Here is a 72089-nt window from a genome sequence, read left to right on the forward strand (position 1 = left end):
AAGACCTCTCTCTAACCAGCTAACGACCCGTCTCTAACCAGCTTCAGACCTTTCTCTAACCAGCTAAAAAACTTTCTCTAACCAGCTACAGACCTGTCTCTAACCAGCTACAGACCCGTCTCTAACCAGTTCCAGACCCGTCTCTAACCAGCTACAGACCTGTCTCTAACCAGTTACAGACCTGTCTCTCACCAGTTACAGACCTGTCTCTAACCAGCTACAGACCTGTCTCTAACCAGTTACAGACCTGTCACTAACCAGTTACAGACCTGTCTCTAACCAGTTACAGACCTGTCTCTAACCAGCTACAGATCTGTCTCTAACCAGTTACAGACCTGTCACTAACCAGTTACAGACCTGTCTCTAACCAGCTAAAAAACTGTCTCTAACCAGCTACAGACCTGTCTCTAACCAGCTAAAAGACTGTCTCTAACCAGTTACAGACCTGTCTCTAACCAGCTAAAAAACTGTCTCTAACCAACAACAGACCAGTCTCTAACCAGCTAAAGACCTGTCTCTAACCAGTTACAGACCTGTCTCTAACCAGCTATGGACCTGTCTCTTACCAGGTACAGACCCGTCTCTAACCAGGTAAAGGACCTGTCTCTAACCAGCTAAAAAACTGTCTCTAACCAGCTACAGACCTGTCTCTAACCAGTTACAGACCCGTCTCTAACCAGCTACAGACTTGTCTCTAACCAACTACAGACCTGTCTCTAACCAGCTACAGACCTGTCTCTAACCAGCAACAGACCTGTCTCTAACCAGCTACAGACGTGTCACTAACCAGTTACAGACCTGTCTCTAACCAGCTAAAAAACTGTCTCTAACCAGCTACAGACCTGTCTCTAACCAGGAAAAGACTTGTCTCTAACCAGTTACAGACCTGTCTATAACCAGTTACAGACCTGTCTATAACCAGTTAAAGACCTGTTTCTAACTAGCTACAGACCTGTCTCTCACCAGCTGCAGACCTGTCTCCAACCAGTTTAAGACCTCTCTCTAACCAGCTACAGACCCGTCTCTAACCAGCTACAGACCTGTCTCTAACCAGCTAAAAAACTTTCTCTAACCAGCTATAGACCTGTCTCTAACCAGCAACAGACCCGTCTCTAACCAGTTAAAGACCCGTCTCTCACCAGTTACAGACCTGTCTCTCACCAGTTACAGACCTGTCTCTAACCAGCTACAAAACTGTCTCTAACCAGCTACAGACCTGTCTCTAACCAGCTACAGACTGTCTCTAACCAGTTACAGACCTGTCTCTAACCAGCTAAAAAACTGTCTCTAACCAACAACAGACCAGTCTCTAACCAGCTACAGACCTGTCTCTAACCAGTTACAGACCTGTCTCTAACCAGCTACAGACGTGTCACTAACCAGTTACAGACCTGTCTCTAACCAGCTACAAAACTTTCTCTAACCAGCTACAGACCTGTCTCTAACCAGCTAAAAGACTGTCTCTAACCAGTTACAGACCTGTCTCTAACCAGCTAAAAAACTGTCTCTAACCAACAACAGACCAGTCTCTAACCAGCTACAGACCCGTCTCTAACCAGTTACAGACCTGTCTCTAACCAGCTACAGACGTGTCACTAACCAGTTACAGACCTGTCTCTAACCAGCTACAGACGTGTCACTAACCAGTTACAGACCTGTCTCTAACCAGCTACAAAACTGTCTCTAACCAGCTACAGACCTGTCTCTAACCAGCTAAAAGACTGTCTCTAACCAGTTACAGACCTGTCTCTAACCAGCTAAAAAACTGTCTCTAACCAACAACAGACCTGTCTCTAACCAGTTACAGACCTGTCTCTAACCAGCTACAGACCTGTCTCTAACCAGTTAAAGGACCTGTCTCTAACCAGCTAAAAAACTGTCTCTAACCGGGAACAGACCTGTCTCTAACCAGTTACAGACCTGTCTATAACCAGTTAAAGACCTGTTTCTAGCTAGCTACAGACCTGTCTCGAACCAGTTACAGACCTGTTTATAACCAGTTACAGACCTGTTCCTAACTACCTACAGACCTGTCTCTAACCAGCTACAGACCTTTCTCCAACCAGTTAAAAACCTCTCTCTAAATAGCTACAGACCGGTCTCTAACCAACAACAGACCAGTCTCTAACCAGCTACAGACCAGTCTTTAACCAGTGACAGACCTGTCTCTAACCAGCTACAGACCTGTCTCTAACCAGGTACAGACCCGTCTATAACCAGCTACAGACCTGTCTCTAACCAGCTAAAAAACTGTCTCTTACCAGTTACAGACCTTTCTCTAACCAGCGAAAGATCAGTCTCTAACCAGTTACAGACCTGTCTCTAACCAGCTACAGACTTGTCTCTAACCAACTACAGACCTGTCTCTAACCAGTTACAGACCTGTCTCTAACCAGCTAAAGACCTGTCTCTAACCAGCTACAGACCTGTCTCTAACCAGGTACAGACCCGTCTCTAACCAGCTACAGACCTGTCTCTAACCAGCTAAAAAACTGTCTCTTACCAGTTACAGACCTTTCTCTAACCAGCGAAAGATCAGTCTCTAACCAGTTACAGACCTGTCTCTAACCAGCTACAGACCTGTCTCTAACCAGCTACAGACCTGTCTCCAACCAGCTAAAGATCTGTCTCTAACCAGCTACAGACCTGTCTCTAACCAGTTACAGACCTGTCTCTAACCAGCTAAAAAACTGTCTCTAACCACTTACAGACCTGTCTCTAACCAGCTAAAAAACTGTCTCTAACCAGCTACAGACCTGTCTCTAACCAGTTACAGACCTGTCTCTAACCAGCTAAAAAAAAACTGTCTCTAACCAGGAACAGACCTCTCTCTAACCAGTTACAGACCTGTTTCTAACCAGCTACAGACCTTTCTATAACCAGTTACAGACCTGTCTCTAACCATCTACAGAACTGTCTCTAACCAGTTAAAGGACCTGTCTCTAACCAGCTAAAAAACTGTCTCTAACCGGGAACAGACCTGTCTCTAACCAGTTACAGACCTGTCTATAACCAGTTAAAGACCTGTTTCTAACCAGCTACAGACCTGTCTCTAACCAGTTACACACCTGTCTCTATCCAGCTAAGAAACTGTCTCTAACCAGGAACAGACCTCTCTCTAACCAGTTACAGACCTGTTTCTAACCAGCTACAGACCTTTCTATAACCAGTTACAGACCTGTCTCTAACCATCTACAGAACTGTCTCTAACCAGTTAAAGGACCTGTCTCTAACCAGCTAAAAAACTGTCTCTAACCGGGAACAGACATGTCTCTAACCAGTTACAGACCTGTCTATAACCAGTTACAGACCTGTTCCTAACTATCTACAGACCTGTCTCTAACCAGCTACAGACCTGTCTCCAACCAGTTAAAAACCTCTCTCTAAATAGCTACAGACCGGTCTCTAACCAACAACAGACCAGTCTCTAACCAGCTACAGACCAGTCTTTAACCAGTTAAAGACCTGTCTCTAACCAGCTACAGACCTGTCTCTAACCAGGTACAGACCCGTCTCTAACCAGTTACAGACCTCTCTCTAACCAGCGAAAGATCAGTCTCTAACCAGTTACAGACCTGTCTCTAACCAGTTAAAGACCTCTCTCTGACCAGCTAGAGACCCGTCTCTAACCAGCTACAGACCTTTCTCTAACCAGCTAAAAGACTGTATCTTACCAGCTACAGACCTGTCTCTCACCAGTTACAGACCTGTCTCTAACCAGCTAAAAAACTGTCTATAACCAGCTACAGACCTGTCTCTAACCAGCTACAGACCTGTCTATAACCAGTTACAGACCTGTTTCTAACTACCTACAGACCTGTCTCTAACCAGTTAAAGACCTCTCTCTTATCAGTTACAGACCTTTCTCTAACCAGCTACAGACCTTTCTCTCACCAGTTACAGACCTGTCTCTAACCAGCTAAAAAACTGTCTCTAACCAGCTACAGACCCGTCTCTAACCAGTTACAGACCTGTCTCTAACCAGCTAAAAAACTGTCTCTAACCAGGAATAGACCTGTCTCTAACCAGCTAAAAAACTGTCTCTAACCAGCTACAGACCTGTCTCTCACCAGTTACAGACCTGTCTCTAACCAGCTAAAAAACTGTCTCTAACCAGCTACAGACCTGTCTATAAGCAGTTTCAGACCTGTTTCTAACCAGCTACAGACCTGTCTCTAACCAGCTACGAACCTGTCTATAACCAGTTAAAGACCTGTTTCTAACTAGCTACAGACCTCTCTCTAACCAGCTGCAGACCCGTCTCTAACCAGCTACAGATGTGTCACTAACTAGCTACAGACCTGTCTCTAACCAGCTACAGACCCGTCTCTAACCAGCTACAGATGTGTCACTAACTAGCTACAGACCTGTCTCTAACCAGTTACAGACCTGTCTATAACCAGTTAAAGACCTGTTTCTAACTAGCTACAGACCTCTCTCTAACCAGCTGCAGACCTGTCTCTAACCAGTTTAAGACCTCTCTCTAACCAGCTACAGACCTTTCTCTAACCAGCTAAAAAACTGTCTCTAACCAGCGACAGACCTGTCTCTAACCAGTTACAGACCCGTCTCTAACCAGCTACAGACCTGTCTCTCACCAGCTACAGACCTGTCTCTAACCAGCTACAGACCTGTCTCTAACCAGTTACAGACCTGTCTCTAACCAGCTAAAAAACTGTCTCTAACCAGCTACAGACCTGTCTCTAACCAGCTAAAAGACTGTCTCTAACCAGTTACAGACCTGTCTCTAACCAGCTAAAAAACTGTCTTTAACCAACAACAGACCAGTCTCTAACCAGCGAAAAGACTGTCTCTAACCAGTTACAGACCTGTCTCTAACCAGCTAAAAAAAACTGTCTCTAACCAACAACAGACCAGTCTCTAACCGGCTACAGACCCGTCTCTAACCAGTTACAGACCTGTCTCTAACCAGCTACAGACCTGTCTCTAACCAGGTACAGACCCGTCTCAAACCAGTTAAAGGACCTGTCTCTAACCAGCTAAAAAACTGTCTCTAACCGGGAACAGACCTGTCTCTAACCAGTTACAGAACTGTCTCTAACCAGTTACAGACCTGTCTATAACCAGTTAAAGACCTTTTTCTAACTAGCTACAGACCTGTCTCTAACCAGTTACAGACCTGTCTATAACCAGTTAAAGACCTTTTTCTAACTAGCTACAGACCTGTCTCTAACCAGCTAAGAAACTGTCTCTAACCAGGAACAGACATGTCTCTAACCAGTTACAGACCTGTCTATAACGAGTTACAGACCTGTTCCTAACCAGCTACAGACCTGTCTCTAACCAGCTAAAAAACTGTCTCTAACCAGCAACAGACCAGTCTCTAACCAGCTACAGACCTGTCTCACCAGTTACAGACCTGTCTCAAACCAGCTACAGACGTGTCACTAACCAGTTACAGACCTGTCTCTAACCAGCTAAAAAACTGTCTCTAACCAGCTACAGACCTGTCTCTAACCAGCTAAAAAACTGTTTCTAACCAGTTACAGACCTGTTCCTAACTACCTACAGACCAGTCTCTAACCAGCTACAGACCTGTCTCTAACCAACAACAGACCTGTCTCTAACCAGCTACAGACCTGTCTCTAACCAACAACAGACCAGTCTCTAACCAGCTACAGACCTGTCTCTAACCAGTTACAGACCCGTCTCTAACCAGCTACAGACCTGTCTCTAACCAGCTACAGACCTGTCTCTAACCAGTTACAGACCCGTCTCTAACCAGCTAAAAGACTGTCTCTAACCAGTTACAGACCTGTCTCTAACCAGCTAAAAAACTGTCTCTAACCAGCAACAGACCAGTCTCTAACCAGCTACAGACCTGTCTCACCAGTTACAGACCTGTCTCAAACCAGCTACAGACGTGTCACTAACCAGTTACAGACCTGTCTCTAACCAGCTAAAAAACTGTCTCTAACCAGCTACAGACCTGTCTCTAACCAGCTAAAAGACTGTCTCTAACCAGTTACAGACCTGTCTCTAACCAGCTTAAAAACTGTCTCTAACCAACAACAGACCAGTCTCTAACCAGCTACAGACCTGTCTCTAACCAGTTACAGACATGTCTCTAACCAGATACAGACCTGTCTCTAACCAGCTACAGACCTGTCTCTAACCAGGTACAGACCCGTCTATAACCAGCTAAAAAACTGTCTCTAACCAGCCACAGACCAGTCTCTAACCAGCTACAGACCTGTCTCTAACCAGTTACAGACCTGTCTCTAACCAGCTACAGACCCGTCTCTAACCAGTTAAAGGACCTGTCTCTACCCAGCTAAAAAACTGTCTCTAACCAGGAACAGACTTGTCTCTAACCAGTTACAGACCTGTCTATAACCAGTTAAAGACCTGTTTCTAACTAGCTACAGACCTGTCTCTAACCAGCTGCAGACCTGTCTCCAACCAGTTTAAGACCTCTCTCTAACCAGCTAACGACCCGTCTCTAACCAGCTTCAGACCTTTCTCTAACCAGCTAAAAAACTTTCTCTAACCAGCTACAGACCCGTCTCTAACCAGCTACAGACCTGTCTCTAACCAGTTACAGACCTGTCTCTCACCAGTTACAGACCTGTCTCTAACCAGCTACAGACCTGTCTCTAACCAGTTACAGACCTGTCACTAACCAGTTACAGACCTGTCTCTAACCAGCTAAAAAACTGTCTCTAACCAGCTACAGACCTGTCTCTAACCAGCTAAAAGACTGTCTCTAACCAGTTACAGACCTGTCTCTAACCAGCTAAAAAACTGTCTCTAACCAACAACAGACCAGTCTCTAACCAGCTAAAGACCTGTCTCTAACCAGTTACAGACCTGTCTCTAACCAGCTATGGACCTGTCTCTTACCAGGTACAGACCCGTCTCTAACCAGGTAAAGGACCTGTCTCTAACCAGCTAAAAAACTGTCTCTAACCAGCTACAGACCTGTCTCTAACCAGTTACAGACCCGTCTCTAACCAGCTACAAACTTGTCTCTAACCAACTACAGACCTGTCTCTAACCAGCAACAGACCTGTCTCTAACCAGCTACAGACGTGTCACTAACCAGTTACAGACCTGTCTCTAACCAGCTAAAAAACTGTCTCTAACCAGCTACAGACCTGTCTCTAACCAGGAAAAGACTTGTCTCTAACCAGTTACAGACCTGTCTATAACCAGTTAAAGACCTGTTTCTAACTAGCTACAGACCTGTCTCTCACCAGCTGCAGACCTGTCTCCAACCAGTTTAAGACCTCTCTCTAACCAGCTACAGACCCGTCTCTAACCAGCTACAGACCTGTCTCTAACCAGCTAAAAAACTTTCTCTAACCAGCTATAGACCTGTCTCTAACCAGCAACAGACCCGTCTCTAACCAGTTAAAGACCCGTCTCTAACCAGCTACAGACCTGTCTCTCACCAGTTACAGACCTGTCTCTCACCAGTTACAGACCTGTCTCTAACCAGCTACAAAACTGTCTCTAACCAGCTACAGACCTGTCTCTAACCAGCTAAAAGACTGTCTCTAACCAGTTACAGACCTGTCTCTAACCAGCTAAAAAACTGTCTTTAACCAACAACAGACCAGTCTCTAACCAGCGAAAAGACTGTCTCTAACCAGTTACAGACCAGTCTCTAACCAGCTACAGACCAGTCTTTAACCAGTTAAAGACCTGTCTCTAACCAGCTACAGACCTGTCTCTAACCAGGTACAGACCCGTCTCTAACCAGTTACAGACCTCTCTCTAACCAGCGAAAGATCAGTCTCTAACCAGTTACAGACCTGTCTCTAACCAGTTAAAGACCTCTCTCTGACCAGCTAGAGACCCGTCTCTAACCAGCTACAGACCTTTCTCTAACCAGCTAAAAGACTGTATCTTACCAGCTACAGACCTGTCTCTCACCAGTTACAGACCTGTCTCTAACCAGCTAAAAAACTGTCTATAACCAGCTACAGACCTGTCTCTAACCAGCTACAGACCTGTCTATAACCAGTTACAGACCTGTTTCTAACTACCTACAGACCTGTCTCTAACCAGTTAAAGACCTCTCTCTTATCAGTTACAGACCTTTCTCTAACCAGCTACAGACCTTTCTCTCACCAGTTACAGACCTGTCTCTAACCAGCTAAAAAACTGTCTCTAACCAGCTACAGACCCGTCTCTAACCAGTTACAGACCTGTCTCTAACCAGCTAAAAAACTGTCTCTAACCAGGAATAGACCTGTCTCTAACCAGCTAAAAAACTGTCTCTAACCAGCTACAGACCTGTCTCTCACCAGTTACAGACCTGTCTCTAACCAGCTAAAAAACTGTCTCTAACCAGCTACAGACCTGTCTATAAGCAGTTTCAGACCTGTTTCTAACCAGCTACAGACCTGTCTCTAACCAGCTACGAACCTGTCTATAACCAGTTAAAGACCTGTTTCTAACTAGCTACAGACCTCTCTCTAACCAGCTGCAGACCCGTCTCTAACCAGCTACAGATGTGTCACTAACTAGCTACAGACCTGTCTCTAACCAGCTACAGACCCGTCTCTAACCAGCTACAGATGTGTCACTAACTAGCTACAGACCTGTCTCTAACCAGTTACAGACCTGTCTATAACCAGTTAAAGACCTGTTTCTAACTAGCTACAGACCTCTCTCTAACCAGCTGCAGACCTGTCTCTAACCAGTTTAAGACCTCTCTCTAACCAGCTACAGACCTTTCTCTAACCAGCTAAAAAACTGTCTCTAACCAGCGACAGACCTGTCTCTAACCAGTTACAGACCCGTCTCTAACCAGCTACAGACCTGTCTCTCACCAGCTACAGACCTGTCTCTAACCAGCTACAGACCTGTCTCTAACCAGTTACAGACCTGTCTCTAACCAGCTAAAAAACTGTCTCTAACCAGCTACAGACCTGTCTCTAACCAGCTAAAAGACTGTCTCTAACCAGTTACAGACCTGTCTCTAACCAGCTAAAAAACTGTCTTTAACCAACAACAGACCAGTCTCTAACCAGCGAAAAGACTGTCTCTAACCAGTTACAGACCTGTCTCTAACCAGCTAAAAAAAACTGTCTCTAACCAACAACAGACCAGTCTCTAACCGGCTACAGACCCGTCTCTAACCAGTTACAGACCTGTCTCTAACCAGCTACAGACCTGTCTCTAACCAGGTACAGACCCGTCTCAAACCAGTTAAAGGACCTGTCTCTAACCAGCTAAAAAACTGTCTCTAACCGGGAACAGACCTGTCTCTAACCAGTTACAGAACTGTCTCTAACCAGTTACAGACCTGTCTATAACCAGTTAAAGACCTTTTTCTAACTAGCTACAGACCTGTCTCTAACCAGTTACAGACCTGTCTATAACCAGTTAAAGACCTTTTTCTAACTAGCTACAGACCTGTCTCTAACCAGCTAAGAAACTGTCTCTAACCAGGAACAGACATGTCTCTAACCAGTTACAGACCTGTCTATAACGAGTTACAGACCTGTTCCTAACCAGCTACAGACCTGTCTCTAACCAGCTAAAAAACTGTCTCTAACCAGCAACAGACCAGTCTCTAACCAGCTACAGACCTGTCTCACCAGTTACAGACCTGTCTCAAACCAGCTACAGACGTGTCACTAACCAGTTACAGACCTGTCTCTAACCAGCTAAAAAACTGTCTCTAACCAGCTACAGACCTGTCTCTAACCAGCTAAAAAACTGTTTCTAACCAGTTACAGACCTGTTCCTAACTACCTACAGACCAGTCTCTAACCAGCTACAGACCTGTCTCTAACCAACAACAGACCTGTCTCTAACCAGCTACAGACCTGTCTCTAACCAACAACAGACCAGTCTCTAACCAGCTACAGACCTGTCTCTAACCAGTTACAGACCCGTCTCTAACCAGCTACAGACCTGTCTCTAACCAGCTACAGACCTGTCTCTAACCAGTTACAGACCCGTCTCTAACCAGCTAAAAGACTGTCTCTAACCAGTTACAGACCTGTCTCTAACCAGCTAAAAAACTGTCTCTAACCAGCAACAGACCAGTCTCTAACCAGCTACAGACCTGTCTCACCAGTTACAGACCTGTCTCAAACCAGCTACAGACGTGTCACTAACCAGTTACAGACCTGTCTCTAACCAGCTAAAAAACTGTCTCTAACCAGCTACAGACCTGTCTCTAACCAGCTAAAAGACTGTCTCTAACCAGTTACAGACCTGTCTCTAACCAGCTTAAAAACTGTCTCTAACCAACAACAGACCAGTCTCTAACCAGCTACAGACCTGTCTCTAACCAGTTACAGACATGTCTCTAACCAGATACAGACCTGTCTCTAACCAGCTACAGACCTGTCTCTAACCAGGTACAGACCCGTCTATAACCAGCTAAAAAACTGTCTCTAACCAGCCACAGACCAGTCTCTAACCAGCTACAGACCTGTCTCTAACCAGTTACAGACCTGTCTCTAACCAGCTACAGACCCGTCTCTAACCAGTTAAAGGACCTGTCTCTACCCAGCTAAAAAACTGTCTCTAACCAGGAACAGACTTGTCTCTAACCAGTTACAGACCTGTCTATAACCAGTTAAAGACCTGTTTCTAACTAGCTACAGACCTGTCTCTAACCAGCTGCAGACCTGTCTCCAACCAGTTTAAGACCTCTCTCTAACCAGCTAACGACCCGTCTCTAACCAGCTTCAGACCTTTCTCTAACCAGCTAAAAAACTTTCTCTAACCAGCTACAGACCCGTCTCTAACCAGCTACAGACCTGTCTCTAACCAGTTACAGACCTGTCTCTCACCAGTTACAGACCTGTCTCTAACCAGCTACAGACCTGTCTCTAACCAGTTACAGACCTGTCACTAACCAGTTACAGACCTGTCTCTAACCAGCTAAAAAACTGTCTCTAACCAGCTACAGACCTGTCTCTAACCAGCTAAAAGACTGTCTCTAACCAGTTACAGACCTGTCTCTAACCAGCTAAAAAACTGTCTCTAACCAACAACAGACCAGTCTCTAACCAGCTAAAGACCTGTCTCTAACCAGTTACAGACCTGTCTCTAACCAGCTATGGACCTGTCTCTTACCAGGTACAGACCCGTCTCTAACCAGGTAAAGGACCTGTCTCTAACCAGCTAAAAAACTGTCTCTAACCAGCTACAGACCTGTCTCTAACCAGTTACAGACCCGTCTCTAACCAGCTACAAACTTGTCTCTAACCAACTACCGACCTGTCTCTAACCAGCAACAGACCTGTCTCTAACCAGCTACAGACGTGTCACTAACCAGTTACAGACCTGTCTCTAACCAGCTAAAAAACTGTCTCTAACCAGCTACAGACCTGTCTCTAACCAGGAAAAGACTTGTCTCTAACCAGTTACAGACCTGTCTATAACCAGTTAAAGACCTGTTTCTAACTAGCTACAGACCTGTCTCTCACCAGCTGCAGACCTGTCTCCAACCAGTTTAAGACCTCTCTCTAACCAGCTACAGACCCGTCTCTAACCAGCTACAGACCTGTCTCTAACCAGCTAAAAAACTTTCTCTAACCAGCTATAGACCTGTCTCTAACCAGCAACAGACCCGTCTCTAACCAGTTAAAGACCCGTCTCTAACCAGCTACAGACCTGTCTCTCACCAGTTACAGACCTGTCTCTCACCAGTTACAGACCTGTCTCTAACCAGCTACAAAACTGTCTCTAACCAGCTACAGACCTGTCTCTAACCAGCTAAAAGACTGTCTCTAACCAGTTACAGACCTGTCTCTAACCAGCTAAAAAACTGTCTCTAACCAACAACAGACCAGTCTCTAACCAGCTACAGACCTGTCTCTAACCAGTTACAGACCTGTCTCTAACCAGCTACAGACCTTTCTATAACCAGTTACAGACCTGTCTCTAACCAGCTACAAAACTGTCTCTAACCAGCTACAGACCTGTCTCTAACCAGCTAAAAGACTGTCTCTAACCAGTTACAGACCTGTCTCTAACCAGCTAAAAAACTGTCTCTAACCAACAACAGACCAGTCTCTAACCAGCTACAGACCTGTCTCTAACCAGTTACAGACCTGTCTCTAACCAGCTACAGACCTGTCTCTAACCAGGTACAGACCCGTCACTAACCAGTTAAAGGACCTGTCTCTAACCAGCTAAAAAACTGTCTCTAACCGGGAACAGACCTGTCTCTAACCAGTTACAGACCTGTCTATAACCAGTTAAAGACCTGTTTCTAGCTAGCTACAGACCTGTCTCTAACCAGTTACAGACCTGTTTATAACCAGTTACAGACCTGTTCCTAACTACCTACAGACCTGTCTCTAACCAGCTACAGACCAGTCTCTAACCAGCTACAGACCAGTCTTTAACCAGTGACAGACCTGTCTCTAACCAGCTACAGACCTGTCTCTAACCAGGTACAGACCCGTCTATAACCAGCTACAGACCTGTCTCTAACCAGCTAAAAAACTGTCTCTAACCAGCTAAAAAACTGTCTATAACAAGCTACAGACCTGTCTCTAACCAGCTACAGACCTGTCTATAACCAGTTACAGACCTGTTTCTAACTACCTACAGACCTGTCTCTAACCAGTTAAAGACCTCTCTCTTACCAGTTACAGACCTTTCTCTAACCAGCTACAGACCTGTCTCTCACCAGTTACAGACCTGTCTCTAACCAGCTAAAAAACTGTCTCTAACCAGCGAGAGACCCGTCTCTAACCAGTTACAGACCTGTCTCTAACCAGCTAAAAAGCTGTCTCTAACCAGTTACAGACCTGTCTCTAACCAGCTAAAAAACTGTCTCTAACCAGCTACAGACCTGTCTCTAACCAGGAAAAGACTTGTCCCTAACCAGTTACAGACCTGTCTATAACCAGTTACAGACCTGTCTATAACCAGTTAAAGACCTGTCTATAACCAGCTACAGACCTGTCTCTAACCAGGTACAGACCCGTCTATAACCAGCTACAGACCTGTCTCTAACCAGCTAAAAAACTGTCTCTTACCAGTTACAGACCTTTCTCTAACCAGCGAAAGATCAGTCTCTAACCAGTTACAGACCTGTCTCTAACCAGCTACAGACTTGTCTCTAACCAACTACAGACCTGTCTCTAACCAGTTACAGACCTGTCTCTAACCAGCTACAGACCTGTCTCTAACCAGCTACAGACCTGTCTCTACCCAGCTACAGACCCGTCTCTAACCAGCTACAGACCTGTCTCTAACCAGCTAAAAAACTGTCTCTTACCAGTTACAGACCTTTCTCTAACCAGCGAAAGATCAGTCTCTAACCAGTTACAGACCTGTCTCTAACCAGCTACAGACCTGTCTCTAACCAGCTACAGACCTGTCTCCAACCAGCTAAAGATCTGTCTCTAACCAGCTACAGACCTGTCTCTAACCAGTTACAGACCTGTCTCTAACCAGCTAAAAAACTGTCTCTAACCACTTACAGACCTGTCTCTAACCAGCTAAAAAACTGTCTCTAACCAGCTACAGACCTGTCTCTAACCAGTTACAGACCTGTCTCTAACCAGCTAAAAAAACTGTCTCTAACCAGTTACAGACCTGTCTCTAACCAGTTACAGACCTGTTTCTAACCAGCTACAGACCTTTCTATAACCAGTTACAGACCTGTCTCTAACCATCTACAGAACTGTCTCTAACCAGTTAAAGGACCTGTCTCTAACCAGCTACAGACCTGTCTCTAACCAGTTACAGACCCGTCTCTAACCAGCTAAAAGACTGTCTCTAACCAGTTACAGACCTGTCTCTAACCAGCTAAAAAACTGTCTCTAACCAGCAACAGACCAGTCTCTAACCAGCTACAGACCTGTCTCACCAGTTACAGACCTGTCTCAAACCAGCTACAGACGTGTCACTAACCAGTTACAGACCTGTCTCTAACCAGCTAAAAAACTGTCTCTAACCAGCTACAGACCTGTCTCTAACCAGCTAAAAGACTGTCTCTAACCAGTTACAGACCTGTCTCTAACCAGCTTAAAAACTGTCTCTAACCAACAACAGACCAGTCTCTAACCAGCTACAGACCTGTCTCTAACCAGTTACAGACATGTCTCTAACCAGATACAGACCTGTCTCTAACCAGCTACAGACCTGTCTCTAACCAGGTACAGACCCGTCTATAACCAGCTAAAAAACTGTCTCTAACCAGCCACAGACCAGTCTCTAACCAGCTACAGACCTGTCTCTAACCAGTTACAGACCTGTCTCTAACCAGCTACAGACCCGTCTCTAACCAGTTAAAGGACCTGTCTCTACCCAGCTAAAAAACTGTCTCTAACCAGGAACAGACTTGTCTCTAACCAGTTACAGACCTGTCTATAACCAGTTAAAGACCTGTTTCTAACTAGCTACAGACCTGTCTCTAACCAGCTGCAGACCTGTCTCCAACCAGTTTAAGACCTCTCTCTAACCAGCTAACGACCCGTCTCTAACCAGCTTCAGACCTTTCTCTAACCAGCTAAAAAACTTTCTCTAACCAGCTACAGACCCGTCTCTAACCAGCTACAGACCTGTCTCTAACCAGTTACAGACCTGTCTCTCACCAGTTACAGACCTGTCTCTAACCAGCTACAGACCTGTCTCTAACCAGTTACAGACCTGTCACTAACCAGTTACAGACCTGTCTCTAACCAGCTAAAAAACTGTCTCTAACCAGCTACAGACCTGTCTCTAACCAGCTAAAAGACTGTCTCTAACCAGTTACAGACCTGTCTCTAACCAGCTAAAAAACTGTCTCTAACCAACAACAGACCAGTCTCTAACCAGCTAAAGACCTGTCTCTAACCAGTTACAGACCTGTCTCTAACCAGCTATGGACCTGTCTCTTACCAGGTACAGACCCGTCTCTAACCAGGTAAAGGACCTGTCTCTAACCAGCTAAAAAACTGTCTCTAACCAGCTACAGACCTGTCTCTAACCAGTTACAGACCCGTCTCTAACCAGCTACAAACTTGTCTCTAACCAACTACAGACCTGTCTCTAACCAGCTACAGACCTGTCTCTAACCAGCAACAGACCTGTCTCTAACCAGCTACAGACGTGTCACTAACCAGTTACAGACCTGTCTCTAACCAGCTAAAAAACTGTCTCTAACCAGCTACAGACCTGTCTCTAACCAGGAAAAGACTTGTCTCTAACCAGTTACAGACCTGTCTATAACCAGTTAAAGACCTGTTTCTAACTAGCTACAGACCTGTCTCTCACCAGCTGCAGACCTGTCTCCAACCAGTTTAAGACCTCTCTCTAACCAGCTACAGACCCGTCTCTAACCAGCTACAGACCTGTCTCTAACCAGCTAAAAAACTTTCTCTAACCAGCTATAGACCTGTCTCTAACCAGCAACAGACCCGTCTCTAACCAGTTAAAGACCCGTCTCTAACCAGCTACAGACCTGTCTCTCACCAGTTACAGACCTGTCTCTCACCAGTTACAGACCTGTCTCTAACCAGCTACAAAACTGTCTCTAACCAGCTACAGACCTGTCTCTAACCAGCTAAAAGACTGTCTCTAACCAGTTACAGACCTGTCTCTAACCAGCTAAAAAACTGTCTCTAACCAACAACAGACCAGTCTCTAACCAGCTACAGACCTGTCTCTAACCAGTTACAGACCTGTCTCTAACCAGCTACAGACGTGTCACTAACCAGTTACAGACCTGTCTCTAACCAGCTACAAAACTGTCTCTAACCAGCTACAGACCTGTCTCTAACCAGCTAAAAGACTGTCTCTAACCAGTTACAGACCTGTCTCTAACCAGCTAAAAAACTGTCTCTAACCAACAACAGACCAGTCTCTAACCAGCTACAGACCTGTCTCTAACCAGTTACAGACCTGTCTCTAACCAGCTACAGACCTGTCTCTAACCAGGTACAGACCCGTCACTAACCAGTTAAAGGACCTGTCTCTAACCAGCTAAAAAACTGTCTCTAACCGGGAACAGACCTGTCTCTAACCAGTTACAGACCTGTCTATAACCAGTTAAAGACCTGTTTCTAGCTAGCTACAGACCTGTCTCTAACCAGTTACAGACCTGTTTATAACCAGTTACAGACCTGTTCCTAACTACCTACAGACCTGTCTCTAACCAGCTACAGACCAGTCTCTAACCAGCTACAGACCAGTCTTTAACCAGTGACAGACCTGTCTCTAACCAGCTACAGACCTGTCTCTAACCAGGTACAGACCCGTCTATAACCAGCTACAGACCTGTCTCTAACCAGCTAAAAAACTGTCTCTAACCAGCTAAAAAACTGTCTATAACAAGCTACAGACCTGTCTCTAACCAGCTACGGACCTGTCTATAACCAGTTACAGACCTGTTTCTAACTACCTACAGACCTGTCTCTAACCAGTTAAAGACCTCTCTCTTACCAGTTACAGACCTTTCTCTAACCAGCTACAGACCTGTCTCTCACCAGTTACAGACCTGTCTCTAACCAGCTAAAAAACTGTCTCTAACCAGCGAGAGACCCGTCTCTAACCAGTTACAGACCTGTCTCTAACCAGCTAAAAAGCTGTCTCTAACCAGTTACAGACCTGTCTCTAACCAGCTAAAAAACTGTCTCTAACCAGCTACAGACCTGTCTCTAACCAGGAAAAGACTTGTCCCTAACCAGTTACAGACCTGTCTATAACCAGTTACAGACCTGTCTATAACCAGTTAAAGACCTGTCTATAACCAGCTACAGACCTGTCTCTAACCAGGTACAGACCCGTCTATAACCAGCTACAGACCTGTCTCTAACCAGCTAAAAAACTGTCTCTTACCAGTTACAGACCTTTCTCTAACCAGCGAAAGATCAGTCTCTAACCAGTTACAGACCTGTCTCTAACCAGCTACAGACTTGTCTCTAACCAACTACAGACCTGTCTCTAACCAGTTACAGACCTGTCTCTAACCAGCTACAGACCTGTCTCTAACCAGCTACAGACCTGTCTCTACCCAGCTACAGACCCGTCTCTAACCAGCTACAGACCTGTCTCTAACCAGCTAAAAAACTGTCTCTTACCAGTTACAGACCTTTCTCTAACCAGCGAAAGATCAGTCTCTAACCAGTTACAGACCTGTCTCTAACCAGCTACAGACCTGTCTCTAACCAGCTACAGACCTGTCTCCAACCAGCTAAAGATCTGTCTCTAACCAGCTACAGACCTGTCTCTAACCAGTTACAGACCTGTCTCTAACCAGCTAAAAAACTGTCTCTAACCACTTACAGACCTGTCTCTAACCAGCTAAAAAACTGTCTCTAACCAGCTACAGACCTGTCTCTAACCAGTTACAGACCTGTCTCTAACCAGCTAAAAAAACTGTCTCTAACCAGTTACAGACCTGTCTCTAACCAGTTACAGACCTGTTTCTAACCAGCTACAGACCTTTCTATAACCAGTTACAGACCTGTCTCTAACCATCTACAGAACTGTCTCTAACCAGTTAAAGGACCTGTCTCTAACCAGTTACAGACCTGTCTATAACCAGTTAAAGACCTGTTTCTAACCAGCTACAGACCTGTCTCTAACCAGTTACACACCTGTCTCTATCCAGCTAAGAAACTGTCTCTAACCAGGAACAAACCTGTCTATAACCAGTTACAGACCTGTTCCTAACTATCTACAGACCTGTCTCTAACCAGCTACAGACCTGTCTCTAACCAGTTACAGACCTGTCTATAACCAGTTACAGACCTGTTCCTAACTATCTACAGACCTGTCTCTAACCAGCTACAGACCTGTCTCCAACCAGTTAAAAACCTCTCTCTAAATAGCTACAGACCGGTCTCTAACCAACAACAGACCAGTCTCTAACCAGCTACAGACCAGTCTTTAACCAGTTAAAGACCTGTCTCTAACCAGCTACAGACCTGTCTCTAACCAGGTACAGACCCGTCTCTAACCAGTTACAGACCTCTCTCTAACCAGCGAAAGATCAATCTCTAACCAGTTACAGACCTGTCTCTAACCAGTTAAAGACCTCTCTCTGACCAGCTAGAGACCCGTCTCTAACCAGCTACAGACCTTTCTCTAACCAGCTAAAAGACTGTATCTTACCAGCTACAGACCTGTCTCTCACCAGTTACAGACCTGTCTCTAACCAGCTAAAAAACTGTCTATAACAAGCTACAGACCTGTCTCTAACCAGCTACAGACCTGTCTATAACCAGTTACAGACCTGTTTCTAACTACCTACAGACCTGTCTCTAACCAGTTAAAGACCTCTCTCTTACCAGTTACAGACCTTTCTCTAACCAGCTACAGACCTGTCTCTCACCAGTTACAGACCTGTCTCTAACCAGCTAAAAAACTGTCTCTAACCAGCGAGAGACCCGTCTCTAACCAGTTACAGACCTGTCTCTAACCAGCTAAAAAGCTGTCTCTAACCAGTTACAGACCTGTCTCTAACCAGCTAAAAAACTGTCTCTAACCAGCTACAGACCTGTCTCTAACCAGGAAAAGACTTGTCCCTAACCAGTTACAGACCTGTCTATAACCAGTTACAGACCTGTCTATAACCAGTTAAAGACCTGTTTCTAACTAGCTACAGACCTGTCTCTCACCAGCTGCAGACCTGTCTCCAACCAGTTTAAGACCTCTCTCTAACCAGCTACAGACCCGTCTCTAACCAGCTACAGACCTGTCTCTAACCAGCTAAAAAACTTTCTCTAACCAGCTACAGACCTGTCTCTAACCAGCTAAAAGACTGTCTCTAACCAGTTACAGACCTGTCTCTAACCAGCTAAAAAACTGTCTCTAACCAACAACAGACCAGTCTCTAACCAGCTACAGACCTGTCTCTAACCAGTTACAGACCTGTCTCTAACCAGCTACAGACGTGTCACTAACCAGTTACAGACCTGTCTCTAACCAGCTACAAAACTGTCTCTAACCAGCTACAGACCTGTCTCTAACCAGCTAAAAGACTGTCTCTAACCAGTTACAGACCTGTCTCTAACCAGCTAAAAAACTGTCTCTAACCAACAACAGACCAGTCTCTAACCAGCTACAGAACTGTCTCTAACCAGTTACAGACCTGTCTCTAACCAGCTACAGACCTGTCTCGAACCAGGTACAGACCCGTCACTAACCAGTTAAAGGACCTGTCTCTAACCAGCTAAACAACTGTCTCTAACCGGGAACAGACCTGTCTCTAACCAGTTACAGACCTGTCTATAACCAGTTAAAGACCTGTTTCTAGCTAGCTACAGACCTGTCTCTAACCAGTTACAGACCTGTTTATAACCAGTTACAGACCTGTTCCTAACTACCTACAGACCTGTCTCTAACCAGCTACAGACCTTTCTCCAACCAGTTAAAAACCTCTCTCTAAATAGCTACAGACCGGTCTCTAACCAACAACAGACCAGTCTCTAACCAGCTACAGACCAGTCTTTAACCAGTGACAGACCTGTCTCTAACCAGCTACAGACCTGTCTCTAACCAGGTACAGACCCGTCTATAACCAGCTACAGACCTGTCTCGAACCAGCTAAAAAACTGTCTCTTACCAGTTACAGACCTTTCTCTAACCAGCGAAAGATCAGTCTCTAACCAGCAACAGACTTGTCTCTAACCAACTACAGACCTGTCTCTAACCAGTTACAGACCTGTCTCTAACCAGCTACAGACCTGTCTCTAACCAGCTACAGACCTGTCTCTAACCAGGTACAGACCCGTCTCTAACCAGCTACAGACCTGTCTCTAACCAGCTAAAAAACTGTCTCTTACCAGTTACAGACCTTTCTCTAACCAGCGAAAGACCAGTCTCTAACCAGTTACAGACCTGTCTCTAACCAGCTACAGACCTGTCTCTAACCAGCTACAGACCTGTCTCCAACCAGCTAAAGATCTGTCTCTAACCAGCTACAGACCTGTCTCTAACCAGTTACAGACCTGTCTCTAACCAGCTAAAAAACTGTCTCTAACCACTTACAGACCTGTCTCTAACCAGCTAAAAAACTGTCTCTAACCAGCTACAGACCTGTCTCTAACCAGTTACAGACCTGTCTCTAACCAGCTAAAAAAACTGTCTCTAACCAGGAACAGACCTCTCTCTAACCAGTTACAGACCTGTTTCTAACCAGCTACAGACCTTTCTATAACCAGTTACAGACCTGTCTCTAACCAGCTACAGACCTGTCTCTAACCAGTTACACACCTGTCTCTATCCAGCTAAGAAACTGTCTCTAACCAGGAACAGACATGTCTCTAACCAGTTAAAAACCTCTCTCTAAATAGCTACAGACCGGTCTCTAACCAACAACAGACCAATCTCTAACCAGCTACAGACCTGTCTCTAACCAGGTACAGACCCGTCTCTAACCAGTTACAGACCTCTCTCTAGCCAGCGAAAGATCAGTCTCTAACCAGTTACAGACCTGTCTCTAACCAGTTAAAGACCTCTCTCTGACCAGCTAGAGACCCGTCTCTAACCAGCTACAGACCTTTCTCTAACCAGCTAAAAGACTGTCTATAACCAGCTACAGACCTGTCTCTAACCAGTTACAGACCCGTCTCTAACCAGCTACAGACTTGTCTCTAACCAACTACAGACCTGTCTCTAACCAGCTAAAAAACTGTCTCTAACCAGCGAGAGACCCGTCTCTAACCACTTACAGACCTGTCTCTAACCAGCTAAAAAACTGTCTCTAACCAGGAACAGACCTGTCTCTAACCAGCTAAAAAACTGTCTCTAACCAGCTAAAGACCTGTCTCTAACCAGTTACAGACCCGTCTCTAACCAGCTACAGACTTGTCTCTAACCAACTACAGACCTGTCTCTAACCAGCTAAAAAACTGTCTCTAACCAGCTACAGACCTGTCTCTAACCAGCTAAAAGACTGTCTCTAACCAGTTACAGACCTGTCTCTAACCAGCTAAAAAATTGTCTTTAACCAACAACAGACCAGTCTCTAACCAGCTAAAGACCTGTCTCTAACCAGTTACAGACCTGTCTCTAACCAGGTACAGACCCGTCTCTAACCAGTTAAAGGACCTCTCTCTAACCAGCTACAGACTTGTCTCTAACCAGCTACAGACCTGTCTCTAACCAGCTGCAGACCTGTCTCTAACCAGTTTAAGACCTCTCTCTAACCAGCTACAGACCCGTCTCTAACCAGCTACAGACCTGTCTCTAACCAGCTACAGACCTGTCTATAACCAATTACAGACCTGTTTCTAACTACCTACAGACCTGTCTCTAACCAGCTAAAGACCTGTCTCTCACCAGTTACAGACCTGTCTCTAACCAGCTAAAAAACTGTCTCTAACCAGCTACAGACCTGTCTCTAACCAGCTAAAGACCTGTCTCTAACCAGTTACAGACCTGTCTCTAACCAGTTACAGACCTGTCTCTAACCAGCTACAGACCTGTCTCTAACCAGCTTAAAAACTGTCTTTAACCAGGAACAGACCTGTCTCTCACCAGTTACAGACCTGTCTCTAACCAGCTAAAAAACTGTCTCTAACCAGTTGCAGACCTGTCTATATCCAGTTACAGACCTGTGTCTAACCAGCTACAGACATTTCTATAACCAGTTACAGACCTGTTTCTAACTAGCTACAGACCTTTCTCTAACCAGCTACAGACCTGTCTCTAACCAGTTACAGACCTGTCTGTCACCAGTTACAGACTTGTCTCTAACCAGCTACAGACCTGTCTATAACCAGTTACAGACCTGTTTCTAACTAGCTACAGACCTGTCTCTAACCAGCTACAGACCTGTCTCTAACCAGCTACAGACCCGTCTCTAACCAGTTACAGACCCGTCTCTAACCAGCTACAGACCTGTTTCTAACCAGTTACAGACCTGTCTCTCACCAGTTACAGACCTGTCTATGACCAACTAAAAAACTGTCTCTAACCAGCTACAGACCTGTCTCTAACCAGCTACAGACCCGTCTCTAACCAGTTACAGACCCGTCTCTAACCAGTTACAGACCTGTCTCTCACCAGTTACAGACCTGTCTCTAACCAACTAAAAAACTGTCTCTAACCAGCTACAGACCTGTCTCTAACCAGCTACAGACCCGTCTCTAACCAGTTACAGACCCGTCTCTAACCAGCTACAGACCTGTTTCTAACCAGTTACAGACCTGTCTCTAACCTGCTACAGACTTGTCTCTAACCACCTACAGACCTGTCTATAACCAGTTACAGACCTGTTTCTAACTAGCCACAGACCTGTCCCTAACCAGCTACAGACCCGTCTCTAACCAGCTAAAAAACTGTCTCTTACCAGCTACAGACCTGTCTATAACCAGCTACAGATGTGTCACTAACAAGCTAAAAGACTGTCTCAAACCAGTTACAGACCTGTCTCTAACCAGCTAAAAAACTGTCTAACCAGCAACAGACCAGTCTCTAACCAGCTACAGATGTGTCACTAACCAGCTAAAAGACTGTCTCAAACCAGCTACAGACCTGTCTCTAACCAGCTAAAAAACTGTATAACCAGCAACAGACCAGTCTCTAACCAGCTACAGACCCATCTCTAACCAGCTACAAACCTGTCTCTAACCAGTTACAGACCTGTCTCTAACCAGCTACAGATGTGTCACTAACCACCTACAGATGTGTCACTAACCAGCTAAAAGACTGTCTCAAACCAGCTACAGACCTGTCTCTAACCAGCTACAAACCTGTCTCTAACCAGTGTCAGACCTGTCTCAAACCATCTAATAAAAAAACTGTCTCTAACCAGTTACAGACCGGTCTCTGACCAGTTACAGACCTGTCTCTAACCAGCTAAAAAAAAAAAACTGTCTCTAACCAGCTGCAGACATGTCTCTAACCAGCTACAAACCTGTCTCTAACCAGTGTCAGACCTGTCTCAAACCATCTAATAAAAAAACTGTCTCTAACCAGTTACAGACCGGTCTCTAACCAGCTACAGACCTGTCTCTCACCAGTTACAGACCTGTCTCTAACCAGCTACAAACCTGTCTCTAACCAGTTACAGACCTGTCTCTAACCAGCTACAGATGTGTCACTAACCACCTACAGATGTGTCACTAAGCAGCTAAAAGACTGTCTCAAACCAGCTACAGACCTGTCTCTAACCAGCTAAAAAACTGTCTAACCAACAACAGACCTGTCTCTAACCAGCTACAGACCCGTCTCTAACCAGCTACAAACCTGTTTCTAACCAGTTTCAGACCTGTCTCAAACCATCTAATAAAAAAACTGTCTCTAACCAGTTACAGACCTGTCTCTAACCAGCTAAAGAAAAAACTGTCTCTAACCAGCTGCAGACATGTCTCTAACCAGCTACAGACCTGTCTATAACCAATTACAGACCTGTCTCTAACCAGTTACAGACCTGTCTCTAACCAGCTAAAAAACTGTCTCTAACCAGCTACAGACCTGTGCATAAGCAGTTTCAGACCTGTTTCTAACTAGCTACAGACCTGTCTCTAACCAGCTACGGACCTGTCTATAACCAGTTAAAAACCTCTCTCTAACCAGCTACAGACCTGTCTCTAACCAGCTACAGATGTGTCACTGACCAGCTTCAGACCTGTCTATTACCAGTTTCAGACCTGTTTCTAACTAGCTAAAAGACTGTCTCTAACCAGTTACAGACCTGTCTCTAACCAGCTAAAAAACTGTCTCTAACCAGCTACAGACCTGTCTCTAACCAGTTACAGACCTGTCTCTCACCAGTTACAGACCTGTCTCTAACCAGCTAAAAAACTGTCTCTAACCAGCTACAGACCTGTCTCTAACCAGCTAAAGACCTGTCTCTGACCAGTTACAGACCTGTCTCTAACCAGCTACAGACCTGTCTCTAACCAGCTAAAAAACTGTCTCTAACCAGTTACAGACCTGTCTCTAACCAGCTAAAAAACTGTCTCTAACCAGCAACAGACCAGTCTCTAACCAGCTACAGACCTGTCTAACCAGTTACAGACCTGTCTCTAACCAGCTACAGACGTGTCACTAACCAGTTACAGACCTGTCTCTAACCAGCTAAAAAACTGTTTCTAACCAGCTACAGACCTGTCTCTAACCAGCTGAAAGACTGTCTCTAACCAGTTACAGACCTGTCTCTCACCAGTTACAGACCTGTCTCTAACCAACGAAAAAACTGTCTCTAACCAGCTACAGACCTGTCTCTAACCAGCTACAGACCCGTCTCTAACCAGTTACAGACATGTCTCTAACCAGCTACAGACCTGTTTCTAACCAGCTACAGACCTGTCTCTAACCTGCTACAGACTTGTCTCTAACCACCTACAGACCTGTCTATAACTAGCCACAGACCTGTCTCTAACTAGCTACAGACCCGTCTCTAACCAGCTACAGAACTCTCTCTAACCAGCTACAGACCTGTCTCTAACAAGCTAAAAAACTGTCTCTTACCAGCTACAGACCTGTCTATAACCAGCTACAGATGTGTCACTAACCAGCTAAAAGACTGTCTCTAACCAGTTACAGACCTGTCTCTAACCAGCTAAAAAACTGTCTCTAACCAGCTACAGACCTGTGCATAAGCAGTTTCAGACCTGTTTCTAACTAGCTACAGACCTGTCTCTAACCAGCTACGGACCTGTCTATAACCAGTTAAAAACCTCTCTCTAACCAGCTACAGACCTGTCTCTAACCAGCTACAGATGTGTCACTGACCAGCTTCAGACCTGTCTATTACCAGTTTCAGACCTGTTTCTAACTAGCTAAAAGACTGTCTCTAACCAGTTACAGACCTGTCTCTAACCAGCTAAAAAACTGTCTCTAACCAGCTACAGACCTGTCTCTAACCAGTTACAGACCTGTCTCTCACCAGTTACAGACCTGTCTCTAACCAGCTAAAAAACTGTCTCTAACCAGCTACAGACCTGTCTCTAACCAGCTAAAGACCTGTCTCTGACCAGTTACAGACCTGTCTCTAACCAGCTACAGACCTGTCTCTAACCAGCTAAAAAACTGTCTCTAACCAGTTACAGACCTGTCTCTAACCAGCTAAAAAACTGTCTCTAACCAGCAACAGACCAGTCTCTAACCAGCTACAGACCTGTCTAACCAGTTACAGACCTGTCTCTAACCAGCTACAGACGTGTCACTAACCAGTTACAGACCTGTCTCTAACCAGCTAAAAAACTGTTTCTAACCAGCTACAGACCTGTCTCTAACCAGCTGAAAGACTGTCTCTAACCAGTTACAGACCTGTCTATCACCAGTTACAGACCTGTCTCTAACCAACGAAAAAACTGTCTCTAACCAGCTACAGACCTGTCTCTAACCAGCTACAGACCCGTCTCTAACCAGTTACAGACATGTCTCTAACCAGCTACAGACCTGTTTCTAACCAGCTACAGACCTGTCTCTAACCTGCTACAGACTTGTCTCTAACCACCTACAGACCTGTCTATAACTAGCCACAGACCTGTCTCTAACTAGCTACAGACCCGTCTCTAACCAGCTACAGAACTCTCTCTAACCAGCTACAGACCTGTCTCTAACAAGCTAAAAAACTGTCTCTTACCAGCTACAGACCTGTCTATAACCAGCTACAGATGTGTCACTAACCAGCTAAAAGACTGTCTCTAACCAGCTACAGACCTGTCTCTAACCAGCTAAAAAACTGTCTAACCAGAAACAGACCTGTCTCTAACCAGCTACAGACCAATCTCTAACCAGCTACAAACCTGTCTCTAACCAATTACAGACCTGTCTCTAACCAGCTACATATGTGTCACTAACCACCTACAGATGTGTCACTAACCAGCTAACAGACCCGTCTCTAACCAGCTACAGACCCGTCTCTAACCAGTTACAGACCGGTCTCTGACCAGTTACAGACCTGTCTCTAACCAGCTAAAAAAAAAAACTGTCTCTAACCAGCTGCAGACATGTCTCTAACCAGCTACAGACCTGTCTATAACCAATTACAAACCTGTTTCTAACTACCTACAGACCTGTCTCTAACCAGTTAAAGACCTCTCTCTAACCAGCTACAGACCTGTCTCTAACCAGTTACAGACCTGTCTCTGACCAGTTACAGACCTGTCTCTAACCAGCTAAAAAAAAAAACTGTCTCTAACCAGCTGCAGACATGTCTCTAACCAGCTACAGACCTGTCTATAACCAATTACAAACCTGTTTCTAACTACCTACAGACCTGTCTCTAACCAGTTAAAGACCTCTCTCTAACCAGCTACAGACCTGTCTCTAACCAGTTACAGACCTGTCTCTCACCAGTTTCAGACCTGTCTCTAACCAGCTACGGACCTGTTTATAACCAGTTAAAAACCTCTCTCTAACCAGCTACAGACCCGTCTCTAACCAGCTACAGATGTGTCACTAACCAGCTTCAGACCTGTCTATAACCAGTTTCAGACCTGTTTCTAACTAGCTAAAAGACTGTCTCTAACCAGTTACAGACCTGTCTCTAACCAGCTAAAAAACTGTCTCTAACCAGCTACAGACCTGTCTCTAACCAGTTACAGACCTGTCTCTCACCAGTTACAGACCTGTCTCTAACCAGCTAAAAAACTGTCTCTAACCAGCTACAGACCTGTATATAAGCAGTTTCAGACCTGTTTCTAACTAGCTACATACCTGTCTCTAACCAGCTACAGACCTGTCCCTAACCAGCTACAGACCCGTCTTTAAGCAGTTACAGACCTGTCTCTAACCAGCTACAGACCTGTCTCTAACCAGTTACAGACCTGTCTCTAACCAGCTACAGACCTGTCTCTAACCATCTACAGACCTGTCTCTAACCAGTTACAGACCTGTCTATAACCAGCTAAAAAACTGTCTCTAACCAGCTGCAGACTTGTCTCTAACCAGCTACAGACCTGTCTCTAACCATCTACAGACCTGTCTCTAACCAGTTACAGACCTGTCTATAACCAGCTAAAAAACTGTCTCTAACCAGCTGCAGACCTGTCTCTAACCAGGTACAGACCCGTCTCTAACCAGTTAAAGGACCTGTCTCTAACCAGCTACAAAACTGTCTCTAACCAGTTACAGACCTGTCTATAACCAGTTAAAAACCTGTTTCTAACTAGCTACAGACCTGACTCTAACCAGTTACAGACCTGTCTCTAACCAGCTAAGCAACTGTCTCTAACCAGGAACAGACCTGTCTCTAACCAGTTACAGACCTGTCTATAACCAGTTACAGACCTGTTCCTAACTACCTATAGACCTGTCTCTAACCAGCTACAGACCTGTCTCCAACCAGTTAAAAACCTCTCTCTAACCAGCTACAGATTTGTCTCTAACCAGTTACAGACCTGTCTCTAACCAGCTAAAGACCTGTCTCTGACCAGTTACAGACCTGTCTCTAACCAGCTACAGACCAGTCTCTAACCAGGTACAGACCCGTCTTTAACCAGTTAAAGGACCTGTCTCTAACCAGCTAAAAAACTGTCTCTAACCAGTTACAGACCTGTCTCTAACCAGCTAAAAAACTGTCTCTAACCAGCAACAGACCAGTCTCTAACCAGCTACAGACCTGTCTAACCAGTTACAGACCTGTCTCTAACCAGCTACAGACGTGTCACTAACCAGGTACAGACCCGTCTTTAACCAGTTAAAGGACCTGTCTCTAACCAGCTAAAAAACTGTCTCTAACCAGTTACAGACCTGTCTCTAACCAGCTAAAAAACTGTCTCTAACCAGCAACAGACCAGTCTCTAACCAGCTACAGACCTGTCTAACCAGTTACAGACCTGTCTCTAACCAGCTAAAAAACTGTTTCTAACCAGCTACAGACCTGTCTCTAACCAGCTGAAAGACTGTCTCTAACCAGTTACAGACCTGTCTCTCACCAGTTACAGACCTGTTTCTAACCAACGAAAAAACTGTCTCTAACCAGCTACAGACCTGTCTCTAACCAGCTACAGACCCGTCTCTAACCAGCTACAGACCTGTTTCTAACCAGCTACAGACCTGTCTCTAACCTGCTACAGACTTGTCTCTAACCACCTACAGACCTGTCTCTAACCAGCTACAGACCTGTCTCTAACCAGCTAAAAAACTGTCTCTTACCAGCTACAGACCTGTCTATAACCAGCTACAGATGTGTCACTAACCAGCTAAAAGACTGTCTCTAACCAGCTACAGACCTGTCTCTAACCAGCTAAAAAACTGTCTAACCAGAAACAGACCAGTCTCTAACCAGCTACAGACCCGTCTCTAACCAGCTACAAACCTGTCTCTAACCAATTACAGACCTGTCTCTAACCAGCTACAGATGTGTCACTAACCACCTACAGATGTGTCACTAACCAGCTAAAAGACTGTCTCAAACCAGCTACAGACCTGTCTCTAACCAGCTAAAAAACTGTCTAACCAACAACAGACCCGTCTCTAACCAGCTACAGACCCATCTCTAACCAGTTACAGACCGGTCTCTGACCAGTTACAGACCTGTCTCTAACCAGCTAAAAAAAAAAACTGTCTCTAACCAGCTGCAGACATGTCTCTAACCAGCTACAGACCTGTCTATAACCAATTACAAACCTGTTTCTAACTACCTACAGACCTGTCTCTAACCAGTTAAAGACCTCTCTCTAACCAGCTACAGACCTGTCTCTAACCAGTTACAGACCTGTCTCTCACCAGTTACAGACCTGTCTCTAACCAGCTAAAAAACTGTCTCTAACCAGCTACAGACCTGTCTATAACCAGTTAAAAACCTCTCTCTAACCAGCTACAGACCTGTCTCTAACCAGCTACAGACCTGTCTCTAACCAGCTACAGATGTGTCACTAACCAGCTTCAGACCTGTCTATAACCAGTTTCAGACCTGTTTCGAACTAGCTAAAAGACTGTCTCTAACCAGTTACAGACCTGTCTCTAACCAGCTAAAAAACTGTCTCTAACCAGCTACAGACCTGTCTCTAACCAGTTACAGACCTGTCTCTCACCAGTTACAGACCTGTCTCTAACCAGCTAAAAAACTGTCTAACCAACAACAGACCCGTCTCTAACCAGCTACAGACCCATCTCTAACCAGTTACAGACCGGTCTCTGACCAGTTACAGACCTGTCTCTAACCAGCTAAAAAAAAAAAACTGTCTCTAACCAGCTGCAGACATGTCTCTAACCAGCTACAGACCTGTCTATAACCAATTACAAACCTGTTTCTAACTACCTACAGACCTGTCTCTAACCAGTTAAAGACCTCTCTCTAACCAGCTACAGACCTGTCTCTAACCAGTTACAGACCTGTCTCTCACCAGTTACAGACCTGTCTCTAACCAGCTAAAAAACTGTCTCTAACCAGCTACAGACCTGTCTATAACCAGTTAAAAACCTCTCTCTAACCAGCTACAGACCTGTCTCTAACCAGCTACAGATGTGTCACTAACCAGCTTCAGACCTGTCTATAACCAGTTTCAGACCTGTTTCGAACTAGCTAAAAGACTGTCTCTCACCAGTTACAGACCTGTCTCTAACCAGCTAAACAACTGTCTCTAACCAGCTACAGACCTGTCTATAAGCAGTTTCAGACCTGTTTCTAACTAGCTACATACCCGTCTCTAACCAGTTAAAGACCTCTCTCTAACCAGCTACAGACCTGTCTCTAACCAGTTACAGACCTGTCTCTCACCAGTTACAGACCTGTCTCTAACCAGCTAAAAAACTGTCTCTAACCAGCTACAGACCTGTCTATAACCAGTTAAAAACCTCTCTCTAACCAGCTACAGACCTGTCTCTAACCAGCTACAGACCTGTCTCTAACCAGCTACAGATGTGTCACTAACCAGCTTCAGACCTGTCTATAACCAGTTTCAGACCTGTTTCGAACTAGCTAAAAGACTGTCTCTAACCAGTTACAGACCTGTCTCTAACCAGCTAAACAACTGTCTCTAACCAGCTACAGACCTGTCTATAAGCAGTTTCAGACCTGTTTCTAACTAGCTACATACCCGTCTCTAACCAGCTACAGACCTGTCCCTAACCAGCTAAAAAACTGTCTAACCAACAACAGACCCGTCTCTAACCAGCTACAGACCCGTCTCTAACCAGTTAAAGACCTCTCTCTAACCAGCTACAGACCTGTCTCTAACCAGTTACAGACCTGTCTCTGACCAGTTACAGACCTGTCTCTAACCAGCTAAAAAAAAAAACTGTCTCTAACCAGCTGCAGACATGTCTCTAACCAGCTACAGACCTGTCTATAACCAATTACAAACCTGTTTCTAACTACCTACAGACCTGTCTCTAACCAGTTAAAGACCTCTCTCTAACCAGCTACAGACCTGTCTCTAACCAGTTACAGACCTGTCTCTCACCAGTTTCAGACCTGTCTCTAACCAGCTACGGACCTGTTTATAACCAGTTAAAAACCTCTCTCTAACCAGCTACAGACCCGTCTCTAACCAGCTACAGACCTGTCTCTAACCAGCTACAGATGTGTCACTAACCAGCTTCAGACCTGTCTATAACCAGTTTCAGACCTGTTTCTAACTAGCTAAAAGACTGTCTCTAACCAGTTACAGACCTGTCTCTAACCAGCTAAAAAACTGTCTCTAACCAGCTACAGACCTGTCTCTAACCAGTTACAGACCTGTCTCTCACCAGTTACAGACCTGTCTCTAACCAGCTAAAAAACTGTCTCTAACCAGCTACAGACCTGTATATAAGCAGTTTCAGACCTGTTTCTAACTAGCTACATACCTGTCTCTAACCAGCTACAGACCTGTCCCTAACCAGCTACAGACCCGTCTTTAAGCAGTTACAGACCTGTCTCTAACCAGCTACAGACCTGTCTCTAACCAGTTACAGACCTGTCTCTAACCAGCTACAGACCTGTCTCTAACCATCTACAGACCTGTCTCTAACCAGTTACAGACCTGTCTATAACCAGCTAAAAAACTGTCTCTAACCAGCTGCAGACTTGTCTCTAACCAGCTACAGACCTGTCTCTAACCATCTACAGACCTGTCTCTAACCAGTTACAGACCTGTCTATAACCAGCTAAAAAACTGTCTCTAACCAGCTGCAGACCTGTCTCTAACCAGGTACAGACCCGTCTCTAACCAGTTAAAGGACCTGTCTCTAACCAGCTACAAAACTGTCTCTAACCAGTTACAGACCTGTCTATAACCAGTTAAAGACCTGTTTCTAACTAGCTACAGACCTGACTCTAACCAGTTACAGACCTGTCTCTAACCAGCTAAGCAACTGTCTCTAACCAGGAACAGACCTGTCTCTAACCAGTTACAGACCTGTCTATAACCAGTTACAGACCTGTTCCTAACTACCTATAGACCTGTCTCTAACCAGCTACAGACCTGTCTCCAACCAGTTAAAAACCTCTCTCTAACCAGCTACAGATTTGTCTCTAACCAGTTACAGACCTGTCTCTAACCAGCTAAAGACCTGTCTCTGACCAGTTACAGACCTGTCTCTAACCAGCTACAGACCAGTCTCTAACCAGGTACAGACCCGTCTTTAACCAGTTAAAGGACCTGTCTCTAACCAGCTAAAAAACTGTCTCTAACCAGTTACAGACCTGTCTCTAACCAGCTAAAAAACTGTCTCTAACCAGAAACAGACCAGTCTCTAACCAGCTACAGACCTGTCTAACCAGTTACAGACCTGTCTCTAACCAGCTACAGACGTGTCACTAACCAGTTACAGACCTGTCTCTAACCAGCTAAAAAAACTGTTTCTAACCAGCTACAGACCTGTCTCTAACCAGCTGAAAGACTGTCTCTAACCAGTTACAGACCTGTCTCTCACCAGTTACAGACCTGTTTCTAACCAACGAAAAAACTGTCTCTAACCAGCTACAGACCTGTCTCTAACCAGCTACAGACCCGTCTCTAACCAGCTACAGACCTGTTTCTAACCAGCTACAGACCTGTCTCTAACCTGCTACAGACTTGTCTCTAACCACCTACAGACCTGTCTCTAACCAGCTACAGACCTGTCTCTAACCAGCTAAAAAACTGTCTCTTACCAGCTACAGACCTGTCTATAACCAGCTACAGATGTGTCACTAACCAGCTAAAAGACTGTCTCTAACCAGCTACAGACCTGTCTCTAACCAGCTAAAAAACTGTCTAACCAGAAACAGACCAGTCTCTAACCAGCTACAGACCCGTCTCTAACCAGCTACAAACCTGTCTCTAACCAATTACAGACCTGTCTCTAACCAGCTACAGATGTGTCACTAACCACCTACAGATGTGTCACTAACCAGCTAAAAGACTGTCTCAAACCAGCTACAGACCTGTCTCTAACCAGCTAAAAAACTGTCTAACCAACAACAGACCCGTCTCTAACCAGCTACAGACCCATCTCTAACCAGTTACAGACCGGTCTCTGACCAGTTACAGACCTGTCTCTAACCAGCTAAAAAAAAAAACTGTCTCTAACCAGCTGCAGACATGTCTCTAACCAGCTACAGACCTGTCTATAACCAATTACAAACCTGTTTCTATCTACCTACAGACCTGTCTCTAACCAGTTAAAGACCTCTCTCTAACCAGCTACAGACCTGTCTCTAACCAGTTACAGACCTGTCTCTCACCAGTTACAGACCTGTCTCTAACCAGCTAAAAAACTGTCTCTAACCAGCTACAGACCTGTCTATAACCAGTTAAAAACCTCTCTCTAACCAGCTACAGACCTGTCTCTAACCAGCTACAGACCTGTCTCTGACCAGCTACAGATGTGTCACTAACCAGCTTCAGACCTGTCTATAACCAGTTTCAGACCTGTTTCGAACTAGCTAAAAGACTGTCTCTAACCAGTTACAGACCTGTCTCTAACCAGCTAAAAAACTGTCTCTAACCAGCTACAGACCTGTCTCTAACCAGTTACAGACCTGTCTCTCACCAGTTACAGACCTGTCTCTAACCAGCTAAACAACTGTCTCTAACCAGCTACAGACCTGTCTATAAGCAGTTTCAGACCTGTTTCTAACTAGCTACATACCCGTCTCTAACCAGCTACAGACCTGTCCCTAACCAGCTAAAAAACTGTCTAACCAACAACAGACCCGTCTCTAACCAGCTACAGACCCGTCTCTAACCAGTTACAGACCGGTCTCTGACCAGTTACAGACCTGTCTCTAACCAGCTAAAAAAAAAAACTGTCTCTAACCAGCTGCAGACATGTCTCTAACCAGCTACAGACCTGTCTATAACCAATTACAAACCTGTTTCTAACTACCTACAGACCTGTCTCTAACCAGTTAAAGACCTCTCTCTAACCAGCTACAGACCTGTCTCTAACCAGTTACAGACCTGTCTCTCACCAGTTACAGACCTGTCTCTAACCAGCTAAAAAACTGTCTCTAACCAGCTACAGACCTGTCTATAAGCAGTTTCAGACCTGTCTCTAACCAGCTACGGACCTGTCTATAACCAGTTAAAAACCTCTCTCTAACCAGCTACAGACCTGTCTCTAACCAGCTACAGACCTGTCTCTAACCAGCTACAGATGTGTCACTAACCAGCTTCAGACCTGTCTATAACCAGTTTCAGACCTGTTTCTAACTAGCTAAAAGACTGTCTCTAACCAGTTACAGACCTGTCTCTAACCAGCTAAAAAACTGTCTCTAACCAGCTACAGACCTGTCTCTAACCAGTTACAGACCTGTCTCTCACCAGTTACAGACCTGTCTCTAACCAGCTAAAAAACTGTCTCTAACCAGCTACAGACCTGTCTATAAGCAGTTTCAGACCTGTTTCTAACTAGCTACATACCCGTCTCTAACCAGCTACAGACCTGTCCCTAACCAGCTACAGACCCGTCTTTAAGCAGTTACAGACCTGTCTCTAACCAGCTACAGACCTGTCTCTAACCATCTACAGACCTGTCTCTTACCAGTTACAGACCTGTCTATAACCAGCTAAAAAACTGTCTCTAACCAGCTGCAGACTTGTCTCTAACCAGCTACAGACCTGTCTCTAACCAGGTACAGACCCGTCTCTAACCAGTTAAAGGACCTGTCTCTAACCAGCTAAAAAACTGTCTCTTACCGGGAACAGACCTGTCTCTAACCAGTTACAGACCTGTCTATAATCAGTTAAAGACCTGTTTCTAACTAGCTACAGACCTGACTCTAACCAGTTACAGACCTGTCTCTAACCAGCTAAGCAACTGTCTCTAACCAGGAACAGACCTGTCTCTAACCAGTTACAGACCTGTCTATAACCAGTTACAGACCTGTTCCTAACTACCTACAGACCTGTCTCTAACCAGCTACAGACCGGTCACTAACCAGTTACAGACCGGTCTCTAACCAGCTACAGACCTGTCTCTAACCCGTTACAGACCTGTCTATAACCAGTTAAAGACCTGTTTCTAACTAGCTACAGACCTGTCTCTAACCAGTTAAAGACCTGTTTCTAACTAGCTACAGACCTGTCTCTAACCAGGAACAGACATGTCTCTAACCAGTTACAGACCTGTCTCTAACCATTTACAGACCTGTATATAACCAGTTACAGACCTGTTCCTAACTACCTACAGACCTGTCTCTAACCAGCTAAAAAACGGTCTCTTACCAGTTACAGACCTGTCTCTAACCAGCGAAAGATCAGTCTCTAACCAGCTACAGACCTGTCACTAACCAGCTAAAAAACTGTCTCTAACCAGCTACAGACTTGTCTCTAACCAGCTAAAAAACTGTCTCTAACCAGGAACAGACCTCTCTCTAACCAGTTACAGACCTGTTTCTAACCAGCTACAGACGTGTCTCTACCCAGTTAAAGACCTCTCTCTAACCAGCTACAGACCTGTCTCTAACCAGTTACAGACCTGTCTCTAACCAGCTAAAAAACTGTCTCTAACCAGCTACAGACCTGTCTCTAACCAGCTAAAAGACTGTCTCTAACCAGTTACAGACCTGTCTCTAACCACCTAAAATACTGTCTCTAACCAACAACAGACCAGTCTCTAACCAGCTACAGACCTGTCTCTAACCAGTTACAGACCTGTCTCTAACCAGTTACAGACCTGTCTCTAACCAGCTACAGACCTGTCTCTAACCAGCTAAAGGACCTGTCTCTAACCAGCTAAAAAACTATCTCTAACCGGGAAGCGACCTGTCTCTAACCAGCTAAGCAACTGTCTCTAACCAGGAACAGACCTGTCTCTAACCAGTTACAGACCTGTCTCTAACCAGTTACAGACCTGTCTATAACCAGTTACAGACCTGTTCCTAACTACCTAATGACCTGTCTCTAACCAGCTACAGACCTGTCTCCAACCAGTTAAAAACCTCTCTCTAACCAGCTACAGATCTGTCTCTAACCAACAACAGACCAGTCTCTAACCAGCTACAGACCGGTCACTAACCAGTTACAGACCTGTCTCTAACCAGCTACAGACCTGTCCCTAACCAAGTACAGACCCGTCTCTAACCAGTTAAAGGACCTGTCTCTAACCAGCTAAAAAACTGTCTCTAACCGGGAACAGACCTGTCTCTAACCAGTTACAGACCTGTCTATAACCAGTTAAAGACCTGTTTCTAACTAGCTACAGACCTGACTCTAACCAGTTACAGACCTGTCTCTAACCAGCTAAGCAACTGTCTCTAACCAGGAACAGACCTGTCTCTAACCAGTTACAGACCTGTCTATAACCAGTTACAGACCTGTTCCTAACTACCTACAGACCTGTCTCTAACCAGCTACAGACCGGTCACTAACCAGTTACAGACCTGTCTCAAACCCGTTACAGACCTGTCTCTAACCCGTTACAGACCTGTCTCTAACCCGTTACAGACCTGTCTATAACCAGTTAAAGACCTGTTTCTAACTAGCTACAGACCTGTCTCTAACCAGTTACAGACCTGTTTCTAACCAGTTACAGACCTGTCTCTAACCAGCTACAGACCCGTCTCTAACCAGCTACAGACCTGTCTCTAACCAGCTAAAAAACTGTCTCTAACCAGTTACAGACCTTTGTCTAACCAGCTACAGACCTGTCTCTAACCAGCTACAGACTTGTCTCTAACCAACTACAGACCTGTCTCCAACCAGCTACAGATCTGTCTCTAACCAGCTACAGACCTGTCTCTAACCAGCTAAAAAACTGTCTCTAACCAGTTACAGACCTGTCCCTAACCAGCTAAAAATCTGTCTCTAACCAGGAACAGACCGCTCTCTAACCAGTTACAGAACTGTTTCTAACCAGCTACAGACCTTTCTATAACCAGTTACAGACCTGTCTCTAACCAGTTACAGACCTGTCTCTAACCATCTACAGAACTGTCTCTAACCAGTTACAGACCTGTCTATAACCAGTTAAAGACCTGTTTCTAACTAGCTACAGACCTGTCTCTAACCAGCTACAGACCCGTCTCTAACCAGCTACAGACCTGTCTCTAACCAGCTACAGACGTGTCACTAACCAGTTACAGACCTGTCTCTAACCAGCTAAAAAACTGTCTCTACCCAGCTACAGACCTGTCTCTAACCAGTTACAGACCTGTCTCTAACCAGTTACAGACCTGTCTCTAACCAGTTACAGACCTGTCTCTAACCATCTACAGACCTGTCTCTAACCAGTTACAGACCTGTCTCTAACCAGTTACAGACCTGTCTCTAACCAGCTAAGCAACTGTCTCTAACCAGGAACAGACCTGTCTCTAACCAGTTAAAGACCTCTCTCTAACCAGCTACAGACCTGTCTCTAACCAGTTACAGACCTGTCTCTCACCAGTTACAGACCTGTCTCTAACCAGCTAAAAAAACTGTCTCTAACCAGCTACAGACCTGTCTATAAGCAGTTTCAGACCTGTCTCTAACCAGCTACGGACCTGTCTATAACCAGTTAAAAACCTCTCTCTAACCAGCTACAGACCTGTCTCTAACCAGCTACAGACCTGTCTCTAACCAGCTACAGATGTGTCACTAACCAGCTTCAGACCTGTCTATAACCAGTTTCAGACCTGTTTCTAACTAGCTAAAAGACTGTCTCTAACCAGTTACAGACCTGTCTCTAACCAGCTAAAAAACTGTCTCTAACCAGCTACAGACCTGTCTCTAACCAGTTACAGACCTGTCTCTCACCAGTTACAGACCTGTCTCTAACCAGCTAAAAAACTGTCTCTAACCAGCTACAGACCTGTCTATAAGCAGTTTCAGACCTGTTTCTAACTAGCTACATACCCGTCTCTAACCAGCTACAGACCTGTCCCTAACCAGCTAAAAAACTGTCTAACCAACAACAGACCCGTCTCTAACCAGCTACAGACCCGTCTCTAACCAGTTACAGACCGGTCTATGACCAGTTACAGACCTGTCTCTAACCAGCTAAAAAAAAAACTGTCTCTAACCAGCTGCAGACATGTCTCTAACCAGCTACAGACCTGTCTATAACCAATTACAAACCTGTTTCTAACTACCTACAGAACTGTCTCTAACCAGTTAAAGACCTCTCTCTAACCAGCTACAGACCTGTCTCTAACCAGTTACAGACCTGTCTCTCACCAGTTACAGACCTGTCTCTAACCAGCTAAAAAACTGTCTCTAACCAGCTACAGACCTGTCTATAAGCAGTTTCAGACCTGTCTCTAACCAGCTACAGATGTGTCACTAACCAGCTTCAGACCTGTCTATAACCAGTTTCAGACCTGTTTCTAACTAGCTAAAAGACTGTCTCTAACCAGTTACAGACCTGTCTCTAACCAGCTAAAAAACTGTCTCTAACCAGCTACAGACCTGTCTCTAACCAGTTACAGACCTGTCTCTCACCAGTTACAGACCTGTCTCTAACCAGCTAAAAAACTGTCTCTAACCAGCTACAGACCTGTCTATAAGCAGTTTCAGACCTGTTTCTAACTAGCTACATACCCGTCTCTAACCAGCTACAGACCTGTCCCTAACCAGCTACAGACCCGTCTTTAAGCAGTTACAGACCTGTCTCTAACCAGCTAAAGACCTGTCTCTAACCAGTTACAGACCTGTCTCTAACCAGCTACAGACCTGTCTCTAACCATCTACAGACCTGTCTCTAACCAGTTACAGACCTGTCTATAACCAGCTAAAAAACTGTCTCTAACCAGCTGCAGACTTGTCTCTAACCAGCTACAGACCTGTCTCTAACCAGGTACAGACCCGTCTCTAACCAGTTAAAGGACCTGTCTCTAACCAGCTAAAAAACTGTCTCTAACCGGGAACAGACCTGTCTCTAACCAGTTACAGACCTGTCTATAACCAGTTAAAGACCTGTTTCTAACTAGCTACAGACCTGACTCTAACCAGTTACAGACCTGTCTCTAACCAGCTAAGCAACTGTCTCTAACCAGGAACAGACCTGTCTCTAACCAGTTACAGACCTGTCTATAACCAGTTACAGACCTGTTCCTAACTACCTACAGACCTGTCTCTAACCAGCTACAGACCGGTCACTAACCAGTTACAGACCTGTCTCTAACCCGTTACAGACCTGTCTATAACCAGTTAAAGACCTGTTTCTAACTAGCTACAGACCTGTCTCTAACCAGTTAAAGACCTGTTTCTAACTAGCTACAGACCTGTCTCTAACCAGGAACAGACATGTCTCTAACCAGTTACAGACCTGTCTCTAACCATTTACAGACCTGTATATAACCAGTTACAGACCTGTTCCTAACTACCTACAGACCCGTCTCTAACCAGCTAAAGACCTTTCTCTAACCAGCTAAAAAACTGTCTCTTACCAGTTACAGACCTGTCTCTAACCAGCGAAAGATCAGTCTCTAACCAGCTACAGACCTGTCTCTAACCAGCTACAGACCTGTCTCTAACCAGTAACAGACCTGTCTCTAACCAGCTAAAAAACTGTCTCTAACCAGGAACAGACCTCTCTCTAACCAGTTACAGACATGTTTCTAACCAGCTACAGACGTGTCTCTACCCAGTTAAAGACCTCTCTCTAACCAGCTACAGACCCGTCTCTAACCAACTACAGACGTGTCACTAACCAGTTACAGACCTGTCTCTAACCAGCTAAAAAAACTGTCTCTAACCAGCTACAGACCTGTCTCTAACCAGCTAAAAAACTGTCTCTAACCAGCTACAGACCTGTCTCTAACCAGCTAAAAGACTGTCTCTAACCAGTTACAGACCTGTCTCTAACCACCTAAAATACTGTCTCTAACCAACAACAGACCAGTCTCTAACCAGTTACAGAACTGTTTCTAACCAGCTACAGACCTTTCTATAACCAGTTACAGACCTGTCTCTAACCAGTTACAGACCTGTCTCTAACCATCTACAGAACTGTCTCTAACCAGTTACAGACCTGTCTATAACCAGTTAAAGACCTGTTTCTAACTAGCTACAGACCTGTCTCTAACCAGCTACAGACCCGTCTCTAACCAGCTACAGACCTGTCTCTAACCAGCTACAGACGTGTCACTAACCAGTTACAGACCTGTCTCTAACCAGCTAAAAAACTGTCTCTACCCAGCTACAGACCTGTCTCTAACCAGTTACAGACCTGTCTCTAACCAGTTACAGACCTGTCTCTAACCAGTTACAGACCTGTCTCTAACCAGTTACAGACCTGTCTCTAACCAGCTAAGCAACTGTCTCTAACCAGGAACAGACCTGTCTCAAACCAGTTAAAGACCTCTCTCTAACCAGCTACAGACCTGTCTCTAACCAGTTACAGACCTGTCTCTCACCAGTTACAGACCTGTCTCTAACCAGCTAAAAAACTGTCTCTAACCAGCTACAGACCTGTCTATAAGCAGTTTCAGACCTGTCTCTAACCAGCTACAGACCTGTCTATAACCAGTTAAAAACCTCTCTCTAACCAGCTACAGACCTGTCTCTAACCAGCTACAGACCTGTCTCTAACCAGCTACAGATGTGTCACTAACCAGCTTCAGACCTGTCTATAACCAGTTTCAGACCTGTTTCTAACTAGCTAAAAGACTGTCTCTAACCAGTTACAGACCTGTCTCTAACCAGCTAAAAAACTGTCTCTAACCAGCTACAGACCTGTCTCTAACCAGCTACATACCCGTCTCTAACCAGCTACAGACCTGTCCCTAACCAGCTAAAAAACTGTCTAACCAACAACAGACCCGTCTCTAACCAGCTACAGACCCGTCTCTAACCAGTTACAGACCGGTCTATGACCAGTTACAGACCTGTCTCTAACCAGCTAAAAAAAAAAACTGTCTCTAACCAGCTGCAGACATGTCTCTAACCAGCTACAGACCTGTCTATAACCAATTACAAACCTGTTTCTAACTACCTACAGAACTGTCTCTAACCAGTTAAAGACCTCTCTCTAACCAGCTACAGACCTGTCTCTAACCAGTTACAGACCTGTCTCTCACCAGTTACAGACCTGTCTCTAACCAGCTAAAAAACTGTCTCTAACCAGCTACAGACCTGTCTATAAGCAGTTTCAGACCTGTCTCTAACCAGCTACAGATGTGTCACTAACCAGCTTCAGACCTGTCTATAACCAGTTTCAGACCTGTTTCTAACTAGCTAAAAGACTGTCTCTAACCAGTTACAGACCTGTCTCTAACCAGCTAAAAAACTGTCTCTAACCAGCTACAGACCTGTCTCTAACCAGTTACAGACCTGTCTCTCACCAGTTACAGACCTGTCTCTAACCAGCTAAAAAACTGTCTCTAACCAGCTACAGACCTGTCTATAAGCAGTTTCAGACCTGTTTCTAACTAGCTACATACCCGTCTCTAACCAGCTACAGACCTGTCCCTAACCAGCTACAGACCCGTCTTTAAGCAGTTACAGACCTGTCTCTAACCAGCTAAAGACCTGTCTCTAACCAGTTACAGACCTGTCTCTAACCAGCTACAGACCTGTCTCTAACCATCTACAGACCTGTCTCTAACCAGTTACAGACCTGTCTATAACCAGCTAAAAAACTGTCTCTAACCAGCTGCAGACTTGTCTCTAACCAGCTACAGACCTGTCTCTAACCAGGTACAGACCCGTCTCTAACCAGTTAAAGGACCTGTCTCTAACCAGCTAAAAAACTGTCTCTAACCGGGAACAGACCTGTCTCTAACCAGTTACAGACCTGTCTATAACCAGTTAAAGACCTGTTTCTAACTAGCTACAGACCTGACTCTAACCAGTTACAGACCTGTCTCTAACCAGCTAAGCAACTGTCTCTAACCAGGAACAGACCTGTCTCTAACCAGTTTCAGACCTGTCTCTAACCAGCTACGGACCTGTCTATAACCAGTTAAAAACCTCTCTCTAACCAGCTACAGACCTGTCTCTAACCAGCTACAGACCTGTCTCTAACCAGCTACAGATGTGTCACTAACCAGCTTCAGACCTGTCTATAACCAGTTTCAGACCTGTTTCTAACTAGCTAAAAGACTGTCTCTAACCAGTTACAGACCTGTCTCTAACCAGCTAAAAAACTGTCTCTAACCAGCTACAGACCTGTCTCTAACCAGTTACAGACCTGTCTCTCACCAGTTACAGACCTGTCTCTAACCAGCTAAAAAACTGTCTCTAACCAGCTACAGACCTGTCTATAAGCAGTTTCAGACCTGTTTCTAACTAGCTACATACCCGTCTCTAACCAGCTACAGACCTGTCCCTAACCAGCTAAAAAACTGTCTAACCAACAACAGACCCGTCTCTAACCAGCTACAGACCCGTCTCTAACCAGTTACAGACCGGTCTATGACCAGTTACAGACCTGTCTCTAACCAGCTAAAAAAAAAAACTGTCTCTAACCAGCTGCAGACATGTCTCTAACCAGCTACAGACCTGTCTATAACCAATTACAAACCTGTTTCTAACTACCTACAGAACTGTCTCTAACCAGTTAAAGACCTCTCTCTAACCAGCTACAGACCTGTCTCTAACCAGTTACAGACCTGTCTCTCACCAGTTACAGACCTGTCTCTAACCAGCTAAAAAACTGTCTCTAACCAGCTACAGACCTGTCTATAAGCAGTTTCAGACCTGTCTCTAACCAGCTACAGATGTGTCACTAACCAGCTTCAGACCTGTCTATAACCAGTTTCAGACCTGTTTCTAACTAGCTAAAAGACTGTCTCTAACCAGTTACAGACCTGTCTCTAACCAGCTAAAAAACTGTCTCTAACCAGCTACAGACCTGTCTCTAACCAGTTACAGACCTGTCTCTCACCAGTTACAGACCTGTCTCTAACCAGCTAAAAAACTGTCTCTAACCAGCTACAGACCTGTCTATAAGCAGTTTCAGACCTGTTTCTAACTAGCTACATACCCGTCTCTAACCAGCTACAGACCTGTCCCTAACCAGCTACAGACCCGTCTTTAAGCAGTTACAGACCTGTCTCTAACCAGCTAAAGACCTGTCTCTAACCAGTTACAGACCTGTCTCTAACCAGCTACAGACCTGTCTCTAACCATCTACAGACCTGTCTCTAACCAGTTACAGACCTGTCTATAACCAGCTAAAAAACTGTCTCTAACCAGCTGCAGACTTGTCTCTAACCAGCTACAGACCTGTCTCTAACCAGGTACAGACCCGTCTCTAACCAGTTAAAGGACCTGTCTCTAACCAGCTAAAAAACTGTCTCTAACCGGGAACAGACCTGTCTCTAACCAGTTACAGACCTGTCTATAACCAGTTAAAGACCTGTTTCTAACTAGCTACAGACCTGACTCTAACCAGTTACAGACCTGTCTCTAACCAGCTAAGCAACTGTCTCTAACCAGGAACAGACCTGTCTCTAACCAGTTACAGACCTGTCTATAACCAGTTACAGACCTGTTCCTAACTACCTACAGACCTGTCTCTAACCAGCTACAGACCGGTCACTAACCAGTTACAGACCTGTCTCTAACCCGTTACAGACCTGTCTCTAACCCGTTACAGACCTGTCTATAACCAGTTAAAGACCTGTTTCTAACTAGCTACAGACCTGTCTCTAACCAGTTAAAGACCTGTTTCTAACTAGCTACAGACCTGTCTCTAACCAGGAACAGAAATGTCTCTAACCAGTTACAGACCTGTCTCTAACCATTTACAGACCTGTATATAACCAGTTACAGACCTGTTCCTAACTACCTACAGACCCGTCTCTAACCAGCTACAGACCTTTCTCTAACCAGCTAAAAAACTGTCTCTTACCAGTTACAGACCTGTCTCTAACCAGCGAAAGATCAGTCTCTAACCAGCTACAGACCTGTCTCTAACCAGCTACAGACCTGTCTCTAACCAGTAACAGACCTGTCTCTAACCAGCTACAGACTTGTCTCTAACCAGCTAAAAAACTGTCTCTAACCAGGAACAGACCTCTCTCTAACCAGTTACAGACATGTTTCTAACCAGCTACAGACGTGTCTCTACCCAGTTAAAGACCTCTCTCTAACCAGCTACAGACCCGTCTCTAACCAACTACAGACGTGTCACTAACCAGCTACAGACCTGTCTCTAACCAGCTAAAAAACTGTCTCTAACCAGCTACAGACCTGTCTCTAACCAGCTAAAAGACTGTCTCTAACCAGTTACAGACCTGTCTCTAACCACCTAAAATACTGTCTCTAACCAACAACAGACCAGTCTCTAACCAGCTACAGACCTGTCTCTAACCAGTTACAGACCTGTCTCTAACCAGTTACAGACCTGTCTCTAACCAGCTAAAGGACCTGTCTCTAACCAGCTAAAAAACTGTCTCTAACCGGGAAAAGACCTGTCTCTAACCAGCTAAGCAACTGTCTCTAACCAGGAACAGACCTGTCTCTAACCAGTTACAGACCTGTCTCTAACCAGTTACAGACCTGTCTATAACCAGTTACAGACCTGTTCCTAACTACCTATAGACCTGTCTCTAACCAGCTACAGACCTGTCTCCAACCAGTTAAAAACCTCTCTCTAACCAGCTACAGATCTGTCTCTAACCAACAACAGACCAGTCTCTAACCAGCTACAGACCGGTCACTAACCAGTTACAGACCTGTCTCTAACCAGCTACAGACCTGTCCCAAACCAAGTACAGACCCGTCTCTAACCAGTTAAAGGACCTGTCTCTAACCAGCTAAAAAACTGTCTCTAACCAGGAACAGACCTGTCTCTAACCCGTTACAGACCTGTCTATAACCAGTTAAAGACCTGTTTCTAACTAGCTACAGACCTGTCTCTAACCAGTTACAGACCTGTCTCTAACCAGTTACAGACCTGTCTCTAACCAGCTACAGACCCGTCTCTAACCAGCTACAGACCTGTCTCTAACCAGCTAAAAAACTGTCTCTTACCAGTTACAGACCTTTCTCTAACCAGCGAAAGATCAGTCTCTAACCAGTTACAGACCTTTGTCTAACCAGCTACAGACCTGTCTCTAACCAGCTACAGACTTGTCTCTAACCAACTACAGACCTGTCTCCAACCAGCTATAGACCTGTCTCTAACCAGTTACAGACCTGTCTCTAACCAGCTACAGACCTGTCTCTAACCATTTACAGACTTGTCTCTAACCAACTACAGACCTGTCTCTAACCATTTACAGACCTGTCTCTAACCAGCTAAAAAACTGTCTCTAACCAGTTACAGACCTGTCCCTAACCAGCTAAAAATCTGTCTCTAACCAGGAACAGACCTCTCTCTAGCCAGTTACAGAACTGTTTCTAACCAGCTACAGACCTTTCTATAACCAGTTACAGACCTGTCTCTAACCAGTTACAGACCTGTCTCTAACCATCTACAGAACTGTCTCTAACCAGTTACAGACCTGTCTATAACCAGTTAAAGACCTGTTTCTAACTAGCTACAGACCTGTCTCTAACCAGCTACAGACCCGTCTCTAACCAGCTACAGACCTGTCTCTCACCAGCTACAGACCTGTCTCTCACCAGCTACAGACGTGTCACTAACCAGTTACAGACCTGTCTCTAACCAGCTAAAAAACTGTCTCTACCCAGCTACAGACCTGTCTCTAACCAGCTAAAAGACTGTCTCTAACCAGTTACAGACCTGTCTCTAACCAGTTACAGACCTGTCTCTAACCATCTAAAGACCTGTCTCTAACCAGTTACAGACCTGTCTCTAACCATCTACAGACCTGTCTCTAACCAGTTACAGACCTGTCTATAACCAGCTAAAAAACTGTCTCTAACCAGCTGCAGACTTGTCTCTAACCAGCTACAGACCTGTCTCTCACCAGTTACAGACCTGTCTCTAACCAGCTACAGACTTGTCTCTAACCAACTACAGACCTGTCTCCAACCAGCTATAGACCTGTCTCTAACCAGCTGCAGACATGTCTCTAACCAGCTACAGACCTGTCTATAACCAATTACAAACCTGTTTCTAACTACCTACAGAACTGTCTCTAACCAGTTAAAGACCTCTCTCTAACCAGCTACAGACCTGTCTCTAACCAGTTACAGACCTGTCTCTCACCAGTTACAGACCTGTCTCTAACCAGCTAAAAAACTGTCTCTAACCAGCTACAGACCTGTCTATAAGCAGTTTCAGACCTGTCTCTAACCAGCTACAGATGTGTCACTAACCAGCTTCAGACCTGTCTATAACCAGTTTCAGACCTGTTTCTAACTAGCTAAAAGACTGTCTCTAACCAGTTACAGACCTGTCTCTAACCAGCTAAAAAACTGTCTCTAACCAGCTACAGACCTGTCTCTAACCAGTTACAGACCTGTCTCTCACCAGTTACAGACCTGTCTCTAACCAGCTAAAAAACTGTCTCTAACCAGCTACAGACCTGTCTATAAGCAGTTTCAGACCTGTTTCTAACTAGCTACATACCCGTCTCTAACCAGCTACAGACCTGTCCCTAACCAGCTACAGACCCGTCTTTAAGCAGTTACAGACCTGTCTCTAACCAGCTAAAGACCTGTCTCTAACCAGTTACAGACCTGTCTCTAACCAGCTACAGACCTGTCTCTAACCATCTACAGACCTGTCTCTAACCAGTTACAGACCTGTCTATAACCAGCTAAAAAACTGTCTCTAACCAGCTGCAGACTTGTCTCTAACCAGCTACAGACCTGTCTCTAACCAGGTACAGACCCGTCTCTAACCAGTTAAAGGACCTGTCTCTAACCAGCTAAAAAACTGTCTCTAACCGGGAACAGACCTGTCTCTAACCAGTTACAGACCTGTCTATAACCAGTTAAAGACCTGTTTCTAACTAGCTACAGACCTGACTCTAACCAGTTACAGACCTGTCTCTAACCAGCTAAGCAACTGTCTCTAACCAGGAACAGACCTGTCTCTAACCAGTTACAGACCTGTCTATAACCAGTTACAGACCTGTTCCTAACTACCTACAGACCTGTCTCTAACCAGCTACAGACCGGTCACTAACCAGTTACAGACCTGTCTCTAACCCGTTACAGACCTGTCTATAACCAGTTAAAGACCTGTTTCTAACTAGCTACAGACCTGTCTCTAACCAGTTAAAGACCTGTTTCTAACTAGCTACAGACCTGTCTCTAACCAGGAACAGACATGTCTCTAACCAGTTACAGACCTGTCTCTAACCATTTACAGACCTGTATATAACCAGTTACAGACCTGTTCCTAACTACCTACAGACCCGTCTCTAACCAGCTAAAGACCTTTCTCTAACCAGCTAAAAAACTGTCTCTTACCAGTTACAGACCTGTCTCTAACCAGCGAAAGATCAGTCTCTAACCAGCTACAGACCTGTCTCTAACCAGCTACAGACCTGTCTCTAACCAGTAACAGACCTGTCTCTAACCAGCTAAAAAACTGTCTCTAACCAGGAACAGACCTCTCTCTAACCAGTTACAGACATGTTTCTAACCAGCTACAGACGTGTCTCTACCCAGTTAAAGACCTCTCTCTAACCAGCTACAGACCCGTCTCTAACCAACTACAGACGTGTCACTAACCAGTTACAGACCTGTCTCTAACCAGCTAAAAAAACTGTCTCTAACCAGCTACAGACCTGTCTCTAACCAGCTAAAAAACTGTCTCTAACCAGCTACAGACCTGTCTCTAACCAGCTAAAAGACTGTCTCTAACCAGTTACAGACCTGTCTCTAACCACCTAAAATACTGTCTCTAACCAACAACAGACCAGTCTCTAACCAGTTACAGAACTGTTTCTAACCAGCTACAGACCTTTCTATAACCAGTTACAGACCTGTCTCTAACCAGTTACAGACCTGTCTCTAACCATCTACAGAACTGTCTCTAACCAGTTACAGACCTGTCTATAACCAGTTAAAGACCTGTTTCTAACTAGCTACAGACCTGTCTCTAACCAGCTACAGACCCGTCTCTAACCAGCTACAGACCTGTCTCTAACCAGCTACAGACGTGTCACTAACCAGTTACAGACCTGTCTCTAACCAGCTAAAAAACTGTCTCTACCCAGCTACAGACCTGTCTCTAACCAGTTACAGACCTGTCTCTAACCAGTTACAGACCTGTCTCTAACCAGTTACAGACCTGTCTCTAACCAGTTACAGACCTGTCTCTAACCAGCTAAGCAACTGTCTCTAACCAGGAACAGACCTGTCTCAAACCAGTTAAAGACCTCTCTCTAACCAGCTACAGACCTGTCTCTAACCAGTTACAGACCTGTCTCTCACCAGTTACAGACCTGTCTCTAACCAGCTAAAAAACTGTCTCTAACCAGCTACAGACCTGTCTATAAGCAGTTTCAGACCTGTCTCTAACCAGCTACAGACCTGTCTATAACCAGTTAAAAACCTCTCTCTAACCAGCTACAGACCTGTCTCTAACCAGCTACAGACCTGTCTCTAACCAGCTACAGATGTGTCACTAACCAGCTTCAGACCTGTCTATAACCAGTTTCAGACCTGTTTCTAACTAGCTAAAAGACTGTCTCTAACCAGTTACAGACCTGTCTCTAACCAGCTAAAAAACTGTCTCTAACCAGCTACAGACCTGTCTCTAACCAGCTACATACCCGTCTCTAACCAGCTACAGACCTGTCCCTAACCAGCTAAAAAACTGTCTAACCAACAACAGACCCGTCTCTAACCAGCTACAGACCCGTCTCTAACCAGTTACAGACCGGTCTATGACCAGTTACAGACCTGTCTCTAACCAGCTAAAAAAAAAAACTGTCTCTAACCAGCTGCAGACATGTCTCTAACCAGCTACAGACCTGTCTATAACCAATTACAAACCTGTTTCTAACTACCTACAGAACTGTCTCTAACCAGTTAAAGACCTCTCTCTAACCAGCTACAGACCTGTCTCTAACCAGTTACAGACCTGTCTCTCACCAGTTACAGACCTGTCTCTAACCAGCTAAAAAACTGTCTCTAACCAGCTACAGACCTGTCTATAAGCAGTTTCAGACCTGTCTCTAACCAGCTACAGATGTGTCACTAACCAGCTTCAGACCTGTCTATAACCAGTTTCAGACCTGTTTCTAACTAGCTAAAAGACTGTCTCTAACCAGTTACAGACCTGTCTCTAACCAGCTAAAAAACTGTCTCTAACCAGCTACAGACCTGTCTCTAACCAGTTACAGACCTGTCTCTCACCAGTTACAGACCTGTCTCTAACCAGCTAAAAAACTGTCTCTAACCAGCTACAGACCTGTCTATAAGCAGTTTCAGACCTGTTTCTAACTAGCTACATACCCGTCTCTAACCAGCTACAGACCTGTCCCTAACCAGCTACAGACCCGTCTTTAAGCAGTTACAGACCTGTCTCTAACCAGCTAAAGACCTGTCTCTAACCAGTTACAGACCTGTCTCTAACCAGCTACAGACCTGTCTCTAACCATCTACAGACCTGTCTCTAACCAGTTACAGACCTGTCTATAACCAGCTAAAAAACTGTCTCTAACCAGCTGCAGACTTGTCTCTAACCAGCTACAGACCTGTCTCTAACCAGGTACAGACCCGTCTCTAACCAGTTAAAGGACCTGTCTCTAACCAGCTAAAAAACTGTCTCTAACCGGGAACAGACCTGTCTCTAACCAGTTACAGACCTGTCTATAACCAGTTAAAGACCTGTTTCTAACTAGCTACAGACCTGACTCTAACCAGTTACAGACCTGTCTCTAACCAGCTAAGCAACTGTCTCTAACCAGGAACAGACCTGTCTCTAACCAGTTTCAGACCTGTCTCTAACCAGCTACGGACCTGTCTATAACCAGTTAAAAACCTCTCTCTAACCAGCTACAGACCTGTCTCTAACCAGCTACAGACCTGTCTCTAACCAGCTACAGATGTGTCACTAACCAGCTTCAGACCTGTCTATAACCAGTTTCAGACCTGTTTCTAACTAGCTAAAAGACTGTCTCTAACCAGTTACAGACCTGTCTCTAACCAGCTAAAAAACTGTCTCTAACCAGCTACAGACCTGTCTCTAACCAGTTACAGACCTGTCTCTCACCAGTTACAGACCTGTCTCTAACCAGCTAAAAAACTGTCTCTAACCAGCTACAGACCTGTCTATAAGCAGTTTCAGACCTGTTTCTAACTAGCTACATACCCGTCTCTAACCAGCTACAGACCTGTCCCTAACCAGCTAAAAAACTGTCTAACCAACAACAGACCCGTCTCTAACCAGCTACAGACCCGTCTCTAACCAGTTACAGACCGGTCTATGACCAGTTACAGACCTGTCTCTAACCAGCTAAAAAAAAAAACTGTCTCTAACCAGCTGCAGACATGTCTCTAACCAGCTACAGACCTGTCTATAACCAATTACAAACCTGTTTCTAACTACCTACAGAACTGTCTCTAACCAGTTAAAGACCTCTCTCTAACCAGCTACAGACCTGTCTCTAACCAGTTACAGACCTGTCTCTCACCAGTTACAGACCTGTCTCTAACCAGCTAAAAAACTGTCTCTAACCAGCTACAGACCTGTCTATAAGCAGTTTCAGACCTGTCTCTAACCAGCTACAGATGTGTCACTAACCAGCTTCAGACCTGTCTATAACCAGTTTCAGACCTGTTTCTAACTAGCTAAAAGACTGTCTCTAACCAGTTACAGACCTGTCTCTAACCAGCTAAAAAACTGTCTCTAACCAGCTACAGACCTGTCTCTAACCAGTTACAGACCTGTCTCTCACCAGTTACAGACCTGTCTCTAACCAGCTAAAAAACTGTCTCTAACCAGCTACAGACCTGTCTATAAGCAGTTTCAGACCTGTTTCTAACTAGCTACATACCCGTCTCTAACCAGCTACAGACCTGTCCCTAACCAGCTACAGACCCGTCTTTAAGCAGTTACAGACCTGTCTCTAACCAGCTAAAGACCTGTCTCTAACCAGTTACAGACCTGTCTCTAACCAGCTACAGACCTGTCTCTAACCATCTACAGACCTGTCTCTAACCAGTTACAGACCTGTCTATAACCAGCTAAAAAACTGTCTCTAACCAGCTGCAGACTTGTCTCTAACCAGCTACAGACCTGTCTCTAACCAGGTACAGACCCGTCTCTAACCAGTTAAAGGACCTGTCTCTAACCAGCTAAAAAACTGTCTCTAACCGGGAACAGACCTGTCTCTAACCAGTTACAGACCTGTCTATAACCAGTTAAAGACCTGTTTCTAACTAGCTACAGACCTGACTCTAACCAGTTACAGACCTGTCTCTAACCAGCTAAGCAACTGTCTCTAACCAGGAACAGACCTGTCTCTAACCAGTTACAGACCTGTCTATAACCAGTTACAGACCTGTTCCTAACTACCTACAGACCTGTCTCTAACCAGCTACAGACCGGTCACTAACCAGTTACAGACCTGTCTCTAACCCGTTACAGACCTGTCTCTAACCCGTTACAGACCTGTCTATAACCAGTTAAAGACCTGTTTCTAACTAGCTACAGACCTGTCTCTAACCAGTTAAAGACCTGTTTCTAACTAGCTACAGACCTGTCTCTAACCAGGAACAGAAATGTCTCTAACCAGTTACAGACCTGTCTCTAACCATTTACAGACCTGTATATAACCAGTTACAGACCTGTTCCTAACTACCTACAGACCCGTCTCTAACCAGCTACAGACCTTTCTCTAACCAGCTAAAAAACTGTCTCTTACCAGTTACAGACCTGTCTCTAACCAGCGAAAGATCAGTCTCTAACCAGCTACAGACCTGTCTCTAACCAGCTACAGACCTGTCTCTAACCAGTAACAGACCTGTCTCTAACCAGCTACAGACTTGTCTCTAACCAGCTAAAAAACTGTCTCTAACCAGGAACAGACCTCTCTCTAACCAGTTACAGACATGTTTCTAACCAGCTACAGACGTGTCTCTACCCAGTTAAAGACCTCTCTCTAACCAGCTACAGACCCGTCTCTAACCAACTACAGACGTGTCACTAACCAGCTACAGACCTGTCTCTAACCAGCTAAAAAACTGTCTCTAACCAGCTACAGACCTGTCTCTAACCAGCTAAAAGACTGTCTCTAACCAGTTACAGACCTGTCTCTAACCACCTAAAATACTGTCTCTAACCAACAACAGACCAGTCTCTAACCAGCTACAGACCTGTCTCTAACCAGTTACAGACCTGTCTCTAACCAGTTACAGACCTGTCTCTAACCAGCTAAAGGACCTGTCTCTAACCAGCTAAAAAACTGTCTCTAACCGGGAAAAGACCTGTCTCTAACCAGCTAAGCAACTGTCTCTAACCAGGAACAGACCTGTCTCTAACCAGTTACAGACCTGTCTCTAACCAGTTACAGACCTGTCTATAACCAGTTACAGACCTGTTCCTAACTACCTATAGACCTGTCTCTAACCAGCTACAGACCTGTCTCCAACCAGTTAAAAACCTCTCTCTAACCAGCTACAGATCTGTCTCTAACCAACAACAGACCAGTCTCTAACCAGCTACAGACCGGTCACTAACCAGTTACAGACCTGTCTCTAACCAGCTACAGACCTGTCCCAAACCAAGTACAGACCCGTCTCTAACCAGTTAAAGGACCTGTCTCTAACCAGCTAAAAAACTGTCTCTAACCAGGAACAGACCTGTCTCTAACCCGTTACAGACCTGTCTATAACCAGTTAAAGACCTGTTTCTAACTAGCTACAGACCTGTCTCTAACCAGTTACAGACCTGTCTCTAACCAGTTACAGACCTGTCTCTAACCAGCTACAGACCCGTCTCTAACCAGCTACAGACCTGTCTCTAACCAGCTAAAAAACTGTCTCTTACCAGTTACAGACCTTTCTCTAACCAGCGAAAGATCAGTCTCTAACCAGTTACAGACCTTTGTCTAACCAGCTACAGACCTGTCTCTAACCAGCTACAGACTTGTCTCTAACCAACTACAGACCTGTCTCCAACCAGCTATAGACCTGTCTCTAACCAGTTACAGACCTGTCTCTAACCAGCTACAGACCTGTCTCTAACCATTTACAGACTTGTCTCTAACCAACTACAGACCTGTCTCTAACCATTTACAGACCTGTCTCTAACCAGCTAAAAAACTGTCTCTAACCAGTTACAGACCTGTCCCTAACCAGCTAAAAATCTGTCTCTAACCAGGAACAGACCTCTCTCTAGCCAGTTACAGAACTGTTTCTAACCAGCTACAGACCTTTCTATAACCAGTTACAGACCTGTCTCTAACCAGTTACAGACCTGTCTCTAACCATCTACAGAACTGTCTCTAACCAGTTACAGACCTGTCTATAACCAGTTAAAGACCTGTTTCTAACTAGCTACAGACCTGTCTCTAACCAGCTACAGACCCGTCTCTAACCAGCTACAGACCTGTCTCTCACCAGCTACAGACCTGTCTCTCACCAGCTACAGACGTGTCACTAACCAGTTACAGACCTGTCTCTAACCAGCTAAAAAACTGTCTCTACCCAGCTACAGACCTGTCTCTAACCAGCTAAAAGACTGTCTCTAACCAGTTACAGACCTGTCTCTAACCAGTTACAGACCTGTCTCTAACCATCTAAAGACCTGTCTCTAACCAGTTACAGACCTGTCTCTAACCATCTACAGACCTGTCTCTAACCAGTTACAGACCTGTCTATAACCAGCTAAAAAACTGTCTCTAACCAGCTGCAGACTTGTCTCTAACCAGCTACAGACCTGTCTCTCACCAGTTACAGACCTGTCTCTAACCAGCTACAGACTTGTCTCTAACCAACTACAGACCTGTCTCCAACCAGCTATAGACCTGTCTCTAACCAGTTACAGACCTGTCTCTAACCAGCTACAGACCTGTCTCTAACCATTTACAGACTTGTCTCTAACCAACTACAGACCTGTCTCCAACCAGCTACAGACCTGTCTCTAACCATTTACAGACCTGTCTCTAACCAGCTAAAAAACTGTCTCTAACCAGTTACAGACCTGTCCCTAACCAGCTAAAAATCTGTCTCTAACCAGGAACAGACCTCTCTCTAACCAATTACAGAACTGTTTCTAACCAGCTACAGACCTTTCTATAACCAGTTACAGACCTGTCTCTAACCAGTTACAGACCTGTCTCTAACCATCTACAGAACTGTCTCTAACCAGTTACAGACCTGTCTATAACCAGTTAAAGACCTGTTTCTAACTAGCTACAGACCTGTCTCTAACCAGCTACAGACCCGTCTCTAACCAGCTACAGACCTGTCTCTCACCAGCTACAGACCTGTCTCTCACCAGCTACAGACGTGTCACTAACCAGTTACAGACCTGTCTCTAACCAGCTAAAAAACTGTCTCTACCCAGCTACAGACCTGTCTCTAACCAGCTAAAAGACTGTCTCTAACCAGTTACAGACCTGTCTCTAACCAGTTACAGACCTGTCTCTAACCATCTAAAGACCTGTCTATAACCAGTTACAGACCTGTCTCTAACCATCTACAGACCTGTCTCTAACCAGTTACAGACCTGTCTATAACCAGCTAAAAAACTGTCTCTAACCAGCTGCAGACTTGTCTCTAACCAGCTACAGACCTGTCTCTCACCAGTTACAGACCTGTCTCTAACCAGCTGCAGACTTGTCTCTAACCAGCTACAGACCCGTCTCTAACCAGTTAAAGGACCTGTCTCTAACCAGCTAAAAAACTGTCTCTAACCAGCTACAGACCTGTCTATAACCAGTTAAAGACCTGTTTCTAACTAGCTACAGACCTGACTCTAACCAGTTACAGACCTGTCTCTAACCAGCTAAGCAACTGTCTCTAACCAGGAACAGACCTGTCTCAAACCAGTTACAGACCTGTCTCTAACCAGTTACAGACCTGTTCCTAACTACCTATAGACCTGTCTCTAACCAGCTACAGACCTGTCTCCAACCAGTTAAAAACCTCTCTCTAACCACCATCAATACCAGTATCAGAACCAGGATCACAACCAGTATCAGAACCAGTACCAGAATTAGAACCAGTATCAGAACCAGGATCAGAATCAGAATAAGTACCAGTATCAGAATCAGGATCAGAACCAGGATCAGAACCGGGATTGGAACCACAAATCAGTACCAGTATGAGAACCAGGATCGGAACCAGAATCAGAACCAGAGTCAGAACCAGTATAAGAACCAGGATCAGAACCAGAACCAGTACCAGGTTCAGAACCAGGATCAGAACCAGTATCAGAACCAGTATCAGAACCAGGATCGGTACCAGGATCAGAACGAGAATAAGAAACAGTATCAGAACTAGTATCAGAACCAGGATCGGTACCAGGATCAGTACCAGGATCAGAACCGGGATCGGAACCAGAATCAGTACCAGTATCATAACCAGAATCAGAACCACGATCAGTACCAGTATCAGAAAAAGGATCAGAACCAGGATCAGTATCAGAACCAGAATCAGAACCATTATCAGATCCAAGATCAGTACCAGTATCAGAACCAGGATCAGAACCAGGATCAGTACCAGTATCAGAACAAGCATAAGAACCAGAATCAGAACCAGTATCAGTACCAGAATAAGAACCAGGATCAGAACCAGTAAAAGAACCAGGATCAGAACCAGTATCAGAACCAAGATCAGTACCAGTATCAGAACCAAGATCAGTACCAGTATCAGTACCAGTATCAGAACCAGGATCAGAGCCAGTATCAGAACCAGGATCAGAACCAGAATCAGAACCAGAATCAGTACCAGAACATGTACCAGAACCATAATCAAAACCAGTAACAGTACCAGTATCAGAACCAGTATCAGAACCAGTATCACTACCAGTATCAGTACCAGTATCAGTATCAGAACCATTATCAGTACCAGAATCAGAACCAGTATCAGAACCAATATCAGTACCAGAACCAGAATCAGAACCAGTATCAGAACCCAAATCAGACCCAATATCAGTACCAGTATCAGAACCAGGATCAGTATCAGTATCAATATCAGTATCAGTATCAGAACCAGGATCAGAACCAGGATCAGTACCAGTATCAAAACCAGAACCAGCATTAGAACCAATATCAGAACCACCATCAGTACCAGTATCAGAACTAGGATCACAACCAGTATAAGAACCAGTACCAGAATCAGAACCAGTATCAGAACCAGGATCAGAACCAGTATCATAACCAGTATCAGAACCAGTACCAGAACCAGAATCAGAACCAGTACCACAACCAGAATCAGAACCTATATCAGTATGAGTATCAGAACCAGTGTCAGAACCAGTATCAGTACCAGTATCAGAACCAGTATCAGAACTGGAATCAGAACCAGTTTCAGAACCACAATCAGAACCAGTGTCATTACAGTATCAGAACCAGTATAAGTATCAGAACCAAGATCAGTACCAGGATCAGAACCAGGATCAGAACCAGAATCAGTATCAGAACCAGTATCAGAACCAAAATGAGAACCACTATCAAAACCAGAAACAGAACCAGTATCAGTACCAATATCAGAACCAGTATCAGAACCAGAATCAGAACCATGATCAGAACGAGGATCAGAACCAGAATAAGAAACAGTATCAGGACCAGTATCAGAACCGGTATCGGAACCAGAATAAATACCAGGATCAGAACCAGTATCAGAACCAGTATCAGGACCAGTATCAGGACCAGAATCATAACCAGTATCAGAACCAGTATCAGGACCAGAATCAAAACCAGTATCAGAGCCAGTATCAGTACCAGTATCAGAACCCGTTTCAATACCAGTATCAGTACCACTATCAGAACCAATACCAGAACCAGTATCAGAGACAGTATCAGTACCAGTTTCAGAACCAATATCAGTACCAGTATCAGTACCAGTATCAGTATCACTATCAGAACCAGTATCACAACCAGAGTCAGAACCAGTATCAGAACCAGTATCAGAACCAGTATCAGAACCAGTACCAGAACCAGTACCATGACAAGTATGAGTATAAGAACCAAGATCAGAACTAATATCAGTAACAGTATCAGTACCAGTATCAGAACCAGTACCAGAACCATTACTAGAACCATTATCAGCGTCAGAACCAGTATCAGAACCAGTATCAATACCAGAATGGGAACCAGGATCAGAACCAGTTTAAGAACCAGTATCAGTACCAGTGTAAGAACCGGTACCAGAACCAGTATCATTACAAGTTTGAGTATCAGAACCAGTATCAGTACCAGTATCAGAACCGGTACCAGAACCAGTACCAGTATCATTACAAGTATGAGTATCAGAACCTGTAATGAGTTACCCTGAGGATCCGTAATACAGCCACACACAGGGAGTTCTGGACAAATGACCAGTTTATTGGTGGAGGAGTATGAACAGAAGATCAGTCCAGGGGAATGGTCTGCAGAAGAAACCAGGCAACAGCTGGGAGGTAAACAGGATGGCAAAATACTCATCCAGGCAAAGACAAGGCTCAGAGATCCAAAGACAGGCAGGGTCGGTAACCAGAAGATCCGAAAGGTAGCGGTGTCCGTCGAGGGCAAGGCAAGGAGGGTAATCCAGGGGCATGAAGCAGAAGGTCGGCAACTGAGGATCAATCCGTAGAACGCTGGAACAAAACTAGACATAGGTCTGATTATTATCTGGCAGAGAAGGAGGGATTGGAGGGAGCTTAAGTAGGCAGTGAGAGAAAAGGAAACCAGGTGAACTGAATGAGGTAGCAGAGGCAATTAGGAAGCCAGCAGGTGGATCGAGTAACCAATGATGAGCACCAGGAGATCAGGGTGGCAAAAACATGACATGAACCATAATCAGTACCATTATCAATACCAGTATCAGAACCAGTATCAGTACCAGTATCAGAACCCGTATCAGTACCACTATCAGAACCAATACCAGAACCAGTATCAGAGACAGTATCAGTGCCAGTATCAGTACCAAGATCAGAACCGGTATCAATACCAGTATCAGAACCAGTGTCAATACCAAAGCATAAACAGTTTCATTACCAGTATCAGTACCAGTACCAGTATCAGAACCAGTATCAGAACCAATATCAGTACCAGTATCAGTGTCAGAACCAGTATCAATACCAGTATCAGAACCAGAATCAGTACCAGTATCAGAACCGGTATCAGAACCAGTATCAATACCAGTATCAGAACCAAGATCAGAACTAATATCAGTAACAATATCAGTACCAGTACCAGAACCATTACTAGAACCATTATCAGTGTCAGAACCAGTATCAGAACCAGTATCAATATCAGAATGGGAACCAGGATCAGAACCAGTTTCAGAACCAGTATCAGTACCAGTATCAGAACCAATATCAGAACCAGTATCAATACCAGTATGGGAACCAGGGTCAGAACCAGTTTCAGAACCAGTATCAGAACCAGGATCAGAACCAGAATCAGAAACAGGATCAGAACCAGTATCAGAACCAATATCAGTACCAGTATCAGAACCAGAATCAGAACCAGTATCAATACCAGTATCAGAACCAGTATCAGAACCAGTATCAGAACCAGGATCAGTACCAGTACCAGAACCAGTACCAGAACCAGTATAAATACCAATATCAGTACAAGTATCAGTATCAGAACCATAATCAGTACCAGTATCAATACCAGTATCAGAACCCGTATCAGTACCACTATCAGAACCAATACCAGAACCAGTATCAGAGACAGTATCAGTACCAGTATCAGTACCAAGATCAGAACCGGTATCAATACCAGTATCACAACCAGTATCAGAATCAGTACCAGAACCAGTATCAATACCAGTATCAGAACCAGTATCAGAACCAATATCAGTACCAGTATCAGTATCAGAACCAGTATCAATACCAGTATCAGAACCACAATAGGTACCAGTATCAGAACCAGAATCAGTACCAGTATCAGAACCAGTATCAATACCAGTATCAGAACCAAGATCAGAACTAATATCAGTAACAATATCAGTACCAGTATCAGAACCAGTACCAGAACCATTATCAGTGTCAGAACCAGTATCAGAACCAGTATCAATACCAGAATGGGAACCAGGATCAGAACCAGTTTCAGAACCAGTATCAGTACCAGTGTCAGAACCAGTATCAGTACCAGTATCAGAACCAACATCAGTACAGAACCAGAATCAGAACCAGTATCAGAACGCGAATCAGAACCAGTATCAGTACCAGTATTAGTATCAGTATCAGTATCAGAACCAGGATCAGAACCACGATCAGAACCGGGATCAGAACCAGAATAAGTACCAGAATCAGAACCAGTATCAGAACCAGTCTCAGAACCAGGATCAGTACCAGTATCAGAACCGGGATCGGAACCAGAATAAGGACCAGTATCAGAAACAGGATCAGAACCAGAATCAGAACCAGTATCAGAACCACGATCAGTACCAGTATCAGAACCAGGATCAGAACCAGGATCAGTACCAGTATCAGAACCAGCATCAGTACCAGTATCAGAGCCAGCATCAGAACCAGTGTTAGTACCAGAATAAGAACCAGTATAAGAACCAGGATCAGAACCAGTATCAGAACCAGTATCAGTATCAGTATCAGAACCAAGATCAGTACCAGTATCAGAACCAGAATCAGAACCAGTACCTGAACCAGTATCAGTAACAGAACCAAGATCAGTACCAGTATCAGAATCAATATCAGTACCAGTATCAGAACCAGAATCAATACCAGTACCAGAACCAGTATCAGAACCAGTATCAGTACCAGTATCAGTACCAGAACCAGTACCAGAACCAGAATCAAAACCAGTGACAGTACCAGAATCAGAACCAGTATCAGAACCAGAATCAGTATCAGCACCAGTTTCAGAACCAGTATCAATACCAGAATCAGAACCAGCATTAGAACCAGTATCAGGACCTGTTTAAGAACCAGTATCAGAACCAGAATCAAATTCAGTATCAGAACCAAGATCAATACCAGTACCAGAACCAGTATCAGAACTAGAATCAGAACCAGTATCAGAACCACAATCAGAACCAGTGTCATTACAGTATCAGAACCAGTATGAGTATCAGAACCAATATCAGTACAAGAATCAGAACCAGCATCAGAACCAGTACCAGAACCAGTATCAATACCAGTATCAGAACCACAATAGGTACCAGTATCAGAACCGGTATCAGAACCAGTATCAGAACCAGTATCAGAACTAGAATCAGAACCAGTATCAGAACCACAACAGAACCAGTGTCATTACAGTATCAGAACCAGTATGAGTATCAGAACCAAGATCAGTACCAGGATCAGAACCAGCATCAGAACCAGTACCAGAACCAGTATCAATACCAGGATCAGAACCATAATCAGTACCATTATCAATACCAGTATCAGAACCAGTATCAGTACCAGTATCAGAACCCGTATCAGTACCACTATCAGAACCAATACCAGAACCAGTATCAGAGACAGTATCAGTACCAGTATCAGTACCAAGATCAGAACCGGTATCAATACCAGTATCACAACCAGTATCAGAATCAGTACCAGAACCAGTATCAATACCAGTATCAGAACCAGTATCAGAACCAATATCAGTACCAGTATCAGTATCAGAACCAGTATCAGAACCACAATAGGTACCAGTATCAGAACCAGAATCAGTACCAGTATCAGAACCGGTATCAGAACCATTACTAGAACCATTATCAGTGTCACAACCAGTATCAGACCCAGTATCAATACCAGAATAGGAACCAGGATCAGAACCAGTTTCAGAACCAGTATCAGTACCAGTGTCAGAACCAACATCAGTACAGAACCAGAATCAGAACGCGAATCAGAACCAGTATCAGTACCAGTATTAGTATCAGTATCAGTATCAGTATCAGAACCAGGATCAGAACCACGATCAGAACCGGGATCAGAACCAGAATAAGTACCAGAATCAGAACCAGAATCAGAACCAGTATCAGAACCACGATCAGTACCAGTATCAGAACCAGGATCAGTACCAGTATCAGAACCAGCATCAGTACCAGTATCAGAGCCAGCATCAGAACCAGTGTTAGTACCAGAATAAGAACCAGTATCAGAACCAGGATCAGAACCAGTATCAGAACCAGTATCAGTATCAGAACCAAGATCAGTACCAGTATCAGAACCAGAATCAGAACCAGTATCAGAACCAGTATCAGAACCAGTACCAGAACCAGTATCAATACCAGTATCAGAACCACAATAGGTACCAGTATCAGAACCGGTATCAGAACCAGTACCAGAACCAGGATCAGTGCCAGCATCAGAACAAGTATCAGTACCAGGATCAGTACCAGTACCAGAACCAGTACCAGAACCAATATCAGTACCAGTATCAAAATCAGAACCAGAATCAGAACCAGTATCAATACCAGTATCAGAACCAGTATCAGAACCAGGATCAGTACCAGTACCAGAACCAGTACCAGAACCAGTATAAATACCAATATCAGTACAAGTATCAGTGTCAGAACCAGAATAAGTACCAGTGTCAGTATCAGAACTAGTATCAGAACCAGTATCGGAAGCAGTATCAGAACCAGCATCAGTACCAGTATCAAAACCAGGATCAGAACCATAATCAGTACCATTATCAATACCAGTATCAGAACCAGTATCAGAACCAATATCAGTACCAGTATCAGTATCAGAACCAGTATCAATACCAGTATCAGAACCACAATAGGTACCAGTATCAGAACCAGAATCAGTACCAGTATCAGAACCGGTATCAGAACCAGTATCAATACCAGTACCAGAACCATTACTAGACATATTATCAGTATCAGAACCAGTATCAATACCAGAATATGAACCAGGATCAGAGCCAGTTTCAGAACCAGTATCAGCACCAGTGTCAGAACCAGTATCAGTACCAGTATCAGAACGCGAATCAGAACCAGTATCAGTACCAGTATTAGTATCAGTATCAGTATCAGAACCAGGATCAGAACCACGATCAGAACCAGAATCAGAACCAGAATAAGTACCAGAATCAGAACCAGTGTCAGAACCAGTATCAGAACCAGGATCAGTACCAGTATCAGAACCGGGATCGGAACCAGAATAAGGACCAGTATCAGAAACAGGATCAGAACCAGAATCAGAACCAGTATCAGAACCACGATCAGTACCAGTATCAGAACCAGGATCAGAACCAGTATCAGAACCAGAATAAGAACCAGTATCAGAACCAGGATCAGAACCAGTATCAGAACCAGTATCAGTATCAGTATCAGAACCAAAATCAGTACCAGTATCAGAACCAGAATCAGAACCAGTACCAGAACCACTATCAGTAACAGAACCAAGATCAGTACCAGTATCAGAATCAATATCAGTACCAGTATCAGAACCAGAATCAATACCAGTACCAGAACCAGTATCAGAACGAGAATCAGAACCAGTATCAGAACCAGTATCAGTATCAGCACCAGTTTCAGAACCAGTATCAGAACCAGTATTAGTACCAGTATCAGTATCAGTATCAATGTCAGTATCAGTATCAGAACCAGAATCAGAACCAGCATTAGAACCAGTATCACAACCAGGATCAGTACCAGTATCAGAACCAGAATCAGGACCTGTTTAAGAACCAGTATCAGAACCAGAATCAAATTCAGTATCAGAACCAAGATCAGTACCAGTATCAGTACCAGAATGAGAACCAGTACCAGAACCAGTATCAGAACTAGAATCAGAACCAGTATCAGAACCACAATCAGAACCAGTGTCATTACACTATCAGAACCATGATCAGGACCAGTATGAGTATCAGAACCAATATCAGTACAAGAATCAGAACCAGCATCAGAACCAGTACCAGAACCAGTATCAATACCAGTATCAGAACCACAATAGGTACCAGTATCAGAACCGGTATCAGAACCAGTACCAGAACCAGGATCAGTGCCAGCATCAGAATAAGTATCAGTACCAGTACCAGAACCAGAATCAGAACCAGTACCAGTACCAGTATCAATACCAGAATCAGTTCCAGTATCAGAATTAGAACCAGGTTCAGTACCAGTATTAGAATCAGAACTAGTATCAGAACCGGTATCAGAACCAGTATCAGAACCAGGATCAATACCAGTACCAGAACCAGTACCAGAAGCAGTATCAGTACCAGTATCATAACCACTTTCATAACCAGAATCAGAACCAGAATCAGTACCATTATAAGAACCAGAATCAGGACCTGTTTAGGAACCAGTATCAGAACCAGAAACAGAAACAGGATCAGAACCAACATCAGTACCAGAACCAGGATCAGAACCAATATCAGAACCAGGATCAGTACCAGTATCAGAACCGGGATCGGAACCAGAATAAGTACCAGTATCAGAACCAGGATCAGAACCAGGATCAGAACCAATATCAAAACCAGGATCAGAACCAGAATCAGAACCAATATCAGAACCAGGATCAGAACCAGTATCAGTACCAGAATCATAACCAGAATCAGAAACAGTATCAGAACCAGGATCAGAACCAGAATCAGAACCAATATCAGAACCAGGATCAGAACCAGTATCAGTACCAGAATCATAACCAGTATCAGAAACAGTATCAGAACCAGGATCAGAACCAGAATCAGAACCAGTATCAGAACCAGGATCCGAACCAGAATCAGAACCAGTATCAGAACCAGGATCAGAACCAGTATCAGTACCAGAATCATCACCAGTATCAGAAACAGGATCAGAACCAGGATCAGAACCAGAATCAGAACCAATATCAGAACCAGGATCAGTACCAGTATCACAACCGGGATCGGAACCAGAATAAGTACCAGTATCAGAACCAGGATCAGAACCAGAATCAGAAACAGTATCAGAACCAGGATCAGAAGCAGTATCAGTACCAGAATAATAACCAGTATCAGAACCAGTATCAGGACCAGGATCAGATCCAGCATCAGAACCAGTATCAGAGCCAGTATCAGTACCAGAATAGGAACCAGTATCCGAACCAGTATCAGAACCTGGATCAGTGCCAGTATCAGAACTAAGATCAGTACCAGTATCAGAATCAGTACCAGTATCAGAACCAGGATCAGAACCAGTATCAGAACCAGGATCAGAACCAGAATCAGAACCAGTATCAGAACCACGATCACAACCAGGACCAGGATCAGTATCAGAACCAGGATCAGAACCAGAATCAGAACCAGTATCAGTACCCGTATCAGAACAAGGGTCACAACCAAGATCAGTACCAGTATCAGAACCAGTATTAGAACCTGTATCAGTACCAGAATAAGAACCAGTATCAGAATCAGTCTCAGAACCAGGATCAGGACCAGTATCAGAACCAGGATCGGAACCAGTCTCAGAACCAGGATCAGTACCAGTATCAGAACTAGGATCAGAACCAGTATCAGAACCAAGATCAGTACCAGTATCAGAACCAGCATCAGAACCAGTATCAGAACCTGTATCAGTACCAGAATAAGAAGCAGTATCAGAATCAGTATCAGAACCAGGATCAGGACCAGTATCAGAACCAGGATCGGAACCAGTCTCAGAACCAGGATCAGTACCAGTATCAGAACTAAAATGAGAACCAGTATCAGAACCACTATCAACACCACAAACAGAATCAGTATCTGAACCAGTATCAGAACCAGTCTCAGTACCAGTATCAGTACCAGAACCAGAACCAGAACCAGAATCAAAACCAATAACAGTACCAGAATCGGAACCAGTATCAGAACCAGAATCAGGAGCAGAATCAAATCCAGTATCAGAACCAGAATCAGAACCAGTATCAGAACCAGTATCACTACCAGTATCAGTACCAGTATCAGCTTCAGTATCACTACCAGTATCAGTACCAGGATCAGTACCAGTATCAGAACCAGAATCAGAACCAGTATCAGAACCACGATCAGAACCAGAATCAGAAGCAGTATCAATATCAGTATCAGACCAAGTATCAGAACCAGGATCAGAACCAGGATCAGAACCAGTATCAGAGCCATTATCAGAACCAGAATTAGGACCAGTTTCAGAACCAGTATCAGAACCAGTATAAGTACCAGAATCAAAACTAGTATCAGTACAGGTATCAGAACCAGAATGAGAACCAGTGTCAGAACCAGAAAAAGAACCAGTATCAGTACCAATATTAGAACCAGGATCAGAACCAGTATCAAAACCAGAAACAGAACCAGGATCAGAACCAGTATCAGAACCAGAATCAGAACCAGTATCAGAACCAGTATCAAAACCAGAAACAGAACCAGTATCAGAACCAGAACCAGTACCAGAACCAGAATCAAAACCAGTGACAGTACCAGAATCAGAACCAGTATCAGAACCAGAATCAGTATCAGAACCAGTTTCAGAACCAGTATCAGAACCCGAATCAGATCCAGTATCAGTACCAGTATCAGAACCAGTATCAGAACCATGATCAGTACCAGGATCAGTACCAGTATCAGAACCAGAATCAAAACCAGTGACAGTACCAGTATCAGAACCAGTATCATAACCAGAATCAGTGCCAGTATCAGAAGCAGTATCAGTACCAGTACCAGTATCAGAACCCGTATCAGTACCAGTATCATAACCACTTTCATAACCAGTATCAGAACCAGTACCAGAACCAGAATCAGAAACAGGACCAGTATCAGAACCAACATCAGTACCAGTATCAGAACCAGTCCCTGAATCAGAACCAGTATCAGTACCAGTTTCAGTATCAGCCCTAGTGTCAGAACCAGGATCAATACCAGTATCAGAACCAGAATCAGTACCAGTATCAGAACCAGTATCAGAACCAGAATCAGTACCAGTATCAGAACCACTTTCATAACCAGTATCAGAACCAGTACCAGAGCCAGAATCAGAAACAGGATCAGAACTAGTATCAGAACCAGCATCAGAACCAGTATCAATAACAGTATAAGAACCAGTATCAGAACCAGGATCAGTACCAGTACCAGTACCAGTACCAGAACCAGTACCAGAACCAGTATAAATACCAATATCAGTACCAGTATCAGTATCAGAACTAGTATCAGAACCGGTACCAGAACCAGTACCAGAAGCAGTATCAGTACCAGTATCAGAACCAGAATCAGCACTAGTGTCAGAACCAGGATCAGTACCAGTATCAGAACCGGGATCGGAACGAGAATAAGTACCAGTATCAGAACCAGGATCAGAACCAGAATTAGAACCAGTGTCAGAACCAGGATCAGAACCAGTATCAGTATCAGTATCAGAACCAGTATCAGAACCAGTATAAGAACCAGTATAAGAACCAAGATCAGTATCAGTATCAGAACCAGTATCAGAACCAGTATAAGAACCAGGATCAGTACCAGTATCAGAACCAGTATCAGAACCACGATCACAACCAGGACCAGTATCAGAACTAGGATCAGAACCAAAATCAGAACCAGTATCAGTACCAGTATCAGAACAAGGGTCAAAACCAGGATCAGTATCAGTATCAGAACCAGAATGAGAACCAGTACCAGAACCAGTATCAGAACTAGAATCAGAACCACTACCAGAACCACAATCAGAACCAGTGTCATTACAGTATCAGAACCAGTATAAGTATCAGAACCAAGATCAGTACCAGTATCAGAACCAGCATCACAACCAGTATCAGAACCAGTATCAGTACCAGAATAAGAACCAGTATCAGTACCAGAATCAGAACCAGGATCAGGACCAGTATCAGAACCAGGATCGGAACCAGTCTCAGAACCAGGATCAGTACCAGTATCAGAACTAGGATCAGAACCAGTATCAATACCAGTTTCAAAACCGGTATCAGTACCAGTATCACAACCAGTATCAGAACCAGTACCAGAACCAGTATCAATACCAGTATCAGAACCAGTGTCAGTACCAATATCAATACCAGTATCAGAACCGCAATAGGTACCAGTATCAGAACCAGTATCAGTACCAGTATCAGTACCAGTGTCAGAACCGGTATCAAAACCGGTACCAGAACCAGTACCAGAACCAGGATCAGTGCCAGCATCAGAACAAGTATCAGTACCAGTACCAGAACCAGAATCAGAACCAGTACCAGTACCAGTACCAGTATCAATACCAGTATCAGTATCACAACTAGTATCAGAACCGGTATCAGAACCGGTATCAGAACCAGGATCAGAAGCAGTGTCAGTACCAGTATCAGAACCCGTATCAGTACCCGTATCATAACCACTTTCATAACCAGAATCAGAACCAGAATCAGTACCAGTATCAGAACCAGGATAAGAACCAGTATCAGAGCCATTATCAGAACCAGAATCAGTACCAGAACCAGAATCAGAGCCAGTATCAGAACCAGAATCAGAACAGGTATCAGAACCAGTATCAGAACCAGGATCGGAACCAGAATAAGTACCAGAATCAGAACCAGGATCAGAACCAGAATCAGAACCAGTATCAGAACCACGATCACAACCATGACCAGTATCAGTATCAGAACCAGGATCAGAACCAGAATCAGAACCAGTATCAGTACCAGTATCAGAACAAGGGTCAGAACCAGGATCAGTATCAGTATCAGAACCAAGATCAGTACCAGTATCAGTACCAGAATGAGAACCAGTACCAGAACCAGTATCAGAACTAGAATCAGAACCAGTATCAGAACCACAATCAGATCCAGTGTCATTACAGTATCAGAACCAGTATGAGTATCAGAAACAATGTCAGTACAAGAATCAGAACCAGTATCAGAACCAGTATCAGTACCAGAATAAGAACCAGTATCAGAACCAGTATCAGAACCATGATCAGGACCAGTATCAGAACCAGGATCAGTACCAGTATCAGAACTAGGATCAGAACCAGTACCAGAACCAGTATCAATACCAGTATCAGAACCACAATAGGTACCAGTATCAGAACCAGTATCAGTACCAGTGTCAGAACCGGTATCAGAACCGGTACCAGAACCAGTACCAGAACCAGGATCAGTGCCAGCATCAGTACCAGAATCAGTTCCAGTATCAGAATTAGAACCAGGTTCAGTACCAGTATTAGTATCAGAACTAGTATCAGAACCGGTATCAGAACCAGTATCAGAACCAGGATCAATACCAGTATCAGAACCAGGATCAGAACAAGTAATAGAAAACAGTACCAGAACCAGTACCAGAAGCAGTATCAGTACCAGTATCAGAACCCGTATCAGTACCAGTATCATAACCACTTTCATAACCAGAATCAGAACCAGAATCAGTACCAGTATCAGAACCAGGATCAGAACCAGTATCAGAGCCATTATCAGAACCAGAATCAGGACCTGTTTAAGAGCCAGTATCAGAACCAGAAACAGAAACAGGATCAGAACCAACATCAGTACCAGAACGAGAATCAGAACCAGTATCAGAACCGAAATAAGAACCAGTATCAGTACCAGTATCAGAACCAGTATCAGTATCAGTGTTAGTATCAGTATCAGAACCAGGATCAGAAACACGATCAGAACCAGAATCAGAAATGTTATCAGAACCAGTATCAGAACCAGGATCACTACGAGTATCAGAACCGGGATCGGAACCAGAATCAGTACCAATATCAGAACCAGGATCAGTACCACTATCAGAACCAGGATCGGAACCAGAATAAGTACCAGTATCAGAACCAGGATCAGAACCAGAATCAGAACCAGTATCAGAACCAGGATCAGAACCAGTATCAGTACCAGAATCATAACCAGTATCAGAACCAGTATCAGGACCAGAATCAGAACCAGCATCACAACCAGTATCAGAACCAGTATCAGTACCAGAATAAGAACCAGTATCAGAACCAGAATCAGAACCAGGATCAGGACCAGTATCAGAACCAGGATCGGAACCAGGATCAGGACCAGTATCAGAACCAGGATCGGAACCAGTCTCAGAACCAGGATCAGGACCAGTATCAGAACCAGGATCGGAACCAGGATCAGGACCAGTATCAGAACTAGGATCAGAACCAGTATCAATACCAGTTTCAAAACCGGTATCAGTACCAGTATCACAACCAGTATCAGAACCAGTACCAGAACCAGTATCAATATCAGTATCAGAACCAGTGTCAGTACCAATATCAATACCAGTATCAGAACCGCAATAGGTACCAGTATCAGTACCAGTGTCAGTACCAGTATCAGTACCAGTGTCAGAACCGGTATCAAAACCGGTACCAGAACCAGTACCAGAACCAGGATCAGTGCCAGCATCAGAACAAGTATCAGTACCCGTACCAGAACCAGAATCAGAACCAGTACCAGTACCAGTACCAGTATCAATACCAGTATCACAACTAGTATCAGAACCGGTATCAGAACCAGTATCAGAACCAGGATCAGAACAAGTAATAGAAAACAGTACCAGAACCAGTACCAGAAGCAGTGTCAGTACCAGTATCAGAACCCGTATCAGTACCCGTATCATAACCACTTTCATAACCAGAATCAGAACCAGAATCAGTACCAGTATCAGAACCAGAATCAGAACAGGTATCAGAACCAGTATCAGAACCAGGATCGGAACCAGAATAAGTACCAGTATCAGAACCAGGATCAGAACCAGAATCAGAACCAGTATCAGAACCACGATCACAACCATGACCAGTATCAGTATCAGAACCAGGATCAGAACCAGAATCAGAACCAGTATCAGTACCAGTATCAGAACAAGGGTCAGAACCAGGATCAGTATCAGTATCAGAACCAAGATCAGTACCAGTATCAGTACCAGAATGAGAACCAGTACCAGAACCAGTATCAGAACTAGAATCAGAACAAGTATCAGAACCACAATCAGATCCAGTGTCATTACAGTATCAGAACCAGTATCAGTACCAGAATAAGAACCAGTATCAGAACCAGTATCAGAACCAGTATCAGTACCAGAATAAGAACCAGTATCAGAACCAGTATCAGAACCATGATCAGGACCAGTATCAGAACCAGGATCAGTATCAGTATCAGAACTAGGATCAGAACCAGTACCAGAACCAGTATCAATACCAGTATCAGAACCACAATAGGTACCAGTATCAGAACCAGTATCAGTACCAGTATCAGTACCAGTGTCAGAACCGGTATCAGAACCGGTACCAGAACCAGTACCAGAACCAGGATCAGTGCCAGCATCAGTACCAGAATCAGTTCCAGTATCAGAATTAGAACCAGGTTCAGTACCAGTATTAGTATCAGAACTAGTATCAGAACCGGTATCAGAACCAGTATCAGAACCAGGATCAATACCAGTATCAGAACCAGGATCAGTACCAGTATCAGAACCCGTATCAGTACCAGTATCATAACCACTTTCATAACCAGAATCAGAACCGGAATCAGTACCAGTATCAGAACCAGGATCAGAACCAGTGTCAGAGCCAGTATCAGAACCAGAAACAGAAACAGGATCAGAACCAACATCAGTACCAGAACCAGAATCAGAACCAGTATCAGAACCGAAATAAGAACCAGTATCAGTACCAGTATCAGTATCAGTGTTAGTATCAGTATCAGAACCAGGATCAGAAACACGATCAGAACCAGAATCAGAAATGTTATCAGAACCAGTATCAGAACCAGAATCAGAACCAGGATCAGAACCAGGTTCAGAACCAGAATCAGAACCAATATCAGAACCAGGATCAGTACCAGTATCAGAACCAGGATCGGAACCAGAATAAGTACCAGTATCAGAACCAGGATCAGAACCAGAATCAGAACCAGTATCAGAACCAGGATCAGAACCAGTATCAGTACCAGAATCAGAACCAGTATCAGAACCAGTATCAGGACCAGAATCAGAACCAGCATCAGAACCAGTATCAGAACCAGTATCAGTACCAGAATAAGAACCAGTATCAGAACCAGTATCAGAACTAAGATCAGTACCAGTATCAGAACCAGGATCAGAACCAGGATCAGAACCAGGATCGGAACCAGTCTCAGAACCAGAATCAGTACCAGAATAAGAACCAGTATCAGAACCAGTATCAGAACTAAGATCAGTACCAGTATCAGAATCAGTACCAGTATCAGAACCAGGATCAGAACCAGTATCAGAACCAGGATCGGAACCAGTCTCAGAACCAGAATCAGTACCAGTATCAGAACCAGGATCAGAACCAGTATCAGAACCAGAATCAGTACCAGTATCAGAACCAGGATCAAAACCAGGACCAGTATCAGTATCAGAACCAGAATAAGAACCAGTATCAGAATCAGTATCAGAACCAGGATCAGGACCAGTATCAGAACCAGGATCAGTACCAGTATCAGAACTAGGATCAGAACCAGTATCAGAACCAAGATCAGTACCAGTATCAGAATCAGTACCAGTATCAGAACCAGGATCAGAACCAGTGTCATTACAGTATCAGAACCAGTATAAGTATCAGAACCAAGATCAGAACCAGGATCAGAACCAGAATCAAAACCAGTAACAGTACCAGAATCAGAACCAGTATCAGAACCAGAATCAGTATCAGAACCAGTATCTGAACCAGTATCAGGAGCAGAATCAAAACCAGTATCAGAACCAGAATCAGAACCAGTATCAGAACCAGTATCACTACCAGTGTCAGTACCAGTATCAGTACCAGTATCAGCTTTAGTATCAGAACCGGGATCAGAACCAGGATCAGTACCAGTATCAGAACCAGAATCAGAACCAGTATCAGAACCACGATCAGAACCAGTATCAGAACCAAGATCAGTACCAGTATCAGAACCAGTATCAGAACCAGGATCAGAACCAGGATCAGAACCAGGATCAGAAGCAGTATCAGTATCAGTATCAGAACAAGTATCAGAACCAGGATCAGAACGAGGATCAGAACCAGGATCAGAACCAGTATCAGAGCCATTATCAGAACCAGAATTAGGACCAGTTTCAGAACCAGTATCAGAACCAGTATAAGTACCAGAATCAAAACTAGTATCAGTACAGGTATCAGAACCAGAATGAGAACCAGTGTCAGAACCAGAAATAGAACCAGTATCAGAACCAGTATCAGTACCAATATCAGAACCAGGATCAGAACCAGTATCAGAACCAGTATCAGAACCACTATCAAAACCAGAAACAGAACCAGTATCAGTACCAGTATCAGTACCAGAACCAGAATCAGAACCAGTATCAGAACCAGAACCAGTATCAGAACCAATATCAGTACCAGAACAAGGAATAGAACCAGTATCAGAACCCGAATCAGAACCAGTATCAGTACCAGTTTCAGTATCAGCACTAGTGTCAGAACCAGGATCAATACCAGTATCAGAACCAGAATCAGTACCAGTATCAGAACCAGTATCAGTATCAGAACTAGTATCAGAACCAGCATCAGAACCAGTATCAATAGCAGTATCAGAAGCAGTATCAGAACCAGGATCAGTACCAGTATCAGAACCAGTATCACAACCACGATCACAACCAGGACCAGTATCAGTATCAGAACTAGGATCAGAACCAAAATCAGAACCAGTATCAGTACCAGTATCAGAACAAGGGTCAAAACCAGGATCAGTATCAGTATCAGAACCAGAATGAGAACCAGTACCACAACCAGTATCAGAACTAGAATCAGAACCACTACCAGAACCACAATCAGAACCAGTGTCATTACAGTATCAGAACCAGTATAAGTATCAGAACCAAGATCAGTACCAGTATCAGAACCAGCATCACAACCAGTATCAGAACCAGTATCAGTACCAGAATAAGAACCAGTATCAGAACCAGAATCAGAACCAGGATCAGGACCAGTATCAGAACCAGAATCAGAACCAGTATCAATACCAGTATCAGAACCAGTTTCAGTACCAATATCAATACCAGTATCAGAACCGCAATAGGTACCAGTATCAGAACCAGTATCAGTACCAGTATCAGTACC

The sequence above is a fragment of the Telmatherina bonti genome (assembly GCF_933228915.1).
Source record: "Telmatherina bonti genome assembly, chromosome: 23".
NCBI classification, from domain to species: Eukaryota; Metazoa; Chordata; class Actinopteri; order Atheriniformes; family Telmatherinidae; genus Telmatherina; species Telmatherina bonti.